Here is a 72089-nt window from a genome sequence, read left to right on the forward strand (position 1 = left end):
GGTGCTGTCACTTAGTAGCGAGAACTTGAGACAATAACATAATCTCTCTGAGCTGTCCTATATAAAAAGATCTCAACTTTGTTGATTGTTGATATCAAGCACTATTTAAAGACTTTGAGGAAATTTCAGGAAGTAGATGTCCCCTTAGAATGCCTCAGAAAATCCATCTGTGAAGCTAGATTTAGTGGCTTTGAATAAAGTATAAATGGTCATTTAGCAATCCTTGAAATTCCTCCATTTCTAGTCTGACCTTGCCCAGTTATGGGGGTTTATGGAGCAGGGTTGATGGCCAGGCATGTATCTGAAAAATGCCATATGGCTACCCATGGACCATTCAACTGTGTCTGGGTCATAGCACACAAACGTGAGAGGAGAGGAAGGGTCATTTAATAGGACTATTGCACTCTCAGCTTTACCGGTTCAATAACTTCCTCAGCATTCTCAAGAAACTAATATTCCCCAGCTTGCTCTCTTCACTGAACTTTTTAGGTAGCTCTGACCTCTTAGCTGTTTCTTGGAGACTGCAGGTGAACCTCACTTATTCCTCCCATCTTCCCTGTGAGCCTGTAAATTCTCCTTGATTCTCCAGAACTGTGCAACTATAGATGAAGCACTGCTCTCAAAGTAAGAATTTCTAGGCGTGAATGGGCCCTGATGGGGTAACTCCGGAAAAACGACTAAAATTCTCTGAGCAGTGGTTCCCTCATTCATAAAGCAGAAACTAATTATATCAGTGTCAAGAGCAACTGGAGAATAAAATTGGTTTAGTTATTGTTAAAGTGCTTTATAATGTGTATAAGGTATAATATGCTATGATTATTTCTTACGTAGGTATTGCTTTTGCTGTCATTTATTAAGCCTTGCTGATATACCATGAACTGGAAAAGAACTTACATGCATTAGCTCATTTATTCCTCACAAACAATCCTACTACATAGGACCCATTGTTGGCCCCATTTTAGGGCTAAAGAAAGCAAGGATGGAAGAGGTTGAATAATTTCTCCAAGTCAGTAAATGGTAGGACCAGTACTTGAACCTGATCCCTCATAGTTCAAGTCTCTGTTCTTACAGTATGCTATAGAGTCTCTGGTTCTCTCCAAAACAGAATAAAAGCGTGAAAAAAAATGGAGGGAACCAAAGTTATTGGCGCTGAGACAATTGTTCTTTCTTTTGGGCTTTAGGAAAACAATATGTGGTGAAGTAAAAAGACAATGTCTACAGACCACTGAGTTGCAAAAGAGTCTATAATCCTCAGCTTTATAAGATAAACATCCTTTTTTGACAGCTGGCTCAGGGGTTTAAGAGATGTGTCTCCATATCATAGAACTAGTAAATAAAGGAACCAAGACTTGGACCCAAGTTTTCTGGGACAAATTCCTACCATCTTCCCACTGTTCCAGAATAAATTGAAGCTTGGTTCAGCCGTTTGCCAGTTGTGCGACATTGGACAAGTTACTTAAGCTCTCTGGGGCTTCCCCGGTGGCTCAGTGGTAATGAATCCGCCTACAATACAGCAGACTTAGGTTCAATCCCTGGGTCAGGAAAATCCCCTGGAGGAATAAAATGGCAACCCACTCCAGTGTTCTTGCCTGGAAAAGCCCACAGACAGAGGAGCCTGGTGGGCTACAGTTCATAGGGTCACAAAGAGGTGGACGCAACTGAGTGACTAAACAACAGCAAAAGGAAGGCATGTCATCAAGACCAGGACCATCAGGAAGATAATAAAATGATGCATGTAAAGTTTTTGAAGGTAGAGAGCACTCAAAAGATGATTGCTGGAAGTATTATACCACATCACTTCAATGTGTTAGTGCCTCATTTTTGTATCATGATTAATGATATTTATACATTATGCTGAATTTTTTGAACTTTTTTATTTTTAATAGTTATTATGTCATATGGTTCACATTGCATATGCACAAATCTTCCAGCTTTATTGAGATAGAACTGATGTATAATATTGTGTAAGTCAAAGATATATAATAAAATTATTTAATACATGTATATATTATGAAATGGTTACTGGAATAGGGATAGTTGGCATCTAGCACCTAAAAAGTTACTATTTTTTGTATGTGTGGTGAGAACTTTTAAGATCTACTGTCTTAGCTGCTCTCATATATTCAGTACAGTATGGTTAACTGCAGTCACCATGCTGTACATTACAATACCAGTAATTATTCATCCTATCATCATTGGTTCAGTCACTAAGTCACGTCCGAGTCTTTGCAACCCCACAGATGGCAGCGCGTCAGGCTTCCCTGTCCTTCACTATCTCTCAGAGTTGGCTCAAACTCTTGTTCATTGAGTCAGTGATGCCATCCAAAAGTCTCATTCTCTGTTCCCCCCTTCTCCTCCTGCCCTCAATCTTTTCCATCATCAGGGTCTTTCCCGATGAGTCAGCTATAGCTGGCACTTTTTACATTTTGACCAACTCCATTCATTTTTGCTACACGGCCTTGCCCCTGGCAATCAGCAATCTGCTCTCTGTTCCTATGAGTTCAGGTTTTTAGATTCCACATATAAATGTTCCAAACATAAATGATCGTGCACCGTTGTGTTTCCATCTCTGACTTGTTTCACTTAGTATAATGCCCTCAGGGTTTATCCAGATACTTGTAACTGGCAGAATTTCCTTCCTTTTATGGTTAGGTAAAATTCAATTGTGTGTATATACCACATTTTCTTTATCCATTCATCCATGGATGGACAAACACTTAGATGGCTTTCATGTCCCAGCTGTTGTGAATAATGCTGCAATGAGCATGGAAGTGCAGATAGCTCTTTGAGATGGGGTTCACTTCCTTTGGATATATAACAGAAGTGGGTTTGCTGAATAATATGGAAGTTTTAGTTTTAATTTTTTTAGGAACCTCCATGGTGGCTGTACCAGTGTACATTCCTACCATCAGTGCACAGGGGTTCCCTTTGCTTCACATTCTCCCCAGCACTTACCTCTTTTTTTTTAAATCATAGCTATTCTACCAAATGGGAGGTGATATCCCATTGTGTGTATGTGTGTGTGTTTCTTTGCTTTTCAATTCCAACCATAGATTTATTGTCAAGGATAATAGAAACATAGGGAGAGGGCCTACAGAACCTTTCCAGTACCCCCTGAATGCACACTTAAGCCCCCTAAAAAGCTGGTCCAGAGAACCCATTATAAACAGCACAGGGCTCGGAGTGAAGAAAGTCTGGTTTGGTTGCCACTCAACCATGTACAAACAGGAATTTAATGAGTCACTTCTGTTGCCTGGGTCCCAGTTTCCTCATTTGTAAAATAAAAGTTTTGAGCTAGTTGACTTCAACATCACATCCAGCTCCAGCAAGCTGGAATTCTGTGATGACAGCACCTTCCGAGTGGACCGTATGATCATCTGGATTTTGAAGAAGTTGCCTGCTTGTCACAGTACCGTAAAAGCCTTCCTGGCAAATCCCGAATGAAAACCTTTTACTCTCCCCTGGAACCTCCCCACCCCTCAGCTCCCCTTTATCCCTGAAGGTAGAGAGCATGGCCCAAGGAAACATTTAGCTCCAATTCCATATATGTATAGATAGATAGATAAATAGATAGGTTGGTTGCTTGACTTCTCATAGAAATACCCCATTTGTTCTGTCTACAAAACTGAACTCTACACTAATGACAGGATTTTTTTTTTAACATAAAGAACTAATCATGTTCAACTCCTGCTCAAACATCTATCATAGTTGTTTATCACCTACTGTAGCAAACACTGTCGATTGCCAACTCTCCAATCATTTGTCACCATTCCCTACTTTCTCTCAGGCCCGATTTTGCTCCACTATCCTCTACCTGGCCATATACTTCAGAATTGGGTCTGTCTCCCTCCAAGGGGTGAGTCAAGGTTAGAGTGAGCCAGTCATGGTGGTTGCATTCCCCTTGCCAGTGAATGGTTTAGGATTGGGCATATCATGCAGTTTTGGCCACTGAGCCATGAGGATGGGTTGATGGGAGCTTTTGTAAGGAGCTTTTTCCTCACTGATTAAAAAGATACATATCAACAAACAAACAAACCTCTCCTTTTCAGTCATCTTCTGATCAGGAGAAGAGAGAGTCTGAGGATAAACCATGATACCAAGGATGGCAGAGCAGAAAGGTGGAAGGAACCTAGGTCCTTAATGCTAAAGTTGACCATTGTGCTTTGATTTGCATTTCCCTATTCGTTAGCTCAGAGAAGGCAATGGCACCCCACTCCAGTACTCTTGCCTGGAAAATCCCATGGATGGAGGAGCCTGGTGGGCTGCAGTCCATGGGGTTGGTAAGAGTTGGACATGACTGAGCGACTTTACTTTCACTTTTCACTTTCATGCATTGGAGAAGGAAATGGCAACCCACTCCAGTGTTCTTGCCTGGAGAATCCCAGGGACGGGGAAGCCTGGTGGGCAGCCGTCTATGGGGTCGCACAGAGTCGGACACAACTGAAGCGACTTAGAAGCAGCAGCAGCATTCGTTAGTTTCTTGAGCAGCTTTTGGTTACCGGTTGGCCATTTGAATATCTTCTTTGCAAAAACATCTATTCAGGCATTTTGCCCATTTTTTTTCCAATCAGATAATTTGCGGTTTTGTTATTGAGTTCTTTATATATTTTGGATATTAACCCTTTATCAGACAGATGGTTTGAAAATATCTTCTCCCGTTCTGTAGGTTGATGATTGTTTCTTTTACTGTGCAGAGCCTTTTTCGTTTGATGTAGTCTCACTTGTTTATTTTGCTTATATTGCTTGTGCTTTTGCTGTCATATCCATAAAATCATTGCCACCACCAATGTCAAGAATGTTTTTGTCTCTGCAACCTTCTGGGAGATTTATGGTTTCAGATCTTGCATTTAAGTCTTTAATCTATTTTTAGTTAATATTTTATGAGTGGTGTAAGATACAGGTCCAATTTCATTCTTTTGCATGTGAAAATCCAGTTTCCCCGACACATTTTTTGAAGAGACTACTTTCTCACCATTGAGTATTTTGGCTCCCTTGTCAAATATCAGGGGGACATTAGTTGATGCATGAGTTTATTTCTGGGTTCTTCATTCTGTTCCATTGGGTCCTCTTTGTATGTCTTTGTTTCTCTGTCTTTCTCTCTCTTTCGTTAGTCCAGGTAAGAGTTGTCATCTTGTTTACTTTTTCAAAAGTAATTAACCTCCAATGAAAATAAATAAATTTATATTAAAAAAAAACCTGACTTATGGTTTTGTTAATCTCTTCCACTGTTTTCCTATTTTATAGTTTACTTATTTTTGTTCTAATTCTTATCTGTTCCTTCTTTCTGCTAGCTTTCAGCTTAGTGTATTCTTCTTTTGCTAGTTCTTTGGGCTATAAGATTACAGTTGAGCAAATCTGCAGAGTGGGCTCCACAGTCACTCCTGGCTGGGTAGCATCTCAGGCTGTTCTTCCCAGGAGGCTATTGCCACTGGCTGGACTCTATGTTCAGGCAGGGCTGCAGGCAGACCAATGCAGTCAGATAAGACCATAGGCTGTGCTCTGCAGTCTGGCAAGACCACACGCTATGCCTCAAAGTTGGGCAGGACCTAGGCAGGGCTTCATGACCAGGTGGGCTGCCTGGCTATGCTCCACTGCTATACAAGGTGACTGGCTGGAATCACTGATTAGGAGGGTCCTCTATATACTGCTTCTGGCCAGGGCTAAGGACTCTGCTCTGTAGTCAGGCAGTGTTGCTGTTGCCGTACAGTCTCCCTCATTAGGACTGGATCACGTCACTGGCTGGGCTCCCAGTACAGGCAAGGATGCAGTGTGTGTTGAGCAATCAAGCAGGATTATGAGTTGAGCTACGCTGTGCGGCAGGGCTGTAGACTGAGTTCTGCCTCTCTATAGTACTGTAAGCTGAGTTCCAAGGATGCCTAGGATCACTGCCCAGGGCCCCTGGTTGTATAGGATTAGAGACTATACTGAACAGTTGGATAGGGTCTCTGGCATAGAACCTGCCCAAGCATAGCTGTAGAGTGGGCTCTATGGCTGCCTGGGTTGTGTGGCTAGGCTTCCTGGTTGGGTAGAACTGGGGACTAGGCTGAGAAGTTGGACAAGGCTGCATATTTGCTTTCCTGTCGGGGCAGAGCCATAGGAGAGCTCCACAGCCAGGAGAGCTCATTGACTTGGAACTCGAATCAGATAGAACTGCCAACTGAGCTCACTGGCCAGAAACGGTCATCAGCGTGGTTCTGCAAATGAGTAGAGTCACTGCTCATGATCTCTGCTCAGGTTTTGCTCGAGCAAGTATATGAAGATTGATGACTATAAGCCTTGTCCCCCTTCTCTGCCTCTATCTGATCCCTGATAATTAAACCCTGCAGATTCTCCTGTGACCATCACGACTCAAGACACCGGTGGGCCACCTGGGAGATGCCCGACTATACTGAGAGAGCTGAGTGTCCACCTTGGGTTCTCTTTTTCCCACTTGAGAAGCCAGAAGCCCAGAGCGACCATTAGGTGTGGCAATGTGCTGGCCTGGGAGAGGAGCGGTGTGGTCTGAGTGTAGCCACTCCTCTTACTTTCTGATGTGGTCCCTCTCTGTCTCTGTGATCTAGAGTCTCCTTCAGATTCACGGCCACTTCTAGGATTTTCACAGTGCTGTCTTGTCTATGGATCTTCTTGTGAAACAGATTGAAGTCAGGAATTGACCTACATTGCCATCTTGATGAGGTCACTTACACATTGTGCTTAAATACATCATTTCAGTACATCTATGTGACAAGCTGGGGTTACAGCTTTCTTTTTCAGATGATGACATTGAGGTGGTAAATAATAATGACACTTGTTCAAATCACACAAATGGTAAGTAAAGAATTAGAGATGCATCCTGGTCTTCTGATCTCAAATAAAGAATAATTCCTATTGTCCTGTGCCAGGCATTGAATACAATGTACACAACCTCTTCATTCATTTATTTACTCAACAACTATTGAGTTATCCCTCAAGTTTGAAAGTGAAAGTTGAATTCAATTTTCTTCTCACGTGGGGTCACCTTTTCCAGTCACAAAATTGAATTTCTTATGGGTGATTGAAGCGATCTCTCCAAGAGGCAAAAATACATTTTATTCATTTAAGATATTATTAAGCACCTACTGTATGCTGAGAAATATGCTGTCATACATGCTATGATATAAGTGCTGTGAGTGTGTGTGTGTGTGTGTGCTTAGTCACTTCAGTCATGTCCAACTTTCTGTGACCCCATTGACCAGAGCCTACCAAGCTCCTCTGTTGATGGGATTTTTCCAGCAAGAATACTGGCATAGGTTGCCATGCCCTTCTCTAGGGGATCTTCCTGATCCAGGTATAAAACCCACGTTTCCTGCATTGCAGGTGGATTCTTTACTTGCTAAGCCACCTGGGAAGCCCCAGTACAAGTGCTTTGAGGGAAAAAATAGAGTCACCATACCAACCTAGAGACATCAGGAAAGCATCCATAGAAAATGATATCCAAATTGACTTGTGAATGATAAGTAGAAGTTAGCCAGGTAGTAGCTTTTCAGGCAAAGGAAAGCATGTAAAACAGAGAAGTGTGGTGCATTAGAAGAAGCGGTAGGAATTCCTGGAAAGCCAGATTACAGAGGGGAATACAGAAAGTCAGGCAAGAGAGGAAAGATAGGGGAAGAACTTTGCAGATTCACTGTATAAGGTATGCCAAGGAGTTCTTACTTTATTTGAAATCCCTTGGGAAATCATTTGGCGGTTTTTAAGGCAGAGGTAAACAAATCAGGTTACTGATCGACTTCCTGATAATTTAGAAATATCACTGAGGCTGTCTTGAGGATGGTTGTACTAGAGCAGGGGAAAGACTAGAAAGGGTGAGACCAATTAGCACTGTTTGCAATAATCCAGGTGAGAGATGATAGTGGCCTCTGAGTAGCAGTAATCATGAAAAAAAAAAAGGATGGATTCCTGGGATATTTGGGAAACAGCATTGACAGTGTCTAGCAAATTAATGAGTTAAACTGATCATTTCCTCCTCTCTGCTACTGTCTCAATATTTGCACGGGCAAATGAGTAGAGCTCAGCCCTGCCAGATCTGAATTTGGAGAGCTACCAGAAGATAGGTGGTGGGGTCAGTTCTGAGGATCCTTCAAAACGGTGAGTTTTGACTGCTGAGCATCTTTCCCATAAACATACTGGAAAGTCTCCTAGCCAGGGGGCCAGTGGAAAAAGTATATAATGGGGGTCAAGGTCTCCTCGGGGATGACAGTTGATATATCAGCACTCTTATAGCAATGGGGCCAGCAATGGTCCACAGCAAACTCCTCCAATCTGAAATTGGCTAAATTGGATGCCTGACAGCTTCAAACTCAGAGACAGAGCCTGCATCTCAAACAGAAGAAGGAGAATTGTCTAAACGCTTCGATTTTTGTAATTGAAGCAATTGCATGTCATTTTACATGCCAACTTGCTGACAGGATAACCAGTTTGAGCTGAGTGTGGGAATTCAATTATGTATCTTCTGTCTGTATCTTGGAAAGAAAGCCACCTGACTGGCCTGTCAAACATCCAGCATGTTTGCCTGTTGGAAATTGCTATCTCTTCTTGACACAAGAAATGTCTCCACAGAAGAGAAACCTATTATATTTTACAAAGCTAGCATACCCTATCACAAAACTTGACAAAGAAAGCATAGAAAAAGAAAACTACAGGCAAATTTTATCTGTGAATATAAATGCAAAATTCCTAAATAAAATACAAGCGTATGAAATATGGAAATACAGCACTAGAGCTTTTCCATTAAAAACTGAAGCAAGGCAGTATGTTCACTATGACCTTAATTATTTAACATTACTCCGGAACGTCTGGCCAAAGCAATAAGACAAGAAACATAAATAAAGTTTATAATTGTTGAAAAGGAAGTAGTGAAATTTTGCATTATTTTCATATATCTATCTAGAAAACGCAAGCAAATGAACTGAAAAGCTGAAAAAATTTTAGCACTCACAAGAGTTAATTTCTCTTCTTGGAATTTAATCTGAAGAAATATTCAGAGATTCAGAGCTTAATAATAGAGTCTTGTCCCAGCATTATTTTTATTAGTGACAAAAATTGAAAATAATTCAAACACCTAATAAGGGCATGGTCAAATATTTTAGATCCAGATGATGAAATATAAAGCCATTAAAACTTTTACTTAAAAATAAAATAAAATATTAAAAAACTTATACTTTAACAAGTATTTAACAACATGAAGAAATGCTCATCATCATGAAAATTAGAGTAAAAATTAGAGAAAAATAATACAAGCCTAAGTTCAGTGTGATTCCTCTTATAAAGTAAGTAAATATGTATATACATATACCTATATAGAAAATATATTGGAAGGATGGAATATAGAAATGGCATTACAGTTGTCACTGGGGTTTTTCAACTTTTATAGAATTTACATGAATCAGTCTCACAAATTACACTATATATATGCTGGTGGTTTAGTGGCTAAGTCGCGTCCGACTCTTGCAACTCTCTGCCAGACTACTCTGTCCATGGGATTCTCCAGGCTAGAATCCTGGAGTGGGTTGCCATTTCCTCCTCCAGGGGATCTTCCCAACCCAGGGATCGAACTCAGGTCTCCTGCACTGCAGGCAGATTTTTTTACCAACTGAGCTACGAGGGTAGCAAAGAACTTTTGGTTTGGTGGCAGTTTAGTCACTTAGTCAACCATACACTCTCTCTCTCTCTTCCTATATATATATATATATATATATACACATATATATACTATAAAACACACTGTAAAATTAGGAGATTAAGTCAGATGATATTAATGGTCCCTGCCCTTCTGTTCTTGGCATTTATGTGACAATTTTCTATGAAAATCTGATGCTTTAAAGCATAAAAGGATCTGTGATCTTATTATCTCCTATCAACCTGTATTGGACTGTCACATAACATCAACTAACTTCTCTCAGAGATTCTGGGCATCTGGCCTTCCTGGACACAGAATCAACGTTCAACCTTATCATTCACAAAGACCTTTCTTACCTAGCCCACTCTGAGTTCAATTTGTTACACAAATCATTGTTCGCCATACTTGGCGCTTCCCCTGGGCCCCTCTCACCAACCCTGATCAAAACCACATCTGAGATGAGCTTCCCAGGTGGGCTTATCTTCCAGCATCATTATATCAAGAAGCACTTGGATTCCCAGGTCAGGACCCTCCCCTGGGACATCTACCAACTGCAGGGCTCTATATTTACTTGGGATCTCCCTTGATAGATTCCTTGTCTGAATTTTCCCTTATGGTAGATAACAACAGACCCCACATGGACATCAACCTAACCAACCAATACTAGGGATTAAGTGCAAAGGATCTGCTCTAGTAGAAATATTTTACCTACTAAAAGTGTCCTGGAGTAGGAAAACCTTGGGGATTTACTGAGCCGAGGAACTTTAGAGAAACTATCCAGAGACAGTAGCCATGAATGTCCCATCCACAGGAGGACAGCAACACCATAAACCAGAGATGAAATCAAGGATAAAAACAAGACAGAAATTATGCAGAAAAGCCTGGACACAGCTGCAGACCCAAGACTCAGTTTCAGTCATTAGCTGTGGACATGTTGTGATGGATAAAAGCAAGGGACACAGGAACACAAACTCAAATGCCCAGTGAGTCCAGGAAGTAATCTGAAAAAATGAAGCAGGTCACCAGAAGAATGCATGTCTCTAGGTGGTAATTTTGATCTACTGCTACCAGATCTTGTTTTTTTTTTTTTTCTTCTTTTTTTAAAATAAAAGCTGTGTGCTGTGCTGTGCATAGTTGCTCAACTGTGTCTGACTCTTTAAGACCCCATGGACTGTAGCCCACCAGGCTCCTCTATCCGTGGGGATTATCCAGGCAAGAATAAAACCTAGAGCCCCAGATATTTGTGTAAAATGCTTCCCAGGTGGTGCTAGTGGTAAAGAACCCACCTGCCAATGCAGGAGATGTAAGAGACGTGGGTTCGATCCTTGGATTGGGAAAATCCCCGGAAGAAGGAAATGGCAACCCACTCCAGTATTCTTGCCTAGAGAATCCCATGAACAGAGGAGCCTGGTGGGCTATGGTCCATAGGGTCACAAAGAGTTGGACACAACTGAAGCAACTTAGCGCACACACATGCTTAAATTTTTAAATGTTGCCAGATAATATTGTGAATATTATATAAATAAAAAACAAAAAAATTTGCAGACTTGATTAGGTCATTGGAGCTCAACTTATGACTTCTGATTAAAAGTTAGAAAGTTGGAAGGACATAAGGAATTGATTTTTATAACATTGGCATATCCTCAACTAAACCCAACTAAGAAATTTTCCTTCTTAAGAGTGTAAGAAAGGAAAAATCATTCTTTCATTTGCTCCAAATAATGATCCATCGTGCCTCAGGGTGTTGCGAGGCAGAAACTGCCACCCACCCAGCCTGAGCCCCACCTATTCCCCCATACCTAGGCATCTGGTCAGTTCCCAAGAATTGAATGTGCACACCTAGGGAAACCAATTTTGAGGACTTAGAGGTACAACAGTAGTGACAGCAGAAATCAGAATGCCATCAGACTTCTAATAGCGTCTGACCCATTGATAGCTTCTTTGATCTTTTCTAGCCACAGAAGACTTCTGACACTAACAGTGTGGGGTTTTTTCCCCTACACCAACAACCAATTTTCCAACTTTCCAGACACCAGCTGGGTGTCCTAGAATTTAACTCAACTGTGACACTAACCACCTGGAATAAGCATCAGGAGAAAGCAATGGCACCCCACTGCAGTACTCTTGCCTGGAAAATCCCACGGAGAGAGGAGCCTGGTGGGCTGCAGTCCACGGGGTCGCAAAGAGTCGGACACGACTGAGCAGCTTCACTTTCACTTTTCACTTTTCATGCATTGGAGAAGGAAATGGCAACGCACTCCAGTGTTCTTGCCTGGAGAATTCCAGGGACGGCGGAGCCTGGTGGGCTGCCGGCTATGGGGTCACACAGAGTGGGACACGACTGAAGCAACTTAGCAGCAGCAGCAGCAGCAAAGGGCTCACAAGTTAAGATCTCAGCCCCAAGGACTGATGCTAGTTGCACCAGGACTTTTGGTGAACTGGATATATATTCAGGGAGTTCCCACAACCTCCTTCTCAGGTTCAGTCATTTTCTCTAACAGCTCCCAGAAGTAAAGGAAAGCACCTTACTTACATTTACTAGCTTTTATAAAGAATAAAAATGAAGAGGAATAGAGAGCAAAGTCTGGAAGGATCCTGAGCACAGGATCTTCTGTCCCATGGAGTTGAAGTGCATGACCCTCCCAGCACTTGAAGCTCTCTGAGCCCCATAGTTTAGAAGTTGTTAATGGAGGTTTCGTTACATAGGCATGATTGATTAGCTCTCTTGCCATAGGCAATTAACTCAATTTCCAGCCTCCCTCTCCTCCCCAGAGGTCTTCTAATCATGCTTTGGTCTTTCTGGCCACCAGCCCCAATTGTGAAGTTATTTAGGAACCCCAGCCACCAGTCATCCCCTTAGCATACAAAAGGATACTCATCACTCCAGGGACTCCAGGGGTCTTAGAAGCTCTGTGTCAAGAAGACCAAACATTTATAATAACGTATGTTCCTACCATCCTCTATCACTTGGAGGGTTTTAGGAGCTCTGTACCAGGAACTGGGGACAAAAATCAAATATATATATATATATATATATATATATATTTCTTATTATATTATGATATCACTAGAGCTAATCTGTTGGACTAGCTCTAGGTGATCATTGTCTATTAATATGGGTCTCCAGGGAATGTGCACTAGTCCAGGTCAGAGAGATATGTCCTCACTGAGAACAGTGGGTTTGTCAACTTTCAAAATTCCCCGTCTAACTCAAGTTTCAGATGTATATTGACCAACACATGGTCCATAATTTATCTCAGAGGCCTTCTGATCCTTTCTTGGAAGCTTAAGAAATGTACAAAGCATATATCTCCATGTTGTTGGCATGAGTAACCTATATATATATATATATTTCACCTGAAATTTCTTCCAAAAAGGGAAGCCAAAAACCAGATATAATTAAAGAAATCATAAATTTCTCCAAAACTGAAGGACTTGAATTTTCAGGTTAACATACCCTCCTGGCACCCAGCACAAGGAGTGAAGACTCACATCAAAGCTTATTTTGATGACATTTCAGAACAATAGATAAACTGAAGATCTTTCCAGGAAGGAAGAAACTAAGACATTTTCCTTCATTAGGAGTGTAGGAAAGGAAAAACAGGTTGTATTTTAAAATATGAACATTACAACGACATCTGGAAGCCAGAACACTCTAGAGAAACACTTTAAAAATCTGAGGAGAAATAATTTCTAACCTACAATTTTGAGCTAACCTAGAAATCTATTTGCGAAAGTAAATAAAAGTCAGTTTTAAATATTCAGAATCTCAACCAGTTTCCCTTCTTTTCACATTTTCTCAGAAGCTACTAAAGAAAATATGCCAAGGAAAAAGAAGACATAAAGCCCAGGAAAAAGGTGAAACAAAAAAAGATGTCCAGGAAGTTTCCAAGATGGTGGTGAAGATTCAGGATAGCATCTGTATAAATGGTCGAAGGAACGATGATCAAAACTGGAGCAAGAGATGGAAAATTCCAGGGGTCACAAACACAAGAATCTGGAAACTTACTGAATACAGTTGATACTAAATGAGTTTTTTAGAATTTGTTGAATAATTTGGAAAGGAATAAGTATGTAGAAAACTAAGCAGATGAAGCTTAAAAGGAGACAATTATTAACTCCTGGAAAAATTAGAAGTAAGGAACTATAATCATAGGATGACCATATGGTCTATCAGAGGACAGTATTTTTATAATCATAATAATGTAAGAAACTATTTAACATAAAATTTTGATATACCCATATTGAGAGAGTGAGGGAAGAGGGAGAGGAAGGCAATAAAGCAAGGATTGGAGTAGTATAAGAAAGCTAAATTCTTGTGTCCCGGGGTCTTGCAAAGCCAAATATTTTTTTTTAGTTAAAAATCTTTAAAAATCAAGAAATGGCAGAATAAGCATATAATTTATAAATATGAAGGTTCAGTTCAGTTCAGTTCAGTTGCTCAGTCGTGTCCAACTCTTTGCGACCCCATGAATCGCAGCACACCAGGCCTCCCTGGTCCATCACCAACTCCCGGAGTTCACTCAGATTCACGTCCATCGAGTCCGTGATGCCATCTAGCCATCTCATCCTCTGTCATCCCCTTCTCCTCCTGCCCCCAATCCCTCCCACCATCAGAGTCTTTTCCAATGAGTCAACTCTTCACATGACGTGGCCAAGGTACTGGAGTTTCAGCTTTAGCATCATTCCTTCCAAAGAAATCCCAGGGCTGATCTCCTTCAGAATGGACTGGTTGGATCTGCTTACAGTCCAAGGGACTCTCAAGAGTCTTCTCCAACACCACAGTTCAAAAGCATCAATTTTTCAGTGCTCAGACTTCTTCACAGTCCAACTCTCACATCCATACATGACCACAGGAAAAACCATAGCCTTGACTAGACAGACCTTAGTCAGCAAAGTAATGTCTCTGCTTTTGAATATACTATCTAAGTTGGTCATAACTTTCCTTCCAAGGAGTAAGCATCTTTTAATTTCATGGCTGCAGTCACCATCTGTAGTGATTTTGGAGCCCAAAAAAAGTCTGACACTGTTTCCACTGTTTCCCCATCTATTTCCCATGAAGTGATGGGACCAGATGCCATGATCTTAATTTTCTGAATGTTGAGCTTTAGGCCAACTTTTTCACTCTCCTCTTTCACTTTCATCAGGAGGCTTTTTAGTTCCTCTTCACTTTCTGCCATAAGGGTGGTGTCATCTGCATATCTGAGGTTATTGACATTTCTCCCAGCAATCTTGATTCCAGCTTGTGTTTCTTCCAGTCCAGTGTTTCTCATGATGTACTCTGCATAGAAGTTAAATAAGCAGGGTGACAATATACTGCCTTGATGTACTCCTTTTCCTATTTGGAACCAGTCTGTTGTTCCATGTCCAGTTCTAACTGTTGCTTCCTGACCTGCATACAGATTTCTCAAGAGACAGGTCAGGTGGTCTGGTATTCCCACAAATATGAAGGTAAATATTAGCAAAACTGAGATTTTAAAGTGATTGCCTTTCATAGACTAGTCTCAAAGCTGAGATAAAGGTGAGTGGTGACTACCATGTTTTGTTAAAATGTTTGTAATATTATATGACTTTTTGAATTATGTTTGTGTGTTACATTGATAAAAAATGTTAAAGCTTAAAAAGATATTTGAATAAGGAATATAGTCTTTCTTACATTATGATTCTCAATTATTACCTAAAACATCTCTACCCATAGCAAATATCCTACCATTTATTCCAGTACTGGTCAAGACCACTGAAGCCCTAGGTCTATCACTGACCTTTCTGCCTTTCGGTCTTACAAATTTTACTATCACTAAAATGCTCATAATAATCTTCCTTCTAAAACTCTCTTCTTCATCTGGGAAGAAGTTAAGGGAAAAATGTTGGAAGAGAAATGCAAAATAGAACAAGTTGGAAAGATGACAAGAATGATGATTTAACTTAAAAACAGCCAACCCATTAAATGTGGTATAAAACTGTGGAAAATTTGCTGTTGTTTAGTCATTAAGTTATGTCTGACTCCTTTGCAACCCCATGGACTATAGCCTGCCAGGCTCCTCTGTCCATGGGATTTCCTGGACAAGAATACTGGAAAGGGTAGCCATTTCCTTCTGCAGGGGATCTTCCCAACCCAGGGATTGAACCAGGATCTCCGGCACTGGCAGGAAGATTCTTTACCACTGAGCCACCTGGGAAGCCCTTGGAAAAATTTGCTAGTTGCCAGAAAGTATCCATTTTCCCCTCCTTTAGCAATAGAACTTGATTTTTTAAACTAATTTATTTTTTATTGAAGTATAATTGATTTACAACATTGCATTAACTTCTGCTGTACAGCAAAGTTACTCAGTTTTACAAATACATATGCATTCTTTTTTATGTTCTTTTCCGTTATGCTTTATTCCAGGATATTGAATATAGTTCCCTGTGCTATACAGTAGGACCATTAAATCAGTAAACCAGCCATTAAACCATTGATGTCTTTGTTGCTGACTCTGGCCTCTTCTTTAGGTCTTGAAACTGGGCAAGCACAGTCCTGACAGGCTTTTGGGGTGCAGCCCAACAGTATGATAATCCCTAGTTGCATCCAGGTAGCTACAGATGGGAGTATTTCATAGAAATCAATTTTATTTGGAGTGGCAATGCCTTCTTTCAAGACTGCTTTTCCCCACCTCCCTTGAGGCCAGATGTGACCCTACAATCACATTCTAGTCAATGAAATGTAACTGAAAGTGTGGGTTGGAGAAAGGCAGCTCTCTCAAATAGGCCATCCACCCATTTGCCTTCCTTTTCTTCCTTCTCCCCACTGCCTGGTGATAATTAGAGCTCCCTCAGGCATCGTTGACCATGAGGTGCCCTTCATAATAAAAGTCACACACTGGAATGGCTTATATGTACCAGGAACATAAAAGGAGCTGAATCAATAATGAAGATGTCTCCCCAGACTTGAGTGTTGGCCTCCAGACTTCTTTTACATAGGAGAGAAATTAACTTCTCTTTTTAAATCAGTTTTAATTTTAGCTTCCTGACACATGCAGCCAAACCTAATTCTAACTGATACAGAAATGATATCAAGTGTATGTTTAATTCTTCTATAAATGTCTCCAAAGGGACTGTATTCCTTTAAGAAATGTTTCTAAAGCAATTTTTATGGGAGACTTCTAATATGTGAACTGAACTCAGCTGCTAAGAAAAACTATCATGGAATTATACAATGTACCAATAATCTCTTCTAGGAACACTAAGTTCACTGGAAAAAGTTATTCAAGTAGAGAAAAAAGCTGAGGCAAGTAAAGCAAGGGGAAAAATTCTCTTTGGATGGGTAAAAGAGAGAAAATAAAGCTTTTGACATTGCAGGGAGGAAGAAACTCTATGTTCTGCCTAAGCAGGGGCTCTTGTATTTTTCTTTCTCCTGAAAGCTTTGCTCTTAAAGTCTCTGAAAAGAGGTTAAAGAAGGAAAGACAGATAGTGAAAGTGTCAAAGATCTGCTGACTGAGCAAGGAAGTTCCAGGCAGTAAAAGAGGGAAATCTCACTAGTATGCTCAAAGCTATGAGCAACTGATGGGGGAAAAGAAAGGGGGAAAAAACACCTGGGAAAGTGAGCCAGTGGAAGCTACTAGGAACCTTTGGTAACAACCTTGCCTGTCTGATGGAAATCTGAGTTAGTCCTGGGAAGCCTGGATACCAGGTAAGGGTTCATTGTTGTTGTTCAGTCCCTAAGTTGCATCCGACTCTTTGTGACCCTAAGGACTGTGACTCCTCTGTCCATGGAATTTTCCCAGGCAAGAATACTGAAGTGGATTGCCATTTCCCTCTGCAGGGGCTCTTCCCTACCCAGGGATCAAACCCAAGTTTCCTGCATTGCAGGTGGATTCTTTACCATTGAGCCACTGGGCAGTTGATAAAAGAGTCTACAGTTCCCTGGGTGAGGCCTAAGCTGCAGATGGAAATACTCAGGACCCACTCAAAGAGATTTTGATGTAAAGATCCCCCAAGTAGCTCCAATGTACAGCTAGGGTTAGGAGTCCCTGGAATTGTTGTTGTTCAGTCACTCAGTCGTATCCAACTCTTTGTGGCTCCGTGAACTGCAGCACAGCAGGCTTCCCTGTCCTACACCATCTCCCAGAGTTTGCTCAAACTCATGTCCGTTGAGTCAGTGATGTCATCCAACCGTCTCATCCACTGCCACCTCTTCTCCTTTTGCCTTCAGTCTTGCCCAGCATTGGAGTCTTTTCCAGAGTGGGCTCTTCGCATCAAGTGGCCAGAGTATTGGAGCTGCAGCTTCAGCATCAGTACTTCCAATGAATATTCAGGGTTGATTTCTTTAGGATTGACTGGTTTGATCTCCTTGCTGATCAAGGGATTCTCAAGAGTCTTCTCCAGCACCACAATTTGAAAGCATCAGTTCTTCGGCTCTCAGCCTTCTTCCTTAGGCTTCCCTGGTAGCTCAGCTGGTAAAGAATTGCCTGCAATGCAGGAGATCCTGGTTCCATTCCTGGGTTGGGAAGATCCCCTGGAGGAGGGCATGGCAACTCACTCCAGTATTCTTGCCTGGATAATCCCCATGGACAAGGAGCCCAGCAGGCTACAGTCCATGGGATTGCAAGGATTTGGACAGACCTGAGCGACTAAGCGCACACACACAGCCTTCTTTATGGTCCAGCTCTCACATCCATACATGACTACTGGAAAAACCATAGCTTTGACTATGTAGACCTTCGTCAGCAAAGTGATATCTCTGCTTTTTAATACACTATCTAAGTTTGTCATAGTTTTTCTTCCAAGGAGCAAACATCTTTTCATTTCAAGGCTGCAGTCACTGTCTGCAGTGATTTTGGAGCCCAAGAAAATAAAATCTGCCACTATTTCCACTTTTTCCCCATCTGTTTGACATAACGTAATAGAACTGGATGCCATGATCTTCATTTTTTTAATGTTGAGTTTTAAGCCAGCTTTTTCACTCTTCTCTTTCACTTTCAAGAGGCTCTTTAGTTCCTCTTCACTTTCTGCCATAAGGGTGGTGTCATCTGCGTATCTGAGGTTATTGATATTTCTCCAGGCAACCTTGATTCCAGCTTGTGCTTCATCCAGCCCAGCATTTTGCATGATGTACTCTGCATATAAGTTAAATAAACAGGGTGACAATATACAGCCTTGATGTAGTCCTTTCCCAATTTTGTTCCATGTTCGGTTCTAATTGTTGCTTCTTGTCCTGCCTACAGGCTTCTCAGGAGATAGGTAAGGTGGTTTGGTATTCCCACCTCTATAAGGATTTTCGACAATTTGCTGTAATCCACACAGTCAGAGGCTTTAGCATAGTCAATGAGCAAAAGTAGATTTTTTTTTTTGAATCTTTGCTTTTTCTATGATCCAACAGATGTTGGCAATGTGATCTCTGATTCCTCTGCCTTTTCTAAATCCAGCTTGTATATCTGGAAGAAGTTCTCAGTTCACCTACTGCTGAAGACTAGCTTGAAGGGTTTTGAGCATAATCTTGCTAGTGTGTGAGATGAGTGCAATTGTGTGGTAGTTTAAACATTCTTTGGTATTGCCTTTCTTTGGGATTGGAATGAAAACTGACCTTTTCCAGTCCTGTGGCCACTGCTGAGTTTTCCAAATTTGCTGGCATATTGACTGCAGCACTTCAACAGCATCATTTTTCTTAAACTGCTCTCAATGTGCTTTGCACAACACAGCAACCAAGTTCAGCTATTGCCTATCAAAATAAAAATATTCATTTTGTTTAAAGTTATGTTTATTGTTGTTACGTGTATGACATAATTACAGCTTACAAGAAGTTTCTCTACACATTATCTTATGCAATTAGCACAGCATACTTATAGAGTTACCAGGAAAGTAAGACTCAGAAGGTTAAATGATTAGCTTAAATCCCAGGATACATCTTCTGTTTTCAAATATTGGACACATAATTTAGTATGCACTTCCACTAACTGATGCTGAGTCAGGACTAAATATGGAGAACTGTGATTTTCTGTTTCACTGGTCAAAAATCAGTTTCCCCCAACATGATGTATAGGTATGAACCAGGAGAGAAAATAACCCCATCCGAGGTGACTTTCCTGGGATACTAGTGAAAATAAAGTGTAGGGTTCATTTGTGATTGGTTAGGTGTGTCTGAGAAAAGCAAAAGTAATTTTTTTTTTGTCTCCTGCTCCCCTGCTAGAGCAACGTCCACAATACTGGTTAAATCCTCAGTCTATCCTCCTTTTCTCTCGCCATTTAGTTTAAGATTATTGTTTTTATAAAAAAGAGAACTACCTTTTCCATCACTGCTCACAGAGAAACTACTGAAATTTCTTGTCATTTCAAAACCATTTGTCTACTTCTTCAGCCCTCATCCAAGTCAAGTGTGTCATGAATTCTGGCAGCTGGAAGCAATCTCAGAAGGACTGACCATCAAGATTAGATTCAGAGCAAGTTATATATGTCAGTATTGTAGTTTATAAAGTATCTTCCATGTGCTCTATGTAATTTGAGCCTTAGAATAATCCAGCATCACAGCCATTAGCATTATCCTCAATTTGTGTCTAAGAAAACCAAATCTGAGAGAGTTAAATGCCTTAAGACAGAAAGTAATGGAGCTGGAAATTAAACTTAGAAATTTTTTTCTTACCCCAAACTGCAAGCTTATACTATAATACTACATTAAATTAAAATGTCTAACTCGTCTCTATATTAAATCAGTTAAAGCCAACTGTTTAACCACAATGAAGAAGATACTTTTTATTTTTTGTTTGCCCATGTTATATAAACTGTTTCAGAAATTTAAAAAATAAATCCTCAAAGGCAAGAATTACATAGAAAATATAAAATACTTTATAAATATTAAAAATACATAGAAATACTATTCTTACTACATAAAAATCTTTTAAGATCAAGAAAATATTCTAATTCCATTATAAAAAAGCAAAGATCATGAAAAGGCAACTTGGTATAAGAAAAATATAAATAAACATGAATATTCTATGACACTAATAATCAAATACATTTTTAGGGACATGTGGTCATCTTTCACATTTGGAGTCTAATTACTGAGTAACTGACCAGGGCCTATGAAATCATCAGGTACTCTGATGGAAAGGTGAAAGTCCTCCCGTAAACCATCTTTTGGAGTGTACATTGACACAGTGGTTCTGAAAGTACAAAATAGCCTGGAAATGTGTGGTAATATGGGTCAGTTCAGTTCAGTCACTCAGTTGTATCCGACTCTTTGTGACCCCATGGACTGCAGCATTCCAGGCTTCCCTATCCATCACCAACTCCCGGAGTTTGCTCAAACTCATGTCCATTGAGTCAGTATGCAAGTTACTCTAACCATCTCATCCTCTGTTGTCCCCTTGTCCTCCTGCCTTCAATCTTCCCCAGCATCAGGCCTTTTTGAAAGAGTCCAAAAACACTAATACCAAGAAATTTGGGGTTAATATTAGCGCCCCCCTAAATTTTTAAAACTCCCAGTACGCATAAACTAGGATTGACAATTAAGTTGCTATCATTATGTCCTTTTGTAAGGGAAAACTGGCCAGTAAGTATTAGACTCACAAATCTGGATGTAAAATCAGCGATGGACCCACTGTCCTAAGGCGACAACAGAGCCTCCAAGTTGTAGCTGACACTTAACAGGAGGATATTTGGAAGGAACGGGAAGACTGCTGGCACACAGCTGAGAAGACAAAGCACTGACCTGTCTCATTATATCCCATTAGGAAAGGGTTAAATATGGAACAACCTTTAGATGATATTTTCCATGAAGATTCTAAGACTATAAACATTAAAATGGATGAGGGTGAAAGTCCTTTCTTAGCACATTTGTACTGGTTCTATACCTTATGATCATGAATGGCAAACTGGCTCGTTTATTGGAAGTTCCCTAAGATATCATGACTTCCAAAGTTGTATTCTTTCAAATGTTACCCCCAATCCTGAGACAATACATAGGTCTACCTTGGGAATTTTTTTGTGTAATGTTTATTATGTGAAAAGTTCATTTACCCAGAAGTTGCAATGTAACATTGGCATTATAATTGACTCACTCTCTATGACTTCATTGAGTTAATTTATGACATCATTTTTAAGTTATTTAATTTGGCTTACAAATCAGAAAACATCAAGACAGCACTTCTTTGGTGGTCCAGTGGCTAAGGCTCCTCCCTCCCAATGCAGGGGGCCCAGGTTCAAACCCTGGTCAAGGAACTAGATCCCACATGCTGCATCTAAAGGTTCTGCATGCCTCAACTAAGACCCGGTGCAGCCAAATCAATAATTTATTTTTTATAAAAGGAAAACATCAAGACATACATGTTTACTTTCTTCCATAGACCTACTGGAGGGAAGGGAGAGAATTCTAAGTTTTATTTCTAGATAAGCCAAGTAAATTTACCTTCTTTCTATATATGATAAGAATTATGGAAGATTTCTGAAAAAAATCTGCTGTTACCAGAAGAAATTTTGGAAAATGTCCAGCAACTTTAAAGTGGCCAGAAGTGCAGGGTTAGGCTAAACCAACACCTCAAGGGTACTCAGGCATCCAGCAAACAGGCTGCCAAAGCACAAGGAACCCACCAATCTTTGCAAACATACAACATACACCTAAAGCCAAGGCTTCCCCAAAGAAATCCACCTGCCAACGCAGCAGATGCAGGAGTCATGGCTTCCATGCCTGGGTTGGAAAGATCCCCTGAAGGAGGGCATGGCAACCCACTCCAGCAATCTTGCCTGGAGAATCCCATGGACAGAGGAGCCTGGTGGGCTACAGTCCATGGGGTTGCAAAGAGTCAGACCCAACTGAATCGACAGAGTACACGCGCAGCTAAACCCAATCACGTGCTTGTATTTCACATATGGCATTGACACCTAAGCTGAAACCACTGTATTCTAAACAAGGTTAGAATTGACACCTAAGTTCAAACCACTGTATTCTAACCAAGGTAAGCTTCAACTTCCTTAGGAGACACTCTTGTGATCAAAGAAATAGAGTCTTGTCCCACTGTGGAATTTGCTTTGGGGTGTCCTTACCAAAACACCTCAACATTTCCTTGGTTACATTAGAAAGCCTCAGGTAAATCTAATATGATGCTGCTCATCACCTTGACCTTAATATACTGGATCACATCTGTGTACTTGACCCACCTGTGTCAGTCAGAATCTTTCCTCTTGGCAACTGGAAATAGGATTAAGACTCCCATCTCTGATGACTAACTAGCGGAGAGCTATCAGCAGTGATTATTGCCAATCCTATATGTGTTATCTATGGCTAAGTAACATATTAACCCCAAACTTGACAGATTAAATAGTAAACATGTTATTTCACAGTTTCTGGGGATCAAGAATTCAGAAGGCGCTTAGCTGTATGGTTCTGTCTCAGGGAGTCTCCTGAAGTTGTAGGCAGGATGTCAGCTGGAACTGCAGCACCAGAAGGTTGGATTGGGGCTGAAGAATCAGCTTCTGAAATGACTCACTCACATGGATGTTGGCAGTTCCTCCCCATATGGACCTGTCCACATGGCTATTGACATGACATGACATGACCTCCCCAGATCCATAAGAGACCAGCAAGGAAGCCATGATACCTTTTTGGTCCTAGGCTCCTAAGTTACAAAATATCATTCCCATTTAAGTTCAGCTCACACACAAGGGGTGGGGAACTAGGCTCCACCTCTTGTCAAAGAACTGGAGGACATATTTTCAATCCCCCTCCCACCCCCACTGAAGCATATATGTAGAGAGAAACAGAAGTGAGTAAATGAGAGAGAAGTCTGCTGGGTTTCCTGACTCTAGTCTACTTCTGAGACCAGCTGCACCCATGCTCTTGGGTTTTATAAAACACTGCTGTATTTTTTAAAATTTTGTTTATTCATTATTTTTGACTGTGCTGGGTCTCCATTGCTATGCACAAGCTTTCTCTAGATACAGTGCATGAGTTTCTCATTGTGGTAGCTTCCCTTGTTTCAGAGCACTGACTCTAGAGCTCATAGGCTTTAGTAGTTGTAGCTTATGGGCTCTAGTGTGCGGGCTTAGTTGCCCTGTGGCATGTGGAATTTTCCCCGACCAGGGATTGAACAGGTGGATTCTTAACCACTAGACCGCCAAGGGAATCCAACACTACTGTATTTTTAAAGACATATTTTCTTCCTGAAGTTATCTTGAAGTGAGAATGTTAGTCACTCAGTCGTGTCCAACTCTTTGGGACCCCATAGACTGTAGCCCACCACGCTCCTCTGTCCTTGGGTTGCCATTTCCTTCTCCAGGGGATCTTCCTGACCCAGGGATCAAACCCGGGTCTCCTGCATTGCAGGCAGATTCTTTACCATCTGAGCCACTAGGTACCCTCCCCGATGTTATCTTAGATTGGTTTTAATTACTTTTCAACCAACAGAATCTTAATCGCTAGATGGATCCCACCAATTAAAAACTTTGATTCTTTTGTCGATTCTGCTTAAGCTACTCTGCTCACTCACACGAAGACCTGGGCATTGATTTTTCACAATGGATATACCCAAAGCCACTTATCATTCTTCCAAATGACCCCCACCTACCAAAAATTGCAACAACCACGTGTACCCTTCTTCCAGCCCCGCCCCTACCCTGTTCTGAATGCCACCTTGTATTATAAGAAGAGAGAAGATAGAATAAAATAGCAGAATGGAAGATCTTCCAGTGCACATGTGGTCTGAACAGTAAGAACAGGATTTCTGAGAAGGGCGTGTCCCTGAAAGCTTGAGTTCAAAGTCACCTGCAACCGAAGGCAATAACAACATTAATGTCTAATGAATGACCTTAGTCTTTTGCTAAAAGTGTCTCTCTTTACTCAGTCTCAACTATCTGGGCAATATTTCATTAAGTATATTGCTGGGAAAAGAAGAGAGGTCTCCAAAATCTCCAAGTAGGAAAAAAATATGGTTAAAAATATAGCAGTACATACTGATATAAGAGAAAACCCTCTCATTACTTACCTGCCGAGAGGTTACAGGTTCTGGGGTGACAGACAAAATAAATTGGAGATTAAGGCTTTATGATCGCTTGTTTTGTACTACCTGAGGCAGAGAGATGTTTCTGGTGGGTGCCAAGATTCTGGTGATTGGGGAGGTTCAGTGCAGCATGGATAGGGAAAAACATCACACTATATCAAAGTCATTGACAAATATTTCTCAAGAGGGAGGAAAGGAAAAGGATCAATATTCCTAGATACCTTCTGGTATGGTTGACATTTTGCTAAGTGATTTTATGACTGCCTACAGACCTAGTACTTTGGCCACCTCATGCGGAGAGTTGACTCATTGGAAAAGACTTTGATGCTGGGAGGGATTGGGGGCAGGAGGAGAAGGGGACGACAGAGGATGAGATGGCTGGATGGCATCACGGACTCGATGGACGTGAATCTGATTGAACTCCGGGATTTGGTGACGGACAGGGAGGCCTGGCCTGCTGCAATTCATGGGGTTGCAAAGAGTCGGACACGACTGAGCGGCTGAACTGAACTGAACAGACCTAGAGTGTGTATTCATAGTAAATCCTGGGGGAACACAACCAAGATCTCCTCTTCCAAGCCAATGCAGGGACTTCCCTGGTGGTCCAGTGGCTAAGACTCTGCACATCCAATGCAGGTGGCCCAGGTTCAGTGCCTGGTCAGGGAACTAGATCCCACATTTTGCAACTAAGAGTTCTCATGCCGCAATTAAAAAAGATCCCACACGCCACAAGTAAAATCCCACCGTGTGTAAAATAGATAGCTAGTGGAGCTGCCATTTAGCACAGGGAGCTCAGCTAAGTGCTCTGTGATGACCTAGAGGGCTGGGGTGTGGGGTGGGGTGGGAGGGAGGCTCTAGAGGGTGAGGATATATGTATACATATAGGTGATTCACATTGTTGTAGAACAGAAACTAACGCAACACTGTAAATCAATTATGTTGTTGTTGTTCAGTTGTTCTAAGTTTTACCCAGCCCTTTGCCACCCCATGGACTGCAGCACGCCAGGCTCCCCATGTCCTTCACTATCTCCCAGAGTTTGCTCAAATTCGCGTCCATCGAGTCGGTGATGCTCTCTAATCATTTCATCCTCTGTTGCTCCCTTTTTTTTGCCTTCAATCTTTCCTATCATCAAGGTCTTTCCCAATGGGTCAGCTCTTTACACCAATTTTAAAATAAATTAATAAATAAAAGAATTTTCATATAAGTTTTTTAAAACAAATAGCCGCCTGCTGCAACGAAGATAAAAGATCCTGTGGGCCACAACTAAGACCTGACACAGACAAGTAAGTAAATAAATAAATATTGGGGGGGGGGGTGGGGGCAAAGCAGTCCACCTGGGAATATAGGCTGCTGGAGGCTCACAGTTGTACCTCTTACTAGAAACTGCGATTAGTTACAGGGAACTACATCACCCAAGGTCACACACCATCCCAGGGGACAGCATTTGGCCAATAATCCTTTGGATCAAGGGTTCAAAGGCTCTTCATCTCTCTCTCAACGTGGGACTCTGGAAGTCTGTCGCAGGTCAAGTTCTTGTCCAAGTTCTGGAGGCCTCAGCTGCAAGCACATTGCAGGTCAGCTCACCCCTCTGCCCACTTTTTCACAAGTGTATCTCCCCAATAAGCCTCTACCTGTAGCCGTCCATCTCAGAGTTTCCTTCCAAGGATACTACCTAAAGCGGTACTGTGATCTCCATTATCCAGATGATGAAAACTGAACTGCAGAGTTTCATCCACACGCCTGTGGTCATGCGGCTGATGCTGGATCTCTGATTTGACCTAAGACTGTCTTGTTCTAAAGTCATATTGTTCCCAGGTGAACTCTCCACCAATCATACATTTAATATCTTTTCCCATTTTTCAGCTTTAGTGACTGGAAGACATCCTGAAGATTAGACCTGAAAATTCTTATCATTGCAGTGGGCTGCCGGCTTTGTTGTAGCAGTCAGTACAAATTTTATTTGTATATTAGTCTCGATATATCTAGACAATGCGAACCTGTCTCTAAAGGGATCCCATTCTAAGGGAATGGAGAAAGCAGTTTGTCACTTTGAGGTCTTGCCTGAGGATCTGCCCACCATCATTGCAGCTACTCTAGTCTTCTATATAATTTTGCTTAGTAGACTATATGTTTTTCAGTTTTTCCAGCAGGACCAAAGCAAACCTCTGTATTCTCAATTGCAGTAAGTTATTTCTGGGCACTTAGGGAAACGGAGAAGGAGGAGCAGCTCCAAAGCATAAAAGGGAGACATGTGGAGAGCAATGTCCAGTTCCAGATTCGTCCAGCCCAATCCATCAGGGTTGTAGGCAATGGGGATGAGGACCAGTGGTGTCTGGGGAGGCATAGACACGTTGAGAGTTGTGTCTCCAAACATTGAATTTCTAATACAGTGACCAGCAGAGTGATTTATTAGACTGACCTCACAGATCTATATCAGATAAATCTCACCTTCACATTAGGATCAACAAACCCAGAAATTGCTTTAATATTAGAGAAAAAAATGTATACTTTTTATGGCTGCCTTTGTGAATCTCATACAACCAGTGACAGAGAAATAGTTCAGTTTTCTATCAGAGAAAATGGAAAGAGATTCTCTGCTTGGTCTTATCTCCATTTTAAAGTGTCTTGGTTCTTTTGGTTTATGTTTATTTTCCCATTACAAAAACAAATACCATGGCCAGTTGTGTAATAAAACAGAAGAATATAAGCTAATAAGTAAAAGTTCCCTTTTCATTATTTTCCAAAGCCACTCCTTGTTTTACCAAAAGTTTTCACTTTCGTCTCGGGTTCAAAGGATTTGTTAACAAAATAAGCCACTTATTCTATACAAATTAGTAATACCAGTATTTGTTAGAGAATTATCTAGGTTACTTTCAATATACAAGGAAAGAGAAATAGAAAGAGCAGAGGATACATCATCAAATTGGGTTTTGACCAAAATCCAGATTCAAACAACGCTGGGAAGTTCTGTGTCACAGCACATCTGGAGTCTCAACTGGGAAAAGGTCCCAGGCAGCCAATCTGCTCTGTGGATGAGACTTCAGAGAATGCAGTTTGGTTCTGGTTTATAATCCCAGGATACAAATTGATATCATCATCAATCTGTGAGCAAATTACAGCTCTGGTTTCATGTTAATGCTGTTTGTTTTGTCTTGTAAAACTTGGAATGTTGTTACACACTGGGGTTTGGTTGGCCAGGGCCCCGCCAAGGGCTCAACAATTTCAAGGTTTGTCCCCTGTCTTAGCCATGGTGCAGCAAGTCTTGCACTGCAATGAAGCGTAGCCCCTGCTCACCGCAACTAGCGAAAAGCTTCCATACACCAAGGAGACCCAGCACAGCCGAAAATCAAATCAATAAATAAATATTTTATAACTAGAATCATATTATACACCGTGTTTTACCACATTTTTCTCCCTGAATGTATCATAGAGACCCTTCCAGGTCAATCAATTGAGATATAACTTTGTTGTTAATTTTTTTGTAAATTGCTATACAGTAAAACCAACATTTTTAGGAGTCTGCAATTTTATGAAGTTTAGCACATCTATGCATTCATATAACTAACCACTGCCACAGTAAGGATATACAACATTTCTATCACCTCAAAAAGTTCCCTTGTTCTGCTTTGTAATCACACCCTGCTCCCTGCACCCCTAATCTCTGGCAACCACTAATTTGTTCGCCAGCTTTACAGTTGTTTCATTTCAAGATTATATCAATCACATTGCATGTAACCTTTCAAGTTTGACTTCTTTCACTCAGCGTAGTGCCTTTGAGATTCATCTAAGTTGGTGTATGTATCAATAGTTCACTTCTTTTTATCACTGAGTAGTAGTATCCCACTTCAGTATTCTTGCCTGGAGAATCCCATGGACAGAGGAGCCTGGCAGGCTACAGTCGATGCAGTCGCAGGAGTTGGACACAACTTAGCAACTAAACCACCACCAGTATCCCAGTGTACAGAAACACTAGCTTATTTATACTCTTTTTTTTTTTTTTTCTGTGCTGCGCTGTGCTGCGAAGCTTGTAGGACCTTAGTTCCTTGAATGGGGACTGAACCCAGTCCCATGGCAGTGAAAGCTTGGACTCTTAACCACTGGACCACCAAGGACTTCCCTATACTTATTCCTTTTTAATGACTGTAATAGATTCCTCAGTGGGTACAGAACGATGTATTCAACCAGCCTTATGTTGAGGAATATCCAGACTGGTTTTGAATTTTTCCCCAAAGATTTGAATAAAGATCCTTGAACATCTATTTTAATATAGAAGCGATTTCTTTAAATAAGATGATTCTTAAATGTTGGGTTGCTAGGTAAAAAGTGTGTGTAGTTTATTTTTAACAAATATTTTATTTTTTCCAGTATTACTTCTTGTCACATCTCCTATTCCCACCAGAGATATATGAAAGGATTTTTTCCCTCACATTTTTGTCAGCTTGAGATGACTTCTCTTTTTAGCTCTTTTTCCCTAATTGATGGTTAAAAAAAAAAAAAAAGTACTATCTTGTGTTAGCTTTAATTTACATTTCCTGAACCTTTTGGATTCCAACTGGTCATTTGGAGACCTTCATTTGGAGACTGGTCATTTGGTAAGAGGTCTAATTATAGTCGTTTTGCTAAATTTTCTTTTACATTATTTACCTGTTTCTTCTTAGTTTATAGGAGGTCTTTGCATATTAGGAATATTAATACTTTTCTACCGTATGTGTTATTGAAAAAATTCCTCATCCTATTGTTTGGCCTTTGATTTTGTTTTGTTCTTTTGCTGTATGTTTGGTTTGGTTTTTAATATAGTCAATGGGTCTATCTTTTTCTTCTTGGGTTCTGGGCTTATAGTCTGGTTTGATTGGAAAGTCATCCTTTATCCAAGTTTTTTTAATGTTTTAAATATTTCTCCCCAATATTTATTTCTCTTAATGTGTACAAACACCTTAAGAGTGAACTATTATCATTTCCATTCCTCTCTTACAGATAAAGGGTCCTGGGCTTGGAGAGATGGTGTTACCTGCTCAAAGATGCACATCAAAGAAGGTGCAAAACAGTGACTTGGACCCCAGGGGTCCCGGAGAGAGGCCAGGGAACTTAACCACCAAGCTTGCCCTCTCCTTCATCAGCTCCAAGTCAGATGCCAAACTGTCCTTAGGAAGTGTTGTCCTTGGTCTTCTACACAGACCAAGAAAAAAATAAGTAACAAAGCTGAGTGCTGAAGAATTGATGCTTTTGAACTGTGGTGTTGGAGAAGACTCTTGAGAGTCCCTTGGACTGCAAGCAGATCCAACCAGTCCATTCTGAAGGAGATCTGCCCTGGAATTTCTTTGGAGGGAATGATGCTGAAGCTGAAACTCCAGTACTTTGGCCACCTCATGCGAAGAGTTGACTCATTGGAAAAGACCCTGATGCTGGGAGGGATTGGGGGCGGGAGGAGAAGGGGATGACGGAGGATGAGATGGCTGGATGGCATCACTGACTCAATGGACGTGAGTCTGAGTGAACTCTGGGAAATGGTGATGGACAGGGAGGCCTGGCGTGCTGCAGTTCATGGGGTCGCAAAGAGTCGGACACGACTGAGCGACTGAACTGAACTGAACTGTACAAAGCAAAAGGAGTAGGATAAGAGCCCACGGCCACTCAGCGATGCAGCCAGTACCTCTGATGTCAAAACCACAGCTTCAGAAGGTAACAGCGAGGATAGGACCTGTGCGAGGGCAGTGGGAAGAGAAAGGGCAGCTATTCATTTGCTTTGGGGCTTGGGGAAGTCATGTACACCAGCAGTCCCCAACCTTTTTGGCACCAGGGACCGGTTTCATGGAAGACAATCTTTCCCTGGAGTGGGGTCAGGGGATAGTTTCCAGATGATGCAAACGCAGTAGGGTTCCCACTTCTATGAGAATCTAATGCCACTGCTGATCTAACAGAAGGTGGAGCTCAGGCGGTAATGTGAGTAATGGGGAGCAGCTGCAAATACAGACGAAGCTTGCTCACCAGCCCGCTCACCTCCTGCTGTGCACCCCTGCTGCTAACAGGCCACCCACTGGTACTAGTCCATGGCCTAGGGTTGGAGACCCCTGATGTACACAGTGGAACCAAGACAAAGTTTGGAATCAGACAGACCTAGGAGAATAGCATTTCTGCCTCTTACTAGCTGAGTGAACCAGGTCAGGTCAGGTTACTTCATCTTTCGACCTCTAGCTTTCTCACCTGTAATATGGCAATAATATTAATAGTATTAATATCTGTTCTCTGAGAGAGGGTATGATCCTGTCATGATGCATGGCACATAGTAGGTGAGTAAAAATGTACTTTTCTCTGTCTTTTAAAGCAAACACTGACCCTGGCTCAAGCAAGGACAGCCCATCTTGCAAACCACGCTTTTCACAAGTTTAAGGAAGCAGAGTTTTGAATCCAAAAAGCACAGGGCCATGTAGACCTAATAGGCATACAGCCTTTAGGCATAATAACAGTTAATATTTACATACGCTTGCCTTGTGTCTTGTACTTTGTCAACTCATTTAATCTTTATGACAACCCTGTAATCTAGGTACAATTATTTCTTCATATTTACAGGTAAAGAAACTGAGTCACAAAGAGATCAGGTAACTTTCTCCAGACCATGTAGTCTGTAAATGGAAGAGCTGAGATTTGAACACAGGGAGTCTGGTTCCAGTACTCACAATGTAGTCAACATGCCATGGTATGTACAGTCCTCTATATTACACCATACCACACCATCATATCACACCAGACCATACTATACCATGTGTGTGTTAGTCGCTCAGTCATGTCTGACTCTACAATCCCATGGACTGTAGCCTTCCAGGCTCCTCTGTCCATGGAATTCTCCAGGCAAAAATACTGGAGCGGTTCGCTACTTCCTCCTTCAGGGGACCTTCCCTACCCAGGGTTGAACCTGAGTCTCCTTCACTGCAAGCAGATTCTCCATCTGAGCCACCAGGGAAGCCCAAACTACATCATATGTCTATCCAAACGCAATACCAGAGCCTCATGATGAACTAAGGAGGATAAACTGAATGAACTGGGGAAATGGGCTAGCTGACGTATGAGCTGAGAATGAAAACTGGGCATTGAGGTCTCCAACAAACTTGAGCAAAGATTATCCTGTGGCCTCCTGTCCTGCTGAGTCTAAAGTGTCCCTTTTCATTTCAAGCCGCGTGAAAGACCACTCCTCTGACAGCTTCCTGTGGAGCAGAAGCATCTGTCAGGATATTCTGTAAGCAAGCGGCAAAAATCAGCTCTAGCTAATTTAATAAAAAGGGAATTTAATAGAAGGATTTATGTAGAATCTCTGAGAATTGAAGGAAAAACTGAACAACCAGAAACAATGTGAATTGGAACCATTCTGGGTGTCAAAGTATCAAGAACTAAGGACTAATCTCTTCTGGATCCCAACATGAAGATGAACAGACTTGTCATTTCCCAGCCCCTATGTTACTCTTCTCAAAATCCCAGGAAGAGGGCATCTAATTGGGCCAGCCTGGGGCTTGTACCCACCTGTGGTGAGAGGAGGACGTGGCACTAAGAAGCTGCTGCTGGGAATGCTGACAGTCCAGCAGTTAAGACTCTCATAGTTCCAATGCAGGGGCTGTGTGTTCAATGCCTGGTCGGGAAGCTGAGGTCCTGCATGCCGGGTGGTGTGGCCAAAAATGTTAGAAAAACAGAAAACAAAACAAAACCCTGCTGCTAATAACTCACAGCATCTTATTCACCTAAAATTGTCTGCAATTTTGGTAGACAGTTGCTAGCCCAGGAACAACATCTCATCTCAAGATCCTGAGTCTCCCTTTGACTCTCAAACAACAGAGATAGAAGTCAGAGGATGCCCCCCATTGCTAGCACCCAGTGGGATGACTCTGAAGCATGTCTCAGGTGGGACTAGTCCTCATTACCCAAAGCGGTAATCTACTTATTTGCATATTTATACTGTTTCTTTACCCTTTCCTAGTCTCATTTCCCGCCCCCCCTCCCGCCTTCTTCAAAAGTGCACCTAATATCATCTTCCAAATATCATCTTCCATATCTACCCAGGGTCTGTTTTGGCAGAAACCCAAGTCAATACAAGTACCACATTTGACAGCCCAACAATACAGTGTATAGTGTGGGGAGGGTAGTTACCCTCCTCCCAAAAAAGCAGGGTGCTCTCACCAAAAGAAAAGAGAAAAGATGTTGGAAAGAAAAACAAAAGGCTCGAAGCTCAGGCAGGAAGATCTTAGCTTTCTCTACACAGACACACCACTTCAGAATCATCACCCAAATCTCTGTCTGCCCAACAGAGTCCATGTGAATCAATTCCTCTTTGTTCCTCTTCAAAATCCTCAAGGCCAGAGCCAAGATACTCAGACAAAGGAAAGTCCGACTCAGACACTTTAATGCAAAAGAAGAAGGCCCTGGAGACCTGTAGATCAGGAGGCATTACTGTTGTCATGGACAGTAAGTGGGAATGTATCTGACCATCTAACCTTCTATGATGAGTAGACATCAAATTGCTCCTTGTCACTGTGCAGACCCTTAGATCATTCTGTAGCATGTCCTGGGTACTGAGTAGCCAGGAGGTTGTCCAGCCTTATAAAGCACAGACTACACTTAAGAATTCATGATGATAAGAAAAGAGTCATAAAATCAGGACCCAAGGGAGCAAACTCTGAAATCCTTAGGAATTCAGCAGGAATCTGACTTGGCTCCTGGCTGATTATTCAGTACATAGGAGCTGAGGCTGCTAATGGGAACTGAAGAAGCCTCAGACCTATTCTAGAAAGTATTCAGAGGGCCCATCACTTACCTGGATCATAGATTTCCCTTAATGTGCAGAAATGTTAACACCCCTTGCTCCCAAAGAGCTCCACTGTTGTTCTTTAGTTGCTCAGTCAAGTCCGATTCTTTTGTGACCCCATGGACTATAGCCTGCCAGGCTCCTATGGGATTACCATGGGATTACCATGGGCCATGGGATTACCCAGGCAAGAATACTGGAGCGGGTTGCCATTTCCTTCTCTAGGGGATCTTCCTGATTCAGGGGTCAAATCTGCTTTTCTTTCATTGGCAGGAGATTCTTTACCAGTGAACCAACAGAGAAGCCCCAAAGAGCTCCATACAGACCTATAAACAAACAATTATGCCAGAAACAATATGCATTTATTCAATGAATATTTATTGAGTTTATATTTATGTTAAATTTATACTAAATTTTTGCTCACACATCTGTGGGTCAGTTGGGTTTCAACTGATCTAGGTTGGGTTGGATTCAGGTGTGCTGAACTTGTCTCTCCTTTTCTCTGGGATGAGCTGGACTCTTAGGACATTTTTACCCCATACTAATGACAGGAATGCAAGAAGGCCAGTCCTAATATACAAGTGCACTCCACCGCTGTGCCTGTACATGTCCACTAACATCTCAATGGTCAGAGTAACAAGGTCAAGAGCCAGGAAAGTGAGTCCCACCCCCCATGAGGCCATGATAGATGGATAAATAATACTGTTACAAAGGAGATGAAAATAGAGGCTAATAATTTAATTTATTGCAGCCTTGTGAAGATCAAAGGAAATGAGCTATGTCTAGAATCACCCACAGGTAACAGAAAGAGCCAACAGCCATGATGAGGTTAGAGAAACACACAAGAGGGGTACCCAGTCCAGCTTACAGGGGTCTATGTAGCCTTTCATATGACATAAGGGTTCTCTTACACTCCCTACCCTAGTAAAGACCTACCCTCAAACAGAATGAGACAGTTACAGATGCCAACTGCTGGACAAAGGGAATCAAGGGCTAATATTCTTTATTCTCTTTATTCTTTAATGTTTTATTCTTATTCTTTATTCTCAGATAAAGCCAGGAAGATATTGGTGGCCACCAAAGGAACAACTTCAAGCAAGCAAGGAAAGAGTTGTAAGCAAGCAGTTGGTGCAGAAACCAGGCCACAGGAAATGAAGATTTTAAAGACATAGTTCCTATCTTAAAAATGTATAGATACTTATTCTGAAACTTACTGGAGATGACAAAAGAGAAAGGAAAAGAAGAAAAGGTAGAAGAATGTACCATTCCAACCTCAGGGCATTTATACATGCTTTTCCTTCTACCTGGGATGATTTCCCACCAGATCCCTCAGAACTGACTCCTCCTTACCCTGTAGATCTCAATTCAACTGGCGCCTCCTCAGACTTACCCTGACATCTCTCTCCCCATATAAAGCATCCCGCCCCACCCCCGTCACTCTCTAGTACACACTGTTTTCTTCACTGCATTTATTAGTACCCATATTCGTGTTTTGCATTTTGTTTGTTGACTTGCTTATTTTCTGTCCTCCCCATTAGAGTGGGTTTAGATACCTTTGTTCTGTCTTATTCACTGTACCCCAGTGCCTTCAGTAGTGTCTGGGATATAGTTTCTCATAATAATTGTTGAGTGGATAAATCGATGAAATAATCAATGAATAGCTCTGAAAATAGTGAAGAAGAGAAGAAAGTGGCATGAAGCAATAGATGATATAGATAAAGAAACAACAAATATTAGGAAAGAAATAAAGAGAATATAGCCAAATTGAGAAACGCAAAGAAAGCAGGTAAAGAAAGAGAAAAAGAAATTTATGACTTCTCTGGCAGTCCAGTGGTTAAGACTTTGCTCTCCAATACAGGGGGTGTGGGTTCAATCCCTGGTTGGGGAGCTAAGATTCTTCATGCCTCACAGCCAAAAAGTTAAAACATTAAAAAAAAAAAAAAGAAACAATATGGTAACAGAATTCAGTAAAGACTTAAAAAATGGTCCACATCAAAAAACTCTTTTTAAAAAAAGGGAAGGAAAAGAACTTCAGAAGAAAATTGCAGAGGGAACAAAAGAGTTAAAATCTGCAGCTGATGCTCAGATGCTTGGTGTCTGAACAGGATGATCAAGGAGAAGAGTGCTGAACAAGGGTCTTGCGTCTCATTTGCATCCCTTTATCCATCAAAATCTGACCAGGAAGCAGAGTGGGAAATTGCTACACATGTTGCATTCTTGTTTGTGCTAAAAACTATTACAATAGCTCAGAACCAGCCCTGCAGGAATAGAAAGGTCAAAAGACAATCTGTTTCTTGTAAATAAATAATAATAAATTACCATGTTTGAATACACTCAGGAAACCCACTGTGCGGCAGTGCCATTCTGGATTAAAATCTCTTGGTGACAGCCCAGGGGCTTGGAGCCCAGAAGGCCCCTACTGTTTGCTTGAATACCATCCCCCATTTTCATTCTGGCAAATTACTACTTCCTCTCCATTTATTCCTTTTCTCCTTCTGAGATTCCTACCAGAATTCTAATTCCTAACTTTTCTCTTTTCTTGCAAAGATGTATCCCTGCCAAATGCTTTATGGTGACTTCATTGGCTGAATCCTTCAGTTCACTAATTTGTTCTTCAGCTGTATTCATTCTGCTGTCTAACTTACCCATTGACAATATATTTTCCATTTTTTTACAATATACTTTTCATGTCCCAAATCTCCAAATGGTTCTTCAAAACTTCTTTTTTTAATTTATTTTATTTATTTATATTTTTGGCTGCACTGGGTCTTCACTGCTACTCACAGCCTTTCTCAAGTTGTTGTTCAGGGGCTTCCCATTGCAGCGGCTTCTCTTGTTGTGGAGCACAGCCTGTGGGGTACTCAGGCTCAGTAGCTGCAGCTCAAAGGCTCTAGAGCACAGGCTCAGAAGCTGTGGTGCACTGCTTTAGTTGCCCTGTAGCATGTGGGATCTTCTCTTAGCAGGGATCAAACCCATGTCTGCTGCATTGCAAGGACCACCAGGGAAGCCCTCTTCAAAATTTCTTATTCCTAGTTTATGTTCCTAAGATCTCTGCTTATTCCTATCAGGTTATTGGTTTCCCTTATTTAAAAAAAAAAAAAAAAAAAAAAAAACACCTGTCTAATTCATTATTTCTGCTTCTTATGGCATAGATTATAGAATCTAGTGTCTTGTTATATTTTCCTATGAGATCATATTCTTTGGAACTATCAGGTACTTTGGTTGTGACGAGTAAAGGGAGGGAGTAGATGGGATTAGTGGCAACATCCTTGACCCCACTCTGTATTTTTTCTGGTAAACAGGGTTGTGGGAAGGATATTTCAGGTCAGAGAGGCTGGTGTAACAATTCCTTCACAGTCCTTTCCTTTATTGCCTCTCTATCCCTCTCCTCTCCTGGGAATGGGCCAGGTTCTAGGCTGCAAACAATGCTGCTCTCCACGAGTGGCCACCCTCTGTTGGGAATATCCAGAGGCCAGCCAGCTCACCAGCAGTCCTTGCCATCAGCATTCCACCCCCACAGAACTCCAACCATGTCTGGCTATTATGCCAACTGCCTCAGGCTAGCCCTGGGCTAAGGCCCCATTTCCCTGCCTGCGATAGCTAAAAGGGGACCAACTCTTGAGTTCTTACCTTGCCTACCTGTCATCTGTGGCATCTGAGCCTCTTTTAGTACCAACACTCTATCACTTTCACCCTCTCCAAATGATTCCATAGTTTTAGTTATGTTCTAGGACCCATGATATGAGAGTTGGACCATGAAGAAAGCTGAGTGCCAAAGAACTGACGCTTTCAAATTGTGGTGCTGGAGCAGACTCTTGAGAGTCCTTTGGACAGCAAGGAGATCAAAGCAGGCAATTCTAAAGGAAATCAACTCTGAATATTCATTGGAAGGACTGATGCTGAAGCTGAAGCTCCAATACTTTAGCCACCTGAGGTGAAGAACTGACTCATCTGAAAAGACCCTAATGCTGGGAAAGATTGAAGGCAAAAGAAGGGCACAGCAGAGGATGAGACAGTTGCATGGAGGACTGACTCCATGGACATGGATTTGAGCAAACTCCAGGAGATAGTGGAGGACAGAGGAACCTGGCATGCTGCAGTCCATGGAGCCACAAAGAGTTAGCCATGACTTAGCAACTGAACAACAACAGGATCCATGAATCTCTCTCTCACTTCTGCAACATCTCTGGGATTAAATTCAGAAAGGAGTGAAAAGTCTTTATCAATTCCCCATCTTGGCTAGTCTATGCTTCATTCGTAGACCAACACACACACACTCAATAAAGCATAATAGTTGGGAACTCAGGTAAGCATATTTGCAGGACAAATTTTCTGGAAATGCTGCAACAATAAATAGACTCATCTTAAATTTTGATAGAAATTGTTCAAGTGCCTTCAAAATGGTGTACCAATTTGCCCTGTCAATCTCAGTGCCAATTCCCCTGCAAAAACTGTATACATGGAGTATCACCAAACATGTCAACATTTACAACAAAAATATATAGAAAAAAGCCCTTGTTCCTTCAATGTGCTGTACTTCAGTAATGAGGAAAATTGGCTGTTTTTTTAATATATTACAGCATTTCTTATACTAGTTAGAAAGAGCGCTTGACCTAAATATCATCTAAGTGGCTTGTTAAATAATTTGTGGAATATTCAACTTATAGAAAAAATAACAATGATAAGGAAAAATACTCTAACTATAAGTAAAGAAATAGGAAATAAAACAATAAATATGAAACCGTTATTTTTAACCTCATACAATTGGGAAAGATCTAAAAATGTAATTGCTTCCATGGTTGGCAAAGTCCCAGTACTGCTTCTGCTAACACTAATTCAAATAAAAGTGATGACCTCTGTCATATACTTTTGCCCTAAATCTTGCCTTTCCTACTTTCCTACTTTCCTACAAGCTACTGAAAAGGTGGCATGAAAATCTTTTCTACCACCTATTTTCTTACTTTCTCTGAACTTGACACCCATACTCCCTAAACTCTTGATGAGAAACAAGGTAAAGAGAGAAAGAAATCAACTAGAATTCCACTTGCCAAAGTTTAGTCCTCCAAGCATTTGACACACAAGAGATTACCTAGTGTCATTTTTTGTAATTTTTTATTGGAGTATATTTGGTTTACAATGTTGGGTTAGTTTCTGTTATACAATAAAGTGAATTAGCGATATGTATACATATATCCCTTCCCTCTTCAACCTCCCTCCTGCACCCCAACTCCACTCATCTAGGCCATCACAGAGCACTGAGCCGAGCTCCCTGTGCTATAATGCAGGTTCCCACTAGCTATTTATTTTATACATGGTAATGTATTTGATGGAGAAGGAAATGGCAACCCACTCCAGTGTTCTTGCCTGGAGAATCCCATGGATGGAGGAACCTGGTGGGCTATAGTTCATGGGGTTGCAAAGAGTCGGACACAACTGAGTGGCTAACGCACAATGTATTTGAAAGTCGCTTAGTCGTGTCTGACTCTTTGCAACCCCATTTACTGTAGTTTGCCAGGTTTCTCTGTCCAGGGAATTCTCCAGGCCAGGATACTGGGTTCCCTTCTCCAGGGGATCTTCCCAATCCAGAGATCAAACCCAGGTCTCCCACACTGCAGGCAGATTCTTTACCATCTGAGCCAGCAGGGAAGTGGTAGTGTATTTATGTCAATTCATCCCATCCCTCCCTTTCCCCTTCTCTATCTGCAGGTCCATTCTCTGTGTCTGTGTCCCTATTCCTGCACTGAAACTAGGTTCACCTATACCATTTTTCTAGATTCCATATACATCAAAGGAAACCATGAACAAGACAAAAAGACAACCCTCAGAATGAGAGAAAATATTTGCAAACAAAGCAATAGACAAAATGCTCAATATTAAAACAAAAAAGCAGGCCAACCAAAAAACATGGCCAGAAGACCTAAAGAGACATTTCTCCAAAGAAGACATACAGATGGCCAACAAACATGAAAAGATTGAAGTCGCTTAGTCGTGTCCAACTCCTTGCAACCCCATGGCCTGTAGCCCACCGGGCTTCTTGGTCCATGGGATATTCTAGGCAAGAATACTGGAGTGAGTTACCATTTCCTTCTCCAGGAGATCTTCTCGACCCAAGGATTGAACCTGGGTCTCCCGCATCATAGGCAGACGCTTTACCATCTGAGCCACCAGGGAACAACCTCATTAATTATTAGAGAAATGTAAATCAAAACTACAATGAGGTATCACCCCACATGGTCAGAATGGCCATCAAAAAAAAATCACAAACAATAAATGTTGGAGAGGGTGTAGAGAAAAGGGAACCCTCCTACACTGTTGGTAAATGGATACACTAGGGAGAACAGTATAGAGGTTCCTTAGAAAACTGAAAATAGAATGAACCACCTAGTGTCTTAATATGGTTCCTTTGAAGGCAGTGATATCTGAGGACTTGAGTACTTACTTGGAATGTAACCCCTGGAAGCAACAGTGAGGGGGTGATGAGAGTGAGGCAGGGAAAGGGCAACCATCCCAAAGGAGCAGTTCTGAGCTGGTTAATGCGGTGGGCAGCTGGGGGTCAGCCCCACTGAGGCCTTGTGGGGAACAGTGTTGCACCTCAGGATTGTCTCTATGAAGGAGAGGTGGCAACGATCTTTGTTCACTGCCTCCCATCCCTTATCCTTTGAGGGTTATCTAGGGGCTCACTAACTTTCTTGCTCTTCCAGGCTATCACGTGGCTTTAGGAAAATACACTGAGGTGTGAGTGTGGAGATGAGATATTAGCAGAATGTTGGCAGCCTCCATGGGAACGGACCTCTAGCACCAACCCTGCAATCAGTGGTGAGCCAAGGGCATGGAGCAGACGCACAAGACACATCCACCCAGTCCTACCCTGGGCCTCTTGTGACTGTGATTAAGGAGGAGCTCATAGTGAGGAAAGTTCTTCCAGCTCTTAATAAGGCCTTGCCTTTTCCAACATGGCTACTCCTAAGGTAGCTGAGACAACCTTGGCTCAAGAAAAATACAAGTATCTCTAACCAAGACAAGAATCGTTGCTGTTTCAGTTCCTGGAAAGTCTTCTTGACCCCCTAGTGTGACTCTGTTCTCTCCCTAACTCCAGGTCCTGAGTCTGAGGGGCCCAGCTAAAGTTCTGCTGAAATTACAAATAAATGATTTAAAATGACTCAAAACCATCTGTGTCCCAGTTTCATTCCTGTTATGCCTAGGTAATATTTCTCTGTGTATATGTACCACAACTTCTTTATCCATTCATCTATCCAATCATTTAGATTGTTAATTGTAGAGACCTGGATGGACCTAGAGTCTGTCATACAGAATGAAGAAAGTCAGAAAGAGGAAAACAAATATCACATATTAACCTATATATGTGGAACCTAGAAAAATGGTACAGATAAACGTATTTCTAGGGCAGGAATAGAGATACAGACCTAGACAACAGACCCGTGGACACGGGGTATTAGGGGAGGGTGGGATGAACTGGGAGATTAGGATTGACATATATACACTATCATGTGTAAAAAGGGACTAGATCTGATAGACAGAGTGCCTGATGAACTATGGACAGAGGTTCGTGACATTGTACAGGAGACAGGGAGCAAGACCATACCCAAGAAAAAGGAATGCAAAAAAGCAAAATGGCTGTTTGAGGAGGCCTTACAAATAGCTGTGAAAAGAAGAGAAGCAAAAAGCAAAGGAGAAAAGGAAAGATATACCCATTTGAATGCAGAGTTCCAAAGAATAGCAAGGAGAGATAAGAAAGCCTTCCTCAGTGATCAATGCAAAGAAATGGAGGAAAACAACAGAATGGGAAAGACTAGAGATCTCTTCAAGAAAATTAGAGATACCAAGGGAACATTTCATACAAAGATGGGCTCATAAAGGACAGAAATGGTAGGGACCTAACAGAAGCAGAAGATATTAAGAAGAGGTGGCAAGAATACACAGAAGAACTCTATAAAAAAGATCTTCACGACCCAGATAATCATGAAGGTGTGATCACCCACACTCACCTAGAACCAGACATCCTGGAATGTGAAGTCTAGTGGGCCTTAGGAAGCATCACTACAAACAAAGCTAGTGGAGGTGATGGAATTCCAGTAGAGCTATTTCAAATCCTGAAAGATGATGCTGTGAAAGTGCTGCACTCAATACGTCAGCAAATTTGGAAAACTCAGCAGTGGTCACAGGACTGGAAAAGGTCAGTTTTCATTCCAATCCCAAAGAAAGGTAATACCAAAGAATGTTCAAACTACTGCACAATTGTACTCATCTCACATGCTAGTAAAGTAATGCTCAAAATTCTCCAAGCCAGGCTTCAGCAATACATGAAGCGTGAACTTCCAGATGTTCAAGCTGGTTTTAGAAAAGGCAGAGGAACCAGAGATCAAATTGCCAACATCCGCTGGATCATGGAAAAAGCAAGAGAGTTCCAGAAAAACATCTACTTCTGCTTTATTGACTATGCTAAAGCCTTTGACTGTGTGGATCACAATCAACTGTGGAAAATTCTGAAAGAGATGGGAATACCAGACCACCTGACCTGCCTCTTGAGAAATCTGTATGCAGGTCAGGAAGCAACAGTTAGAACTGGACATGGAACAACAGACTGGTTCCAAATAGGAAAAGGAGTACATCAAGGCTGTATACTGTCACCCTGCTTATTTAACTTCTATGCAGAGTACATCATGAGAAATGCTGGGCTGGAAGAAGCACAAGCTGGAATCAAGATTGCCAGAAGAAATATCAATAACCTCAGATATACGATGACACCACCCTTATGGCAGAAAGTGAAGAAGAACTAAAGAGCCTCTTGATGAAAGGTAAAGAGAAGAGTGAAAAAGTTGGCTTAAAGCTCAACATTCAGAAAACTAAGATCATGGCATCCAGTCCCATCACTTCATGGGAAATAGATGGGAAAACAGTGGAAACAGTGCCTGACTTTATTTTTCTGGGCTCCAAAATCACTGCAGATGGTGATTGCAGCCATGAAATTAAAAGATGCTTGCTCCTTGGAAGGAAAGTTGTGACCAACATAGATAGCATATTAAAAAGCAGAGACATTACTTTGCTAACAAAAGTCCATCTAGTCAAGGGTATGTGTTTTCCAGTAGTCATGTATGGATGTGAGAGTTGGATGATAAAGAAAGCTGAGCGCTGAAGAATTGATGCTTTTGAACTGTGGTGTTGGAGAAGACTCTTGAGAGTCCCTTGGACTGCAAGGAGATCCAACCAGTCCATCCTAAAGGAGATCAATCCTGGATGTTCTTGGAGGGCCTGATGTTGAAGCTGAAACCCCAACACTTTGGCCACCTGATGCAGAGAGCTGACTCATTGGAAAAGACCCTGATGCTGGGAAAGATTGAGGGCAGGAGGAGAAGGGGACGAGGGAGGATGAGATGGTTGGATGGCATCACCAACACAATGGGCATGGGTTTGGGTGAACTCCAGGAGTTGGTGATGGACAGGGAGACCTGGCGTGCTGCAGTTCATGGGGTCACAAAGAGTCGGACATGACTGAGCGACTGAATTGAACTGATGTGTAAAATAAATAGCTCGTGGGAAGCTGCTGTATAACACAGGCAGCTCAGCTTGGTATTCTGTGATAACCTAGGGAGATGGGATGAGGATGGGGTGGGAAAGAGCCTCAAGAGGAAGGGGATATATGGATACATACAGCTGAATCATTTCATTTACAGGAGAAACCAACAGAACATTGTAAAGCAATAATATTCCTATTAAAAAAAAAAACTCTGTGTCTACAAAGTAAGGTGCTAGAACTCAGGTAAAAGGCCTCTGTTTTTCACCTATACCAAAGTCATCCAATTACTAAAACCTGCTTCCAAGAGCTGACTTTGGCCTTGGGGGATCCATCAGTAGCACCTGTTACCCCACATTGTTCTTTTCCTCAATAACTAGTCCTTTTGTGGAATTATCTTCATTTATTTTTATAGTTTCTTTTTTACCCTTGTGTGGAAATTTTAAGACTTCCCAGACAGCTCTCTGTATGTTGAAAATTCAGGGATGTCAGTCATGCCCTTTCCTTCCCATATGGATTCTAATCAATTTGAAGAAAAGATGCAAAGCCCCAGAAAAGGATCAAGAGAAGGATGGGTTTTTACTTACAGAGTTGAATTGGAGAGCATGACATGGCTCCCCTCATAAATCTGCATGACCTACATGGTCCAGGTTTACCCACCTAGTTACAGGCTGAGAGGCTGCAGCAAACACAGAAGAGGCTGCCTGGTCTTTAACAGGAGAGAGACATTCAAGTAAATAACATCTTTAGAAAAGAATATGAAGGACTTCCCTGGTAATTTAGTGGCTAAGAATCCACCTGCCAATGCAGGGGACACGTGCTCAATCCCTGGTCCAGGAACACTCCACGTGCTGAGGAGAAACTGAGCCCAAGGGCTCCACAGCTACTGAGCCTGCGCCCTAGGGCCCGTGCTCCACGAGAGAAGCCAGCACAATGAGAAGCCCATGCACCTCAACCAGAGAGTAGCCCTCGTTCACACCAACTGGAGAAGCCAGAGCACAGCAATGAAGACCCGGCGCAGCCACAAAGAAAGAAGTAAACATTTTAAAAAAGAATGGGAAGAAAAGCAAGTACTAGAAAAAAATGGAGATATTATCCTCAAGATATTTTGCTTCTCTACCAATCAATTTCTCACTTGATAAGTGAGCATCTACTTACTATCCCAAACGTGTGTTTCAGTGACTGCTAGAACAATCTAGCAGCTACAGTGAAGACTAGATGTCCCTCCTCTGAAATGTCAAATATTTAAATTGATTACTGAACATTTAATAATACAATTCCAATGTTATTACACAAAAAAGGAGAGGGGGGAGAAAGGCCAACATGTGTGGTACCCGGAAGGAAGTAGGTCCAAAAAAGGAAGGAAGAGAGATGGAAGGAAGCAGGGAGATTCATAGAGGAGAAGAAAGAGAGGGAGAAGTGGGAGGAGGAAGACCATGGACAGAAAGAGGGAAGGATGGAAGCCTGCCCACTGGAATGCCCAACAGGAGGTAAGCCCAGGCTTGCCCAAGTGCATATGCTTCCTCCCCACACTTCTTAAAAAGCAAAAGAGTTAACTGAGCCACCTTTCTCTACAGGCTACAGGCGGGAATAGAGAAAATAGGAATGGTACCCACTTAGAACCTGCTGCTAATTTCCTTTAGACCTTGAACTTATACTAGTTAGGATGTCTGCTTCAGAGGCTAAAGAAAATCACCAACATTAACAGAAGGTTTCATATGCAGAACTTTTGAAATACCAATAATCCTAAGAGGTCCCCAGTAAGCTCTCTCCTCACTGCACTCCTATATTTATACAAAATGGGGCATATTCCCTACTGAAAAAACCCAGGCCTCCTTGGACATCTCCAGGCATGTCTACCCACCCGCCCCAATTCTGAGCACCAAAGGCTGCCTCTGAGAAATCATTATTTATTGCACACCCATCCGTGTGAGAGATTTGTCACGGCTGCAGAAACACTTGCATTCTCTGCACATCTTCACGCCTTTGGGAACCCTGACCACAAAATGAGTTGATTTTAACTGTGTCTTGCGGGGAGGGTACCTATTTTTAGCAATTATCTTTGGAGTCCCTGAAATAAAAGCTTCTGAAAATTAATGATTTTCACCAAGGTGTTGGCTTCTTTATATGCAGAGTTCAACTGCACAAGATCACAGTAAAACCAGGCAGATAGTATTAAAGGAAGAGTGGTTTTTCCAAGAAGAGGATACAGAGAGGGAGATGGTACAGGATAAAGAAAAGAACTAGGGACACAGACTTAGGAAGTGTTAGTCACTCAGTCATGTTTGACTCTTAGTGACCACATGGACTGTAGCCCAAGTTTCTCTGTCCATGGAGTTCTCCAGGCAAGAATACTGGAGAGGGTAGCCATTCCCTTCTCTACTAACTAAGTACTAAATGACCACGGGTGAATCACTCCCTGTCTCTGACTCTCGGTTGTCTTTTTTTTTTTTTAATGGAGAAATTATATGTGAAGAAACAAAAATGAGTCTCCTTAAAATTTGACCTTGGAATTTCTCCTAAGAAGAGAACTGATCTAACTTTTCATAAGATCATATTTCAGTAGGTAGTTCAGTGTATAAAATGAGACATTCTATCCCTGGGGGTCCAGGGGTTAGAACTCTGCCTTTTCACTGCTGAGGGAGAGGACTCAATCCCTGGCTGGGGAACTAAGATCTCACAAGCTGCATGGCACAGCCAAAAAAGGAGAACAAGACATTCTAAGCAATACAGATTAATCAGGAGCAAGTATAACGGAGATCTAAACTTTTTGAATAAGAAATGAACAGGAATTTAGCATTAAGTCAGCTAATAGGAAGAGTGGAGAAATTCAAAGGACAGGGGAAGGGATTTCAAGTAAGGTAGGGAACTGATGTTAGAAAATAAGAGATGACCAGTTAAGCATGAGTGGAATGATGTCTATCATTTTTCACAACAAAGCAGTGAAAAGCATATGCATGGTTCTCTTTCACCCTCAGCACTAGAAGGCTTCCTGTTCCCTTTAGAACTCACCAGAAGAGAGAGCACCATTTGCCTGGGTTCCTGAGTGACTATATGGAGCTAAGCCCTGCTTGGCAGTAATACAGGGGCACGCCATTGTAAGACACAGAGTTTCACTGTTACAGTAGTATAACCTAGTTTCTTCTGGGTCTCCTTTCCTGCTTCTAGCATAAGTCCCCCAACAACTTCTAGAAAAAAATGGGTTTCCACCACATACAGGATTGAGATTGGTGCTGGTCCCATTTCACTCTCTTCACTGCTCTTTCTGTGCTGAGGGAGTAATGACTTCTGCAGATCGAATCCCCAGGTATCCCTCACCTGTTGGATAGAAGCCGCCAATAGGAGGTGACAGCAAGAGCTCAGAGATTGAGGGGAAACAGATGGTGGGGGATTTACTCCTGGGCCCCAGCTGGGCTCTGGTTCTGCCCACCTACCACCACCAATCCTGGATGGTTTGCCCCCTCCCACCTGTAGCATTTCCAGGTTCTAGTAACACTGCTTCTCCCCACATCCGTCCCCCACAGTGGTGATGTCTCCCCACTGTTGCTGTTCCTGTGTGCCTCACCCCCTGTGATTGGCTCCTTCCTCCTGCCCACACCTCTATAAAGAGAGGGTACCATTCCTCTCTCCAGGAACTCTGATGTTTACAAGGCCAACACCAATTTTATTTACGTTTCAGAGGACAAGATGAACCTACTGTGCTGAAGGACGTAAGAATACCCAGACAATCAAATGCAAATAATGACTTTAAAAAATTATATTAAAGGGCCTAGAACATAGGATGTATGGTACACATATGGGTCTGAATTGAAGAAATAAAGCTTTTGTTTCAATGAGACATCTGAGCACATCATATCTGTCCATTTCACACTTGCCTTGAAAGAGCTGTCGGTCCTTAGTCGGCATAGGCTATAAATGGAGGAGATTGTCAGTATCTCCTTAAACAAATCTCTTGTAGATTTCATCTCAGCTTTAACAGAGGCTCCTTGGGATGGGGTTGCAGGGAACTTGAGGTGACATTGAACTCCTGGGGATATTCTTTTTACTTCCCTTGCAAAATCTCCTAAATAAGAGAACAGATATCCAGCAGGCCCTTCCATCTCTTCCCTTTCCCTGCACAGGTCTCACATTGCCCCAAAGAGAATGTGAAAATCTGCATGCGTGCTAAGTCACCTCAGTCATGTCTGACTCTTTGCAACCCTATGGGCAGTAGCCCAACAGGCTCCTCTGTCCATTGGATTCTCCTGGCAAGAATAGTGGAGTGGGCTGCCATTTCCTCCTCCAGGGGAACTTTCCAACCCAAGGATCGAACCTGTGTCCCTTAAATCTCCTGCATTGGCAGGCAGGCTGTTTACCACTAATGCCACCTGGGAAGCCGATAAAAATCTGAGGGCTTTCTTTTTCTGATATGTTATTATTTTCCTGGATATCACTTTTTAAAAATGTTATTGGACTGCTTAGTTGATTTACAATCTGTTAGTTTCAGGTGTACAGTAAAGCAACTCAGTTATACATATACATATATTCCTTTTTTTAAAGATTCTTTTCTTATCTAAGTAATCACAGAAGACTGAGTAGAGTTCCCTGAGCTTTCTTTTCTTCCCTCACTCAGACACTGAATCAGGCACCTACACAATGAGCGGGCAGCATCTAATAAAAGCAGAGAGGCCAAAATGCTGTGATTTGGTATAAGCATAAATTAGATACCAAATCATGTTTGATGAGGTAAGAGTAGACTTGAGGATCTAATCATTGTCAAGGAGGCACGCTAAATATTGACGGAGTAATTCACGAAGCAGTCTACGGGAAAATGGGAAACTGATGCTAATGGTAAGAGTGAGGTATGTCAGTTCAAGCAGCAACTCCAGAACTCATCCCTCAAATAGAATAAGACGTGAGTGATGTCCCCTGAGGCCTGCAGTGTAGGGCACTCATTCCTCCAGAGTCTAGAAGACAACTCAGCAAAGATGAATCCTTGCAGTTCTTTGGGAAACTCTGGTGGCTACCTCTATCCCTTCACAGACATTCATTCTCCTGTTGGTTTTAAAGACATAGTCCTCTAAGCCAGGCTTACGATGGGCTGGGCTGTCCTTCGATGAAGTGGGGAAATCTAAGAGGAGCTGCCACACCTTCAGATGGCCCATCCAGCTAGGACTGTTTAACAAATTTTTTCAGTCCTGCTGCTCTCAGTGAGGCCAGACAGAGGGAAAGAGTGAAACGTATTATCCTTTCTGACATAAGTGACTTTTTTTTAGGGCTGTAATTTCTTTTATTGGCATATAATTGATTTATAATATTGTGTTAGTTTCCGCTGTACAATGAAGTGACTCAGCTCTAGGTACTTATATGCATATATCCCCTCTCTTTTGATCCTCCCTCCTATGCCCTCCCTCATCCCACTCATCTAGGTCATCACAGAGCACCGAGTTGAGGTCCCCGTGTTATACTGCAGGTTCCCACTAGCTAGCTATTTTACACATGGTAGTGTATTTATGTCAAACCTAGTCTCTCAGGTCATCCCACTCTCCTTGCTCCACCCCATGGACATAAGTGACTTTTTGATAGAATTTACAAATATACAATCTAATGTTTGGGGCAACCCAGAACTCTCTTTGAATACAAGACTCAGATCATTAACTAGCTATTAGGCATCAAGAGATAGGAGAATGTGATGAGAGAATAGCATCAAGAGACATAATAACATACTGTCTAAATAACACCATAATGTCTGAGACCCAAGTACTTGGGTATCAGCCACCAGTCTGTCACTTGCTAGCTGGGTGATCACTTCACTTGGATGAATCATTTCAGTCCTACACCTCGGTCTCCCATGACTGTAAAGTAGGGAGAATACAAATACCTTCTTCATTAGATTGTTCTCTGTATTAAATGAGTTCATATCTTTGGTGTCTAAAATAATGCATAGCACATAGTAATAACAAGTTCTTAAGTACTTGTTATTTTTAACTCTGGATAGCCCATAGGCAACTCAAATTCAAGTGTTCAAAATGGAAATCATCTTTTCATTTCCTTTCCTTTCAGAACACACAACATTTCTTCCAGGCATTCTGAGTTACTGATCTTATGAATAATTTCAACATTTCCCCAGGACCAAAACTCCACCTCTTAAGACTTCCCCTTCTCCTCCTACTTCCCCACAACTGGTAACCAAATACAGCTAATTCTGTCTTTGATGCCAGGAGAAATATCAATAACCTCAGATATGCAGATGACACCACCCTTATGGCAGAATGTGAAGAGGAACTAAAAAGCCTCTTGATGAAAGTGAAAGCAGAGAGTGAAAAAGTTGGCTTAAAGCTCAACATTCAGAAAACGAAGATCATGGCATCTAGTCCCATCACTTCGTGGCAAATAGATGGAGAAACAGTGGGAACAGTGTCAGACTTTATTTTTCTGGGCTCCAAAATCACTGCAGATGGTGACTGCAGCCATGAAATTAAAAGACACTTACTCCTTGGAAGAAAAGTTATGACCAACCTAGATAGTATATTCAAAAGCAGAGACATTACTTTACCGACTAAGGTCTGTCTAGTCAAGGCTATGGTTTTTCCTGTGGTCATGTATGGATGTGAGAGTTGGACTGTGAAGAAGGCTGAGCGCCGAAAAATTGATGCTTTAGAAATGTGCTGTTGGAGAAGACTCTTGAGAGTCCCTTGGACTGCAAGGAGATCCAACCAGTCCACTCTGAAGGAGATCAGCCCTGGGATTTCTTTCAAAGGAATGATGCTAAAGCTGAAACTCCAATACTTCGGCCACTTCATGCGAAGAGTTGACTCATTGGAAAAGACTCTGATGCTGGGAGGGATTGGGGGCAGGAGGAGAGGGGGACGACAGAGGATGAGATGGCTGGATGGCATCACTGACTCGATGGATGTGAGTCTGAGTGAACTCCGGGAGTTGGTGATGGACAGGGAGGCCTGGCGTGCTGCGATTCATGGGGTCACAAAGAATCGGACACGACTCAGTGACTGAACTGAATTGAACTGAACTGATACCTGTCCTATCCTTGCTGTAACCTTCTACTGTAGCCTCAGTTCAGACCCTACACTGGACCACTGAAATGACCCCACAATTCACTTCCCTGTTTTCAGTTTCATACTGATCATCATCCCCATCCCAATCCAATCCTTCCCACCACTCCTGAAATCACGTCCCTAAAGTGCAGATTTGAGTGTGCATGTTAGGCAGGTTAGGTTAGGCTGGGCTACATAACAAACTCCAAACCTCAGGGGCTTAACACAATGGTTTATTTCTCATTTACATACCAGTCCAATGTGAGTTGTAGGGTTCTTCTCAGGGTCCCAGGCTGCTTCTCTGTTTTAATTATGTCATCTGCAGCTCATGGCCTGGTAGATAACAGCTAAGCCTAGACCCCAGTGGCTCAGCTGGTAAAAAACCCACCTGCTGATGCCGGAGACACAAGAGACAGGAGTTTGATACCTGGGTCAGGAAGATCCCCTGGAGAAGGAAATTGCAACCCACTCCAGTATTCTTGCCTGAAAAGTTCCATGAACAGAGGAGCCTGACTGAGTGCACACACACACACAAGCCTAGACCAGTAATTCTCAAACTGATCTCAGGATCCCTTTACAGCCTTAGAGAAATTTGTTCATGTGGATTAAAACTAGCAACTTTTACCATATTTGAGATTGAAACAGAAATTTAAAAATTTTCTAATCTATTTGTTTATTTAAAAATAACTAACTCATTACATAGTAATAGAGTAAAATACTTTTTATGAAGAATAAAATAAAACAAATAAGTAAATAGAACATTTTATTCCAAAACAAAGCAGTTAGCAAGAAGAGTCATGTTGTTTTGCATATTTTTTTCAAATCTTTTTAACATATGATTTAATAGAAAAGAGTGGAATTCTCATATCTGCTTTTGTGTTCAGTCTGTTGCGATACGTCGTTTTGGTTGAAGTAATAAGCAAAATCTAGCCTCATACAGACATGTAATTAAGAGTATTGTAATAATGTTTTCAGATAATTGAGGATATTCTTCTTTGAAACAATCCTCAAACTTGACAAGTGCTTATTTTCTGAAGGGTTAATTGCAATACAGACAATGAAATCCTGTCAATGAACTTTTCCCATTCTGCTACATAAAATATATCGGTCAATTATACAGTTTGAAGAGTCTTTTACTTGCATGGTTTTGCAACATCATGCATTGATCATTTGGAAACTATTGGTTCACTAAACTACGCAGAACTTCAAAAAAGTGACACATATTATTATACAACATTTAAAAAATTACATCCCTTAACATCACCCATTTCATCAGAAATGTCTTTAAGAATTGGGAAGCTGTTGAGGTCATGTTGGCACACACACATTTTTCAAAACTCTAATTTTCTCTTGGAGGATAAACTTTATGATCTGCTATACTGTCAGTTGCTTTCCCTGAAGTCATAGATTTCATTCATTCTCAAGAAATACCCATATCTGAATAACCATCATTTATCTGTCATTGTTTTTCAAGAAAAAACGGAGTTATATTTAAAAGCAACTAGATCATTTTTTTTCCTAAGCTGTATTTTGAAATCAAAAATTTAGCAAGAGGAGTGGCATTATTTTCCATCTTGACAAGTCTCTTTAATGTTGGGCTTGCAGATCAATTGCATAAGCACCTTTTCTCAAGACAACCATCTTACCTTAATTGGCAGCAGAAATGCTTTGTACATTCATCCCATTTCATCACTGAGAATAATAAAGAAACTCAAGCCTCAAGAACTTAATAAAATTAATCACTCTTACTACTACCCCAAGGATATTTACAAGTGAAACTGGCGTTCTTTATAATTTAGGTGGGTAGCGATGAAGAATACAGTGACTACTGATAAGTGTTTGTGCCACTGCTTTGAGTTATCTGAGTGCCAGTTTTATTATGAAATAGTTTTTACGTCAGTATGACTATGAGATGCCCTGGGATCAGTTTTCCACATTTTGAGAACTCTGGCCTAGTCCACTCTGATTAATGCAGTATTTTATACACATTCCTGCCTAATCAGCTTCCCATCCCCAACAGCAGTGCTGCTCAGAGTTGTTTCATGAACTGGTGCCAGTCCACAATGCACAACGAAATGCAAAAGTTGAGAGTGAGCATTTAGAAACTTTTATACTAAATTTATGTCTGTAGAACCTGACCCTCCCCCCCAAAAATACAAGGATGTTTTGTACACCTTTGTTTTTTGTTTTCTAACATTTACTCTTATTATATTTTACAAAATATCTATGACAAATTAAAATTTTTAAAGGTATTAATTTCCAAGTAAGAAAATAAAAAAATTTTTTAATCCCATTTGTAACAGAGCCAATACCATACAGTCTACATTATTGGGGCCATGTACAAGGTCTTCATATCAGGAAGTAATTCCTCTCACTTTATTCCTCTTTAAAACTGCTTTAGCTCTTCAAACTTTTTCCTTTCTGTGTAAATTTTAGAATACGTTTGTCTGTCATCTGCAAAATATATTTCTGCAATTTTGAGAGAAGTTGTGATAAGCCTATCAATTTGTGGAAAATTAACATCTTTACTATGTTAAAGCTTTCAATCAAGGAACATGGTATGTATCTACGTTTATTAAATCTTTTATTTCTTTCATCAGCATTGTGTAATTTTCAGTGTACAAGTCCTGTACATGTTTATTATGAAGTATTTTATTTTTGAGAGGTTATAAATGGGATTGTAGTTTTAACTTTAGTCCCCACATGTTCACTGCTAATACATAGAAACACAATTTGTTTATAGTTTTAAATGTTCATCTTGCATCTTGAAACCTTTCTGATTCACTTATAAGTCCTAGGAGTTTTGCTTATTTGTAGATTTGTAGGGACTGATTTATTTTTTCTTTTCCAGGTTGTATACATTTTATTTCCTTTTTTACCATTGCATAGGCTAGCTCTTTCGGCATTATATTGGTTTCTAGTTTGATTCTATTTTGATTGTAGAACACAGTCCATATTATTTCACTCAAACTTGTAAAATTGTGATACCAGTAGACTGTAGTAAGTTATGTATATATACTGTAATACCAAGAGCAACTACTAAAAGACTACACAAAAGATGTGCACACCAAAACATTACATATGAATAAAAATGGAATTTAAATAAATCAAGAAGACAGGAAAAATAAAATAGAGAAACAAAAACTGAGGGAACAAACCAGAAACAACAAATAAAAAGGTAGACTTAAGCCCAACCTTTCCCTTCTCCAGGGGATCTTCCCAACCCAGGGATCAAACCCAGGTCTCCCACATAGCAGGCGGATTCTTTACCAGCTGAGTCACAAGGGAAGCCCACATTAAATGTAAATGATCTAAATGCTGGAGAGGGTGTGGAGAAAAGGGAACCCTTTTACATTGTTGGTGGGAATGCAAACTAGTACAGCCGCTATGGAGAACAGTCTGTAGGTTCCTTAAAAAATTACAAATAGAACTGCCTTATGACCCAGCAATCCCACTGCTGGGCATACACACTGAGGAAACCAGAATTGAAAGAGACATGTGTACCCCAATGTTCATCGCAGCACTGTTTATAATAGCCAGGACATGGAAACAACCTAGATGTCCATCAGCAGACGAATGGATAAGAAAGCTGTGGTACATATACACAATGGAGTATTACTCAGCCATTAAAAAGAATACATTTGAATCAGTTCTAATGAGGTGGATGAAACTGGAGCCTATTATACAGAGTGAAGTAAGCCAGAAAGAAAAACACCAATACAGTACACTATCACATATATATGGAATCTAGAAAGATGGTAATGATAACCCTGTACACGAGAGAGCAAAAGAGACACAGATGTTTAGAACAGACTTTTGGACTCTGAGGGAGAGGGAGAGGGTGGGATGATTTGGGAGAATGGCATTGAAACATGTATACTCTCATGTAAGAAACGAATCTCCAGTCTATGTTCGATACAGGATACAGGATGCTTGGGGCTGTTGCACAGGGATGATCCAGAGAGATGATATGAGGTGGCAGGTGGGAGGGGGATTCAGGATTGGGAACTCATGTACACCTGTGGCTGATTCATGTCAATGTATGGCAAAACCAATACAGTATTGTAAAGCAAAATAAAGTAAAAATAAATTTTTTAATTAAAAAATAAATAAAATAAAATAAATGTAAATGATCTAAATATACTAATAAAAGAAAGAGATTGGTAGACTAGACTTAAAAACATGATCCAAGTTCAGGTGAAGTACAGAAAACTTACCTTCCTTTACATTTTGTTTCCTTCTATGATTTGCAAATGTTTTAAATATTTCCTTGATATATATTTAGAATTACATCCAGTTGTGTTATATTTTTGCCTCAAATGTGAAACATGATTTAGAGCACCCAAGAGAAGAATGAAAAGCTATTGTATTTCCTATATTTTTTCTTACTTCTTTCTTCCTTGCTGGTATTCTAAGAGTCTTACTTTTATCATGTCCTTTCAGTTTAAAGAATTTCCTTTAATCATTATTTTAGGGCAAGTCTGCTGGTGACAAATTCTCTTTGTTTTCTATCATCTGAAAATGTCTGATTTTACTGTTATTCATGAGATGGCTGGATAGCATCACTGACTTGATGGACGCGAGTATGAGTGAACTCCGGTAGTTGGTGATGGACAGGGAGGCCTGGCGTGCTGCGATTCATGGGGTCGCAAAGAGTTGAGCGACTGAACTGAACTGATGAAATATACTTTCGCTGGGTATAGGATTCCAAATTGCCAGTTACTTTATTTCAGTACTTTAAAAATGTTATGCCCCCTCTCTCTGAACTCCATTTCTACTATCATTCAAATTCTTTTTCCCCTACAGGTAAGGTATCTTTTCCCTCTGGCTGCCATCAAGTTTTTTCTTATGTCTTTAGTTGTCACAGATTAACTCTGCCATGTCTTGGCATGGATTTCTTTGGGTTTAACCTTTGGAGAGTATATTCATCTTCTTAAATCTGTAGGTTTATGCCTTTTGCTAAATTGGACAGTTTTCAGTCATTATTTCTTCAAGTACATATTTAGTTCCATCCTTGTTTTGCTCTATTTTTGGAACATTATTAGATCTTTTTGCTATAGTCCTACAGGTTCCTGAACCTCTATTTTTTTCAGTACATTTATCTCTGTTCAGATTGGGTACTTCCTATCATTCTATCTTCCAGTTCACTGATTCCTCCTTCTATCTCTTCTACTCTGTTATTAACCCATTTCCTGAACTTTTTACTTCAATTATTATGTTTTTAAGTTCCATTATTTCCATTTGGTTCTTCTTTATGTCTTATATTTGCTAGGACTTTCTATTTTTTATTTCTTTCAAGCATGTTTACAATTTTTGTTGAAGCATTTTTATCACTGCTGCCTCAAAATCTTTCTCAGATAACTCTAACATCTCTATTATTTCCGTTGTGGCATCTATTAATTTTTCATTCAGTCTGAGATCTTCCTGGTGCTTGGATTGATGCATTATTTTCAATTGAAACCTGCACGTGTTCATATTATGACACTTCAGATTTTAAACCTTCTATTTTGATTGGATTTTTTCTGATACCGTTTTGGAAACAAAAGAGGGCATGCCCCTCAATTCCTGCCAGATGGATGTGTAAATGCAGGTTCTCCTCTTGGTCTTTGGGTTGACATCCATGTATAGGTTTCCTCATTACTGTAAGGGGTGGGAGTCACTGCTCCCCATATGCTCTCAATGGACACCTTGGTGGGAGTGGCCTTGTTACTTCTGATCAGTGATAAAGATTTAGGCCTCCTCTGGCACCACCCCAGAGGGTACAGGAAGAGGAGCCTCATTACTGTCAGATGAGAGTGGAAGTTCAGGCTCTCCACATGGTCTCCATTGATACTACAGGATGAGGATGGGGGACTTGTTACTGGCTGGCATAGATGAAGCCCCAGCTTCCTTATCATCCTTCTCTGATATTACCCATTGTGGGAGCTGTGGTACTAACTAGAGTCTCACAAAAGTCCAAACAAAGGCTCCCCACTCAACTTTTGCCAGTGTGGTTGGGCCACAGTTTTGTGGTGTTTGGCTGCACCAGAGCACTTATTATCTAAAGTTCAATCTCTTGGAACTTCCCTGGTGGTCCAGTGGTTAAGACTCCGTGGTTTCCATGCAGGGGGTGTGGGTTTGATCCCTGATTGAGTAACTAAGATCCCACATGCATGCAATGTGGCTAAAAGAAGTTACAAATCAAAATAGTCTTATCACTTGCTGGGTTTCTCTTTTCCTGAGCCTTTGGCTAGAGAGATAAGGCTGTTATTCAGGTGTGTTTTGTTTTCTTTTGTTTGTTTTTCTGCCTCACTAGAACTTCTGGACTGCTGGTTTCTTCAGCTCCAAGTCTGGGATGTGGGGTGAAAATAAAACCAAGTGAACTCACCAATATGTTGCTCCCTGGGTCCTCAGCCAATCTGGTTTTTTCTCTCCACTTTTCAGAGTCTTCTGATACTTGTTTTATATATAATGTCCAGGAATTTTAGTTTTACTTAGCAGGAAGATTAGGGAAGAGTACCTCTACTTAATCTTTCCAAAAGTAGAAAATCTGAAACCAGTTTTCTTGGAGGGAAAAACCCTTATGAAAAAGAAATAGTCTCTTTACACTCTCTCCTCTTCTCCCTCCTTCCCACTGAAGTTGTAAGATCCTGGATATAACCTTACAGTCTTTATTTGTACTCTTTTAAACATTTACAAATGCACAATACACACATGAGCCAGAGTTTTATCATGGTTTTTGCAAAAAACAAAATCTTATTCTATATATTTTTTATGTAACTTGAAATTCTCTTTAATAACACATAATGAACATTCTTTCAGGTCAATAGTTATTCATCTAACTCATATTTTTTCATAGTTTTGTTAAATTACCTAATATTTCATGACATGGAAGGATCATGCTATCTATTTTCAATTTTATTGTCTCAATAAATAAAATTTATATAGGATAGGTTACCAAAAGCAGGGCCAATTAAAACAAAGCAAATGGTATGTATATTTTTAAGTTAAACAAATATGGCATGGTTATGGTGCCAAAATGACTCATGATTTGCATTTTCACCAATGATACATGAGAACACATATTTCTTCCAGCATCCTCACCAGCTCAAGGCACTTCCCCTCATTTCAGATTTTTGCCAGTCTGCCATGGGTAAAATAGTATTAATACCTTATTTTGATTGCCATATATTTATTGGCCACTTGGATAGTCCCATTCGTGCTTTTTTCTATTTTTCTGTTGGCATTAGAATATTGTTCATCAGTTTGTGACAGCTTACTCTACAGTCTTAACTGTCATATGTATTACAGATGTTTTCCTAACTCTAACCTATTGCCAGAGCATTTGTGAACATTTTCCTTATCACACTTACAACATTGCATTTTCCTTCTCTGACAACTGCTGCCTCTGCAAAGGCTGTGCCCCTTAAACTAAGGACCATTTGCTCAAGTCTGTAGCCCCAGTCCTAAGCAGTAATCTGTGCATAGTAGGTACTCATAGGGTATTTAAATTGTTGAATTTAAATTGTTGAATTTCCATCTCAATAAAAGTATCCCTTCATGTTCCCTCTCCTTTGTGCCACCTGAGTGACACATTAATTACAGATGTTCCATTAAGTGTCACCCTAAGCCTCAACAATTACAACCTGAAGCAAACAGCCCAGACAAAATGACAGCATGCTCTTCCCCAGAGCTGCACTGTGGACAGGAGGAAGGACAAGAAAATTGGACAATCTGCTTGAATTTAGATGGAAGAAATCAGTTCATATGGGGCACTGTGGGAGAGGGGAGGGAATGTGCTTATTTGTTATTCCAGGCTATAAAGCCTGTTTTGGTGTTATGTGTCATTTAGAGAACAATCTGACATTCAGATGGTTCAAAGCTTTTATGCTGAGTAATCTGCTTCTGGCAAGGAGTGAGATAAAGGAGGAAGAAGTAATTTCTCCTCAGTCTTATGGACTATGCTCCATCCTCCAGCAAAGGGGGAGACTCTTGGTCAGCCAACACTGCCAAAATAAAGGGTGACAAAAAGTGGAGGTTGGACGAATGATGAACGGAGGAGGCAGGGATGTGTGGAGAACGAGAAGCAGAAAAACAAGACTTCCCCGGTGGTCTAGTAGTTGGGAATCCACCTGCCAATGCAGGGAACACAGGTTCGATCCCTGCTCCAGGAAGATCCCACATGCCTCAGAGCAACTAAGTCCACGTGCCTCAGTCACTGAGGCCACACTCTAGAGCCCACAATTCACAACTATTGAGCCCCCATTCCTACAGCCTGTGCGTCACAACAAGAGAAGCCACTGTGATGAGAAGCCCACACACCGCAACTGAGAGTAACCCCTGGTTGTCACAACTAGAGAAAGCCCATGGGTAGCAACAAAGACCCACTGTGGCTGAAAATAATAAAATAAATAAATAAGAAAAGAGAAACAAAAATTATTTTAAACAAGAAGTTGAGGAAGATGTGGAGGAAATAGAGGGGAGATGTGTTTGAGGGACTGACTGGACAGCAGTTTGTGGGGATCACCCAGAGATAGAAAAAAAAGAACCCAGTCTCCAAAGTGGAACACATATCAGTTCTAATCTTACCTGTGTTACTTACTTATCCCCTTGCCATGTGGTCCAAACTAACTGGTCACCTAAATGGCACATGAATTCACAGCTGCGGGCACCAGACCCTCCTCTATCTCACATTTCTGTGTGTTGTTGACACTACGCCACTCAGACAGGATTCAAATCCAGCCGAAAGTCAGACTGGGACTTGAACCCACAGGCTGGGACTCAAACCCACCGTCTTTTAATTAGAATCACTCACTTGGTCTCAGGTTCCCTATGAAGCTCAGGTTCCTAATGTCTCAGTGTAAAAGGAATTCAGTGAGAAAGTAATAGGTAAGAAGTGGATGTATTTGGAGAGACACACATTCCATCGATAGAGTGTTGTCCATCTCAGTGGAACGGTGAGGGTGGCCCTGGAAGAAACACACTGCATAGAGTGTGGGCTGTCTTAGAAGGTGAGAGGCCCAGAAATAGGGAGTGGTTAGCTTTTATGGGCCGGGTAATTTCATAGGCTAGTGAGTGGGATTCAAACTATTTGGGGCAAGGGGTGGAGACTTACAGGAACTGAGCCACTGCCCACTTTTTGGTCTTTTATGTCAGCCTCAGAACTGTCATGGTGCCTGTGGGTGTATCATTTAATTAATGTTTTACAATAAGTATATAATGAGGCTCAAGGTCTACTGGAAGTTGACTCTTCCACCATCTCGGGCATAATTGGTTCTAACCACTTTATGTCCTATCATCAGTGGCTATGCTCAGTGCTGAAGAATTGATGCTTTCAAGCTGTGGTGCTGGAGAAGAATCTTGAGAGTCCCTTAGGACAGCAAGAAGACCAAACCAGGCAATTCTAAAGGAAATCAGTCCTGAATATTCATTGGAAGGACTGATGCTGAAGCTGAAACTTCAATATTTGGCCACCTGATGCGAAGAATGGACTCAATGGAAAAGACCTGAAGCTAGGAAAGATTGAGGGCAGAAGGAAAAGGGGGCAATGGAGGATGAGATAGTTGGATGGCATCACTGACTCAATGGACATGAGTTTGAGCCAATTCTGGGAGACAGAGAAGAACAGGGAACCCTGGCATGCTGTAGTCCATGGGGTCACAAAGAGTCAGACACGACAGTGATGGAACAATTCACTGGTATGTTATTCTTTTAAAGGTTGTGCCCTGCCCCCTTCCCTCCTGTTTCATTGCCACAGAAAATCTCTCTGTATTCCATTCCACACCTGATTGTTTTGTGTGCTTGACTGCTGTTGCTGGAGTGGAGTTTTCTGCTAGGCTGGCCTCTTACGTGGAGCAAGATTCAGCCTTTGTTTCTGGAGGTCACTCAAGTATTTAGGATAAAAAGTCTAGTTTTTCCCAATTCCATTTCCATAGCAGATCCTTGCCTCTGAGATCCTGATGTTAGGAGAGCCCAGATGGCTGCATAATGCAGCCAATCCCAGAGAGGCCATGCCTGGCCTTGCCAGGGCATCCCCTATCGGGCTAATTAAATGTTCCCAGGGAGCAGAGACATGCTGCCCCTTATGGCAGCTCCTGCAACAACCACGTGATTTGAGTATAGTGGGCAAAAAGGGAAATGGTTCCAGGCAGAAACACTGTTCAAAATGAATGTGATTCATGTCTCACAGGAAAGTGAAATGGAGATAACACTCATAATACATGTTATCTTGGAAAACTTTTAATTAAAAATATGCAAGAACTGGAACTTCCCTGGTGGTCCAAGGGCCAAGACTCTGAGCTCCGAATGCAGGGGGCCCAGGTTTGATCCCTGGTCAGAGAACTAGATCCCGCATGCTGCAACTTAGAGTTCACCTGCCGAAACTAAAGATCCCTCACGCAGCAACGGAGACTGAAGATCCTGCATGTTGCAACTAAGACCAGGAACAGCCAAACAAATAAATAAAAACTTTTTTTACTGTGAAAGAACTATATAGAGAAAATATCAAAAAAGTAAGTGAGGAAATTGAAATACTCCCAATTAGGAAAAGTCACTATTTTAAATAGGTGCCATTTCTGCCTGCTTTGGAGTGAATGTTTGCAATACCCCTAAAGTCATAAGTTGAACTCTGCTTTCTTGTTTTTTGTCTTTTAGTCTTGCCTTTTTCTTTTTTCTTTTCCCCCACCACACCATGCAGCACGCAGGATCTTAGTACCCTGACTAGGGGTCAAACTCATGCCCCATGCAGTGGCAGCAAGGATTCCTAACCACTAGACCACCAGGGAAGTCCCTTATGTTGAAGTCAATCCCAATTTTGATGCATTTGGAGGTGGGACTTTGGAGAGGTAATTGGGAGTAGGTGGTGTCCTCATCAAGGAATGAATGCCCATATATAAAAAGGAAGAGAGAAACGAGAACTGTATTTCTCCACCACATGAAGCTAGCAAGAAAGTGGCCCATTTCAAGCCAAGAAAAGGTCCTTCACCAGAACCAGACAAGGCCAGTACCCTGATCTTGGACTTCCAGCCTCCAGGACTGTGAGAAATAAATTTCTGTTGTTTGAGCCACCCAGTCTATGTTATTTTCATATAGTAGCCCAAGCTAACTAAGAAATTCCTTTAATCCCTATAGAACTGTAAGTATTAACAGTTAGAATTGAGTCCCGGTATTTTTGGAACTTAGTAACTTAATAAAAACCTTCACCTGGGGGAAAACATATGCCTAAGAACAGCCAAGAAATCTTGAAATAGAAGAACAATGTTAAAGGACCACATATCACAACAGATTATGAAGCTGCAAGAATAAAACAGCAAGATACCAACCCAGGAATAGGTCAGTGGACTAATAGAACACAATTTGAGTGTCCCAAAATGGACAGATCAGAATTCAGTATGTGGCAAAAATGGAATTTCTCACTGATGAAGGCAATAAATGGTGTTTGGTACAATTGTCTATTTATTCAGGAAAAAATTAAGCTAAATTCCAACCTTACACCAGACAGAAAAATCAATTGAAACAGTATTAGAATCTAAATAGAAAAAATAAACACTAAATGTACCATAACACATTTACTTATTACAACAGTCTTAAAGGATAGCTATTTGATCCCCATTTTGAAGATGTAGAAACTCAGGCTATGGACAGATCAAGCTGCTTATCTGGGGTCACACGAGGTCACATGCCAGCAGTTCATAAGAGAATCACAGACACTTTTTTCTCCAAATGAACCTATTAGGTGAATTCACCTTACAATTGTCTTTTGATCTAGTTCCTAACAGTCATTTGGAGGTGGCAAATGATTGTCACCTCCAGCCTAAGACAGAGCCCAGGCAAAGAATCTGATGAGACCTCAAGTTCAAGAGAAAATTCAGGGACTTCCCTGGCAGTCCAGTGCTTTCAATGCGGGGGGCATGGGTTCCATCTCTGGTTGAGGAACTAAGATCCCACATGCTGCACTGTGGCCAAAAGAGAGAGAGAGAGAAAAAAAAATCAGGTAAAGACCTCCAGTTTCAAAACTGAGGTTTCTACCCAGTGAGGGAAATGAACAGGAGCCATGGAGAAGAATGGGGGGATTTTGAATCAGAAATAGTAGTCTTCAGGTGCTTTAGCATTGTAGCTTAATGATCTGAGTAGAGATTGTCCTCCGGGAAGATGGGCAGGTGCCTCCTAAAGAGACTGAACTGGGTGGGGGTGGGGAGACAGGGAGGGGCCAGAGGGCTGCCCCCCAGCCCATTCATTCTTTACAGAGAGTTTCTCCCATGGGAGAGTCACTGCACACTTCTTCCACCTGTGGCCCAGGACTGAGAGAAGAGCTCACTGATTACAGAAGGTCAGTGACATAGCACCCCATGTGTTCAGTGCTCTGTGAGGGTCTCCAAGGGGTGCTCTAGAAGACAGGTGTATACCACTGACTCTCCTCAGCCCTAGCTTCTACTGCCTCACAGCTGTCTCCACATGCGTGCATGTGTGCTAAGTCACTTCAGTCATATTCAACTCTTTGCAACCCCTTGGACTGCAGCCCACCAGGCTCCTCTGTCCGTGGGATTCTCCAGGCAAGAATACTGGAGTGGGTTGCCATGCCCTCTTCCAGGGAATCTTCCTGACCCAGGGACTGAACCTGTGTCTCTTAGGTCTCCTGAATTGGCAGGCAGCTTCTTTACTGCTAGTGCCTTCTGGGAAGTGCCCAGTCTCCTCTAGGCCCTCCTATGTCTCCAATACTTCCCAATTGCCTGTTTTAGTTTCCATCCTATCCTGGATTACCTTTAAGCCCCTCCCTGTCTGCCCCTGGCACACAATTTTCCACAGTCACTCCCCTGAGCCTCACATTCAAAACAGTCTCCTCATGTCTCTTCTACTTGCTACCTAATTCACAGAAGAAAGAACTCCTTCAAGAAGGGCTCAGGAAGATATGTATGAGTTTTCCAGGCAGAAGATCAGAAAATGGAATTCCAGGAAAAATTGACAGGGAGAGAACAGAGGGAAAGTGCTCTGTGGACAGTAAACATTCAGAAGTGTCGACTGGCATGGAGGTCTGCGAGGTGGACACCAACCAAGTTGTGAAGGACCTAGTATTCTGTGCAATCAGGAGCTGAGCTTCATCCAATAGGAAATGGATAGTCAATGCAAATGAGGTTTTAGAAGGCATGAGCCCTCTCTTCTACTGGATTTACAAAGATACAAAGATACAAAGGACATCCACACCAATGGCCTGTCACCACACCAATGGCCTCTCATCTTGAAAACCCTAAAGATGTAAGGAGTCTAAGACCCTCAACAGCAGGTTACTTCAAGTGATTTTGGATATAAGGTTGGTGTTATCTGTGTGTGTGTGCGCGCTCAGTCATGGCCAACTCTTTTGCAACCCCATGGATAATAGCCTGCCAGGCTCCTCTATCCATGGGACTTTTCAGCAAGAATACTGGAGTGGGTTGCCATTTCCTCCTCCAAGGGGTCTTCCTGACTGGGATCGAGCCTGTGTCTCTTGCACCTCCTGTATTAGCAGGCAGCCTCCTTACCACTGGGCCTCCTCCACTCCTAGGAATCTCTATTTCGGGCGACTCTGGACAGCCATGCTGCCAATCAGTGCCTCGCATGCTGCTCTCTGGATACTGCTGCTGTCTTCAGACCTATCCTCCAGGCGGCCCCCTAAGACAAACTCCTCCTTTGCTCCTGCCTTTGCTCAGGACAAACTTACCTCCATCACTGATCCATGGCAAACACTGCTCTCATATCCAGACATTTTGACCCACTGCTCATTTCAACTCTGACAAAGATAGGAAAGCATGGCAAACAATATTCCTCTCTCTCAACCAATCTCTTTCTCAATCTCTCTTTATCTCTCTCTCTCTGATTCACTAGGGCTCACTCCCATCTAAGTCTCTCTAAGTTTCTATGTATCTCTATTTCTATCTCTGTCTCTTTCCTCCTCCTCCTCCTCTATTCCTCTCCTTCCTTCTCTCTCTCTTTAATCTTTTTTCTTTTACACACATGTGCACAGAACATTTTTCACAGTTTCATTATTTTAATTCAGTTTGTGATGGGTTGATTTTTAAATTACTGGTATAGATAATCAATGCTAAATAAAATTGATAATAGCTAATACTGCACCCAGCACAATCTGTTACTGACTAAAAATTGACAGAGGAATCAAACTCTATTTTTTAAAAAATTTAGATCTGCAAATTTTGACCTAGGGGAAAAATGGACTTAATAGAATTAAGGACTGTTACACAAAACAGAAGCCAGAATCTGTACAATTTGCTATGGATAATACCTAATCAATACATCAAATTTTGTTTCAAATTTTAAATGAAGAAGAATTGATCCAAATGAAAATAAGTTCAGTGAGAGTTAACATTTCTGGAAATGGTTTAACTTTTGCTGTGGAGAAAATTGATAAGGGATTAAATTGGCTTAATAGAATTTACTCCAGAAAACACTTTCTGGATGAAAAGTCCATCTGAGTTGATATAATGCTAATTAAAAGTCTTGGATTCAAAATGTTCTCAGGTCAAAAGAACAGGAGCAAGTCTCTTAAAATCAAAACAAAGGGGTCGTAACATCCACTGGTATAGCAACAGACTTACAGGGACACCACCCCAGGCTACTTCATTTTGCCTGGAAGCAGACCTTTTGATCTCCTAAAATAAATTTAAAATGAAAACCATATGACTGAAGGAATAAGTTAGTCACATGGAAACATGTGAGCTTCTTAGGTCCCAGAAATATTAGCAGAACAGAAAGTAACGTGTGAGAATATGGAGAACAACATTTGTAAAACTAGGATCATAGAAGGACTACTCACAGAGATGAGAGGACCACGTAAGACAATCCCTAAAATGCCTTTGGCTTCCCAGGTGGCTCAGTGGTAAAGAATCCGTCTGCCAAAGCAGGAGCCTCAGGAGACACGGTTCAATCCCTGAGTCAGGAAGATCCTCTGGAGAAGGAAATGGCAACACACTCCAGTATTCTTGCCTGGGAAATCCCATGGCAGAGGGGCCCGGTGGGCTACAGTCCACAGTGTCACTAAGAGTCAGACACAACTGAGAACTAAGCATGCAAGCAAACTGTGTTTAACTCCAGACCAAGTAAGACAGCAACAAGTGCTAGTTCTGTGCCAGTATTAACAGCAGCATAGTAGTCATAGTCCAACTGATGGCATTATTGGAGAAGCTATACAGAAGATTTACATATCAGTCCTAAAACTAGGTTCAATTTAGGGAAATTTCTTAGACTTCCTGCTCTCCTCCTCAAAACCAGCTCCAACCAGCTCCTTCTCATTTTCCAGTGCTCTTCCAGGTGCACACAAAGGCACACACCCCCCACCACATGTGTATGCAAAGCTCTGTTGTGGTCTCTTTGTTCTGGCTGTCCTTCTTCCTGGAATGCCCTCTCTCTCTCATCCCTACCTGAAAAATATTCCTGTGTCCTTCACAACCCAGCTCAAAGGTCATTTCTTCTATGAATTTTCTATTGGTTCTTCCACTATGCTCCCAGAGCCTTTTATCCATATTTTATCAGCTCATATTTAAAAAATTAAGTTGCTATTTCCCCCTGAAACTGAGTTCCTTGAACGTCTTTCTCTTCTTGGGTCCCTGGCAGCTGACACCCAGTAGACACCAGGAAATGTTTATTTGGGCCAGATTTACTAATAACACTCAAATTAGGATAAATCTTCCCTTTAGAGAGATTCATTAGGGTAATCTGGCCTATTTGGCAGAGAGAATTAGATTACAGTGCCTTCAAATAGGAACACCTCTGACTAGTAAGTGATGTTCTGATGAAATACCCATCTAATGCTAAAAGAAAGGTTCCAGAACATTCCACAGAGCTGTGCAGACATTTACCTGTGAAGCCTTGTGACCACTGCGTTTGCAAGAAGTTTCCCAAGTCAGCAGAGATCTCCTCACTGACACAGTCAAGGAGACTTGGGGGCAATGCCCCCTCAGCCCCCCACCCTCGTGCACATAGCCTCAGAAACCCTGGAGAATTTCACCACATGGTTTGATGCCAGGTGACACATACTATTCCAAATTACCATTGTGGCAAGATAATTTATTGAGATGTTAATGTGTTGAAGAATTGCAAGAACAAAAGTGTTTTGTGCTTTGGAATGTGAACTTCTTCCTCTCTTAGTCTAAGAAGGCAGCCAGGCTTTTGTTATTTTTTTCTTCAAAGTGTTTTCAGAGCAGAAAGTCAAAGCTCCTGAAAGACAACATCTCTCTCTGCCCTTTGTGAAAACCTCAAATCACAGAGAAGATGATGTTGGCCATTCTGGAGGAGGATGGGAGGATGATGAATAAGAGGAAATGCTGAAGGAGAGTGATTCCAGCACAAGAAAGAGACGGGATCCTCAGTAGTGGGATTACCAATCTACATCCCCATAGAGCCTGAAAGACTTGGTAGAACTTCGTGTGGTACATCAGGGGGGCTGGGCTTTGAACAGCCCCAGACTTTCATCTTTTAGGATTTAATAAGCTCTTTGGCCACCTGAGGTGAAGAGCCAACTCATTGGAAAAGACCCAGATGGTGGGAGAGATCGAAGGCAAAAGGAGAAGAGGGTGGCAGAGGATACGATGGTTGGATAGCATCACCGACTCAGTGGACATGAATTTGAGCAAACTTTGGGAGACAGTGAAGGACAAGGAAGCCTAGTGTGCTGCAGTCCATGGGTTTGCAAAGAGTCAGACATGAATTAGCGCCTGAACAACAACAAAAACAGGCTTTCAACCCCCATGAAGATTTTCATGTGAAGGCACAAACTGGAGGCTGAATGTCCCAATTTCAAGGTGCCATTTGAGCTTATTATTACAGATGAAGTGTATTGACTAAGATTAGAAAGAACCTCCCCAAACACATTTGCTATTGGTGTTTAGTCACTAAGTCATGTCCAACTCTGCCATCCCATGTACTATAGCCCACAAGGCTCCTCTGTCCACGGGATTTCCCAGGCAAGAATACTGGGATGGGTTGCCATTTCCCTCTCCAGGGGATCTTCCTGACCCAGGGATCAAACCCATGTCTCCTGCATGGGCAGGTGGATTATTTACCACTGAGCCACCTTACTTCACCTAATTTTTGGCCTTCAGGGAAAGTCAGAAGAGTAAAGTGACTCTCAGTAAAGATAACATAGAGCTTCCCACCAGCTAAGCAGATTGCTGGTTCAGCAAGGAATTTAAGAAAATAAAGAGGAGTGACATTTCTTGCATAACCTGGATGGTGCTTGTGAATCATTAGCTACATCATATGAATGCCTTGATGGAGAACACATGCAGCACCTGGCCTCTTACACTGGAGGCGCCTCCCAGATGTGTTCTTTCTGACAAGACAGCTCCTGCAACTTCTCAAGGGCATTGCAAACATGTCTGTTTCCTCCTGGCCTGGAAGCTTCTATGTGGATGCTGACTTCCCTTGAGCGTATTACAACTGTACCCACATCAAAGTCCTCAGTTTCAGAACTTCCCTGGAAGTCCAGTGGTTAAGACTGGTTTGGTTCCTAGTTAGAAAATTAAGATCCCACATGCCGCAAAGCCAAAAAATAAAAAAATAAAAAATTTAAATCCTCAGTTTCACAACCAGCATTGAGATTTAAGGAACTCGTGGGTGAGTGCTAATATTTAAAGTTCCAAATTTCCTCAGCTTTTTTCATTTTTCATTAAGTTTTCATTTTCATAATATAGTTCATTTGACCAATAAATATATATTTAATGCTTATTGTGACTCAAGCACTATGCTAGGCCCAGAGCAATGGGGCACAGCTATTTCTAAATAACAACACATTCTATTGTATTCTCATAAGGGCTGAGTTAACAACTGATTCCCTGGGAATTGTACATTGTGTGTTTACAGCAACAAAGCAAAAGAAAGGAGCTCTGTCTTTTGGTCCAGATATTTTGAGAACTTCATTTGTCAAGGGCAGTGACGGCTATCTCCCCTGAAGTGGATGACTTCTGAAATCATGGTGGAAAGTTAGAGAGAATATCTGTACTATATCAGCACATAACATCACTGCCTACCTGGTCCTCTGGCTCCCAAACTGGGTGACATGTGATTAGAAGAATCCTGAGGGAGTTTTTTTTTTAATATATTGGTTTCCAAGTCCTACCCCAAACCAATTAACTCACAATCTGGGGCCTGCCAGACTTAAATGTATTAAGCCAGCTCCCGAGTGATTCCAAAATACTGATGTCTGGATCCTAATTTAAATCATTGGTATGTGGCCTGATAAGGCATTTTTTATGTATAACAACAACATAAACATTTTATTATTTCATTGAGTGTCTTAGTTTCTTAGTATCACAATGGAATGACGAGGAAACAAGAACAGCTCCCCCCCCAAAAAACCACATGAGTCTTCAAATCTGACAAAGAGCAGAGACTTCAAGGCAAGTGATGGGGAGAGAGGGAGAGGCTTCACAGAAATGCCGTCACAGTCCCAGCGTCATGCCTCTCCAGAGCCAGCTGGGCTGGAGGCGGGGAGGTGGAATGGTGAGGAGGTGGCACTCTTGCAGCTGTCCTTGGCACTTCTGCCTGGTGGCTGATACACAGCTGCTAATCGGGCATTTTAAAAGCTCTCTTCTTGGACTAAAATATGGCCCCTGGATTGACAATATCATCTGGGAACCTATTCAAAAGGCAAATTGTCAAACCTCATCCATTAGTCATGTACAGATGTGAGAGCTGGACCATAAAGAGGGTTAAGCGCTGAAGAATTGATGCTTTCAAACTGTGGTCCTGGAGAAGATTCTTGAGAGTCCCTCAGACTAGCAGGAGGTCAAAACAGTCAATCCTAAAGGAAATCAGCCCTGATGCTAAAGCTGAAGCTCCAATACTTTGGCCACCTGATGTGAAGAACTGACTTATTGGAAAAGACTCTGATGCTGGGAAAGATTGAGGGCAGGAGGAGAAGCAGGGGACAGAGGATGAGATGGTTGGATGGCATCACCAACTCAATGGACATGAATTTGAGCAAACTTCGGCAGATAGTTAAAGGACAGGGAAGCCTGATGTACTGTAGTCCATGAGGTCACAAAGAGGTGGACACAACTTGGCGACTGAAAAACAACAGCAAACCCTGTCCAGCATCAGAAACTCTGAAGGCAGGGTTCAGCAATCTGCATTCTAACAAGCTTTCCAGGTGTTTCTGAAGCATGCTAGAGTTAGACAACTATTGCTAACAGTCGCCCAAGCCAGAAACCTGGGAGTAATCCTCATTTCTTCTCATCCACAACCTCCCCACATTTAGCTGAGCCTGTCTATCCTAATCAAAAACGCATCCCAAATTCTAATCTTTATCACCACTGTTCTGGTCCAGATGGTCATCATCTCCTGCCTGGGCTGCCACAACCTCCCAAAGCAGTGGTTCTCAACACTCGCTGCACACTGATGCCTGTACCCCATCCCACAGGTTCTGTTTAAATAGCCTGGGGGCAGAGAAGCAGCTGGGCATCAGTGTTCTTTAGAGATCCCCCCACCTCCTGCCACAGGGGTGTGTAACATGCACCCCGGGGGGAAACCCTCTGTCTGAAATGGTCTTCCCCTCCCACTTCTGCCTTTGTAGAAGGGCTATTGCCAGGATCCAAGCCCAAGGGGTACCATTCACAATGCAGTGCATATAAAGGATATCTCCTGGGTGGTGCGTTGGGGCAGCCCTATTCTCTCCTAAAGGTGGCTCAGTGGTAAAGGTGGCCTGCTAATGCAGGAGACACAGGTTCAATTCCTGGGTTGGGAAGATCCCCTGGAGAAGGAAATGGTACCTCTCACTCCAGTATTCTTGCCTGGGAAATCCCATGGTCAGAGGAGCCTAGCAGGCTACAGTCTATGGGGTCGCAAAGGAGTTGGACATGACTTAGACACTAAACAACATTCTCTCCTAAGCAGGAGGAAGGATCTTCTCAAAACATAAATCTTATCAAGTCTCTTCCCTGCTTAAGCCCTTAAGTCTTGCCGTGAAAGTCTTTATCAAGGTCTAAATGCCCTGCACCTTCTAGCCCCTGCGTGCAACCTCATCTCCTCTCCCAACACTATTCTCTCCCCAAACTGGCCTTAATCAGTTCCTGAGATCCACGAGGTCTTTTCCTACCTAGATCTCTTCGTGCAGCTTGCTCCCTCTGTCCAGAATGTGGTTTCTCCACTGGCCTCATGGCTGACATCTTCTCATCCCTTGGGTCTCGGGTCCAGTCTCCTGTTCAGAGTCACTGTCTTTGGCCCCCACCCTTTTTCTTCAATTATTCTTCGTGTCAGTCCCATGGTTATCATGATTTTTTTTTTTTTTTTTTGGGAGGGGGCTGTGCTGCATCTCGGTTGCTACATGCAGGTTTTTGCTAGTTGCAGTGAGTGGGGACTACCCTCCAGTTGCACTGCTAGTGCTTCTTACTGTGATGGTTTCTCCTGTTGCAGAGCACAGTCTCTAGAGCACTCAGACTTCAGGAGCCGTGGCTCAAGGGATAGCTAGAGCATGGTGTCAGCGATTGTGGTACATGAGCTTAGTTGCCTGCAGATCTTCCTGGACCAGGGATCGAACCTATGTCCCCTGCATTGGTAAGTGGATTCTTAACCACTGGACCACCAGGGAAGTTCTGCTTGTTGTCTTATAGCACTTCGCATAACTTTTAATTGATTCATTTATCAATTTAGTTACTTGTTTCCTGTCTCTCTCTCTCTTTTCTCAGCCAGCCTAGTTTAGATTGAAAGATCCATGGAGTCAAGGATAATTTTTGTTTTGTCCACCTAAGCACACTACCTGACACATAGTGTACAAGAAAAATTTGTTCAAAGAATTAATCATTCCTACCTAGATCTCTTCATGCAGCTTGCTCCCTCTGTCCAGAATGTGGTTCCAAGAAATGGTAAGTCCAAAAAAGTTTCCAAAGTCTGGACCTCCACAGAGAACACGTATTAGAAACAGGAAACTGGAACCCTAAATGGCCTGAGCACAAATTCAGGAAGAAGGACCAAGGTGTGATTCCAATATTGCAAACTAAGGCTGGAGGAAATAGCCCTAATATGTGGATATTGAACCCTTTGTTGTCCAGTTGCTACACTGTGCCCGACTCTTTGAGACCCCATGAACTGAAACATGCCAGGCTTCCTTGTCCTTAACTGTCTTCTGGAGTTTGCAGAAACTCAGGAAGAAGGGCCAAGGTATAATTCCAATCTTGCAAACTAAGGCTGGAAAAAAATAGCTGTGATTTGTGAATATTGAACCCTACTGGTAGAAAAATAGCAGAAGAGAATAAGAAACAACAGCAACCTAGGGGACCATAGAAACATCAGTAGATATTCCTGGGAACAGAAGTTACAGCTGCCCAAGCAATGTCAAACTCCTCACAACAGGGACTGCATGTGTCCCGGGACTGAGGGGTTCGCAGAACTGCTATTCCCACAATTTCCCTAATACACACATTGAACACCTTCTTCTATGTGCCAGGCACTATCATAGATGCTGGCTTAAGGGCCATGAGAAAAACAGACAATGAGCAAGCATAGAGTCTAACAAGAAAGCTAGATAACAAACAAGGAATTTGAGTAAAAGAAATTCAAATTTTGTGGGGCTGGAAGTTTATATAATTCGGGGAGGAAGGAATGTCCTCTTAAAAAAATACAAAACTACAGAAACAGAGCCAGATACAAAAGTAAATATCTACGTATGTGTCAAACTCACAGAACTATACAGAAAAAAAGCATATATAGGGACTTCCCTTGAGATCCAGTGGTTAAGAATGTGCCTCGCAATTCAGGGGGTGCAGGTTTGATCGGGGAGCTAAGATCCCACATGCCTCATGGCCAAAAAACTAAAACATAAAACAAAAGTAATATTGTAACAAATTCAGTACAGACTTTAAAAATGTTCCACATCAAAAAAAAATGTTTTAAAAAACCGTATATGTAAATTAAAAAATAAATTCTGAACCAAAGCAAATATCAGTGTATGGCAGAGAAACGCACTCAATAAATGTTATGTTGCATTACCATCTCCAAAGCAAAAGGCAAGTATGTACTAAGGATGAGTAGAGAAATCGCAAAAATTTACCAATTTTTCAGTTCAGTTCAGTTCAGTCGCTCAGTCATGTCCGACTCATTGCGACCCCATGAACTGCAGCACGCCAGGCCTCCCTGTCCATCATCAACTCCTGGAGTCCACCCAAAACCATGTCC

The sequence above is a fragment of the Budorcas taxicolor genome, chromosome 2, assembly GCF_023091745.1.
Source record: "Budorcas taxicolor isolate Tak-1 chromosome 2, Takin1.1, whole genome shotgun sequence".
In the NCBI taxonomy this organism is placed as follows: Eukaryota; Metazoa; Chordata; class Mammalia; order Artiodactyla; family Bovidae; genus Budorcas; species Budorcas taxicolor.